The following is a 72,089-nucleotide window of genomic DNA, read 5'->3' on the forward strand; positions in this document are numbered from 1 at the left end:
TTTTGCATAGCTTGATGACATCTGGCATGTTTATTTATTTTTTCTTATAAAAACAAAACCAAAAGGAGCCTGCACAAGGGATGTAGCCACCAGAGGTATAATCCAAGCGTTTATTAGACCACATACACGGAATCAATAAAAAACTGCAAAACATGAACGCTTTTCAAATCCTTCATGCGTTTTCGTCTATTCATTGACTTCATCAGATAAATGTAAAAACACAAAACTCCATCTCCTCCACATGTTATATAGTTTACCTTATAGTATTCCAACCAATAAAATTCATTATCTGATTAATTTCCCGCTGTTTTGTTTAAAAACAATTAAATTAATACATCCATATTATGTTAAAATTAAAATGTTTAGTATATTTTTAATGAGTTTAAAATAATTATATAGTTAAAACCACTTATATTCACTTAATAATAAGCATTTTTATTTAAAAACATTCATTTTTCCTAATTATGTTAAACCATATAAACCATTTAAAAAACACATATAAAAATCTATCTTGAAAAGATACCAGATGCCACCTAGTGGCTAGTTATATTATAATTTTATTACGACCTTAGTTTTAATAAAGGTACAATAGAAATGAACTCATTTAAGCCTGGAAATTTCCCTGCTTCCAGGGTCACTTGCCACCATAGTTCCCTAAACTCAATTCTTTCTTCCCAAGGTCCACCTCTAATGTCCTGTTGAATTTGTTCCAATACTATAAATTTGTATTTGTATTCTATACATATTTTACTGTGTTTATATAAGGCATTACATTCTTTCTCCGTTGTTATTTCATATGTATGCTCATATATCCTTCTCTTTAGCATTCTCTCAGTTTTTCCTATATAAAAGGATCCACATTTTTCACAAATAGCCATGTAAACTATTCCCTTGGATTCACAGTTATAATATTCCAAACATCCATCTATTTCTACTTTCTAAATAAAAGGAATTATTGTTTATTATGTATGCACATTGACTACAATGTCCACATTTGTATGTACCTACTCTTTTTCTATTACTATTAAATTTCCTTTTATTTTCTATAATGTTTCTAATACTTTGTGAATTCTTGTATACTATTTTACTAGGTGTTTTAGATACACTGTCAATATCCGTAAAGGTGATAAATTTCTCCCATTCTGCCTTGAATATTTTTTTAATATAGTTATTTACTCCATTATATTCCAAAACTAAAGCTTGTTGGAATTCTTCCCCACCATCCTGCTTTTTGTTGCTACTTTCCTTATTGCTATTATCAACTGTTTTGTTATTATTATTTTTGTAAATTGGTGCAAATTTAGTTTTTCTTCCGTCTTCAATTTCCTTCCTGATTCCTTTGACAAAGTCCAGTGGGTATCCCCTTTCACCAAACATTTTCTCTAATAATTCACATTCAACCTTAAAGTCATTGTCTAAACTGGTCATAATTGCCCCTTGACAATATTTCTTTTACAATGAAGGGGGTGTGCACTCTCAAAGTGTAGGAATGAGTTACAAAATGTCTTTTGTAAAATGGTAAAATGCCACAAAATAAGTATTATGGTTATAACCCTGGAATGGAATATAATTATGAGGACCACCAGGGTGAAAACAGTGAAGGGGGGATTAACCCATTTGGAGATAAAGAAATTGAATATGACCAAGCATATCCACCGATCAGAGAGGCTAATAAATAGACAAGGCCCAGAATTTTCAGAAGAGGGAGCAGAGGAGATATTAAATAATACCTTCCTAACCCACCCTGATACCCACACTAGCCAAGAAATACATATAGATGGAATTAAAAATACATATAACAATTATACCATATACAATTTCAGTAGTACTAAAATAGAAAAAGAACACTTTGGATTATTTTCCAAAGGTCTGAAATTCATACCATATAGGAAAGGTGAAATTACCAATAGTTTGCTAGATATAAAAATATTTTTAAGGAAAGTGAACTTGAGTATCATATTCCCTGGAAGAAATAATTATAATGGTGAATTAAGAAAGAAAAGTATCTATAATCCACCCCTTCACCCACAGTTGAGAAATCTGGAAATGGTGGTTGAAAGTGAGGTAAGAAAGTGGCAAAATGAACCTAAATATAAATGGAATTTAAGTAAAAAAGAGGGTGAATTGATGTATGAAATAAAAAAGAACGAAGGCATTAGAGTTATGAAACCAGATAAAGGGGGAGGTATAGTTTTTATGGACAATATTATATATGAGAGTAAAATGAATACTATACTATGGGATGAAACTAAATATATAGTTATTTCCATTAATGAAATGAATATAGCATATAATAAAATTGACATTAGTCTGAATGACATGCTACAGGAGGAAATCATAGATTATAATACCTATAAGTTTTTAAAAGTGGACAAACCAAGAACCCCCACTATATTTGGTATACCTAAAGTCCACAAAAATGAATGGGACCCACCTCTCAGACCTATAGTATCAGCAGAAGGATCTAAAACATACACCCTTGCTAAATATGTGGATACAAAATTAAAAAGTCTGTGGACAAGACGACCAAGTATATTAAAGGATTCCTGGGATTTTTTAAAAGCAATACCAGAGTTTATAAGGGATGATAACCTGCTTTTTGTTACTATAGATATTGTAGATTTGTTTTCCTGTATTCCATATACTGAAGGTATGGCAATGTTAGAAGAAATAATATATGAAAACAAAGAAATGACTAATAATGAAAAATTAGTGAATATTTGGTTGATGAGTTTAATATTGAAAAATAATTTCATTCACTTTAAAGGTGAATTTTTTCAGCAAATACAAGGTGTGGCTATGGGAGCAGCTTGCGCCCCAACATATGCTAATTTAATATTAGCAAAATGGGAAGAAAAATACATACTGGATTCCGAATATAAAACATGTTGGATTATTTACCGTAGATATTTAGATGATATAGTAATTCTATGGACAGCGGGAAGAGATAGATTCTGACATACATGAGTAATACCACTAAATTTCTAAAATTTACTCATAAAATTTCAGAAAATGAACTGGAATATTTAGATTTGAAAGTGTATAAAGTAGGAAAAGAATTGGAAACAAAAATATTCAGAAAAAAGACATTTTGTAACTCATTCCTACACTTTGAGAGTGCACACCCCCTTCATTGTAAAAGAAATATTGTCAAGGGGCAATTTGTTAGGGGTAGTCGCATGACCAGTTTAGACAATGACTTTAAGGTTGAATGTGAATTATTAGAGAAAATGTTTGGTGAAAGTGGATACCCACTGGACTTTGTCAAAGGAATCAGGAAGGAAATTGAAGAAAAACTAAATTTGCACCAATTTACAAAAATAATAATAACAAAACAGTTGATAATAGCAATAAGGAAAGTAGCAACAAAAAGCAGGATGGTGGGGAAGAATTCCAACAAGCTTTAGTTTTGGAATATAATGGAGTAAATAACTATATTAAAAAAATATTCAAGGCAGAATGGGAGAAATTTATCACCTTTACGGATATTGACAGTGTATCTAAAACACCTAGTAAAATAGTATACAAGAATTCACAAAGTATTAGAAACATTATAGAAAATAAAAAGAAATTTAATAGTAATAGAAAAAGAGTAGGTACATACAAATGTGGACATTGTAGTCAATGTGCATACATAATAAACAATAATTCCTTTTATTTAGAAAGTAGAAATAGATGGATTCGCAGTTTGGAATATTATAACTGTGAATCCAAGGGAATAGTTTACATGGCTATTTGTGAAAAATGTGGATCCTTTTATATAGGAAAAACTGAGAGAATGCTAAAGAGAAGGATATATGAGCATACATATGAAATAACAACGGAGAAAGAATGTAATGCCTTATATAAACACAGTAAAATATGTCCAGAATACAAATACAAATTTATAGTATTGGAACAAATTCAACAGGACATTAGAGGTGGACCTTGGGAAGAAAGAATTGAGTTTAGGGAACTATGGTGGCAAGTGACCCTGGAAGCAGGGAAATTTCCAGGCTTAAATGAGTTCATTTCTATTGTACCTTTATTAAAACTAAGGTCAGCAAAGCTTTGAAAGAAGTAATAAAAATTATAATATAACTAGCCACTAGGTGGCATCTGGTATCTTTTCAAGATAGATTTTTATATGTGTTTTTTAAATGGTTTATATGGTTTAACATAATTAGGAAAAATGAATGTTTTTAAATAAAAATGCTTATTATTAAGTGAATATAAGTGGTTTTAACTACATAATTATTTTAAACTCATTAAAAATATACTAAACATTTTTATTTTAACATAATATGGATGTATTAATTTAATTGTTTTTAAACAAAACAGCGGGAAATTAATCAGATAATGAATTTTATTGGTTGGAATACTAAGGACTTAAACTATATAACATGTGGAGGAGATGGAGTTTTGTGTTTTTACATTTATCTGATGAAGTCAATGAATCATGTTTTGCAGTTTTTTATTGATTCCGTGTATGTGGTCTAATAAACGCTTGGATTATACCTCTGGTGGCTACATCCTCGTATTTCTGCACCTATCGTGAATTTTACTATTTTTTCTTATAATCATCTGGCCAAATTATCAGAATAAATATCAGTTAGCTAATATGTTCATAGGTATGTACTAGGCTAATAACCACTAGTGCTTTTTTACCTAACCATGCATCTCAAATCTCTGACAAGTTCAGCTACCCTAAAATCTGTTATACACGGTATTCTGCCACACAAGTAATAAAGGTTTGGCAGGGTAAAGTAAATGACTTATAAAGCTGTTTGCTGCCTGGGAGATGGTGCTAAGAGTTCCAGTTTTTAGGTCTGTAAAGCACTTTTCTCTACTATACTTCTAATTTTATTTCTGTAACTAGTAGAAAATAAGGACAGCTAAAACTCTACAGTCTACGAAAAATTCTGATCAGTTCTCTGTAATCAAAACTGACTCATTATGAGTTTTCCTTATGGATGTCACAAGTTTCTTTATGAGATTTGCTGTGCTTTGTTCTCAAAGCAAAATCCTTAAGACCCATGTCTGGACAATATAAAAAGTTGGATAATGATCAGAGACTCAGCCATGCTCCTCTATTCATACTAATATATATATATATATATATATATATATATATATATATATATATATATATATATATATATATACACACACACACATGTATTCAAACATGCATTTATAGCGTATGCCACTCTTATCAATGCTAAGAAATGATTGATAGGAAGGATGAAAGGAAGTGTTTGTGTACAGTGATACTGGGATGATTAGGCTACTAGTTAACTGAGATTGTAGTTATTTATAAAGAGAAAATACCAACTACTTTTGAATAGATGTGGTGGATTTCAAGTTTGGGGAAGGGTTTGGGCATTATAAATATTGTATGAATGGGAGTCACTTTGAGGATATAAATATGCATCTGAGCAGTTGGCTTGGGATGGGACTGAAAGAGAAGCAAAGGTGGGCAAACCACTGTTCCTTATGTGAACCAATAAGTCTGTGCATGCAAAGAGGAGATAATGGAAGCAAAAGTGCTGTTTAAAGTTCAGTGCAAAGCAGTAAGAGTCCAGCACTATTCACCGATGAGACCACACAGCCGATCAGGAGAGAAATGTGGAAACTAATGCTATGAAGGCGGAGCAGCATTTTTTTCCTAGCCCCACCCTTCCACTATGCTTATGGTATTTTACTGAGTTTTAGCCAAATGAAGAATGACCCTGAGGACATGCATGGCATGGTTCCTCTGCTATCCTGCATTCTCAAACTGACAATTGGTCATGCCCCAGCATCTATCAGGGCCCGGATGATCCCCCCCTTCCACCTAGTACAAGCCCTTCTTCAGTATAAGCATGTCCATCCTCCCTGCCAGATGGCTCAGTATCCAGAAATGTAAAGGATACATTTTCTTCTTTCATAGCTGTCAGGCTGATCATAATGCACCAGAAGTTATAATAAAAGTAGCTCTCAAATTATAGGAGCAGCAACATAACATGAGCCTCGAGAGGATGAGCAGTACTACTGCCTCTGTGAAAAGGGACATGAAATAGCTTTATATAAAGAGAGAGAGTCCATGTGACAGGCAGACTATACCAAAGCATACAAGGGTAGAAGATGGAAGTAAAGTACTTTGCGTCTTGTAGGTAATGAGATGTTAAAAAGTCTTTTTTTGCAGTCCAGAATTTGATTTCTTGAGCCTTCATTTAATTTGACTAATGTGTGACTTTGAGCAAATTACATATCCAGACAGTACATCTGGGTCATCATAAAAGGGGCATGCATGCAGTGGAATTACCTGATGAGCAAATAAATGAAATACAGGGAAAAAAAAAAAAAAACAAGTGAATGGAGACAATGCTTCTCCTTACATGGTACTGTGCTTCAACAAGAGTTGTGATGCATTGGTATCTAGCCTTCTGTTTAATAATGATGCAACAAGTAATGTAAGAAGCAGTTAGTGAACTGCCACTGGGGAAAGGGCAATAGCAGTTCTGATCTAGTGATGCAGAAGAGTACAGTTGAGCAGTGAAGATAAATATATGGTCAGATTCATGAGTACGCCCAGTTTAGTAAGAAGTACATTTTGACTAAGGTTATAGCACACAATGGACGCCATGGGCTTTAACTATACCATAAATGTGTGAGAAACACTTGAGCAGTCTGTACTCTGTAGGCCTGTATATGCAGTTGCACACTATAAGAACCTGCACTGATACCATTGCATGCAGAATCTGGAGGAGCGTTTGAGTAGGCAAGACAAAATAATAATAATTAAAAAAAAAATCAAACTGCCCTATGATAGTGGATCAGTTCAATTTAATGCTTTCTTCACATGGCAGAATGTCTACTGTCAGCCAATGCAAGAACATATATGTCTTAAGAAATCTGAAGTGGGTTAGTAGGCAAGTTATGGTGGGACGGGCAATAAATACATAAGCTGAATTTCAGTAGCATGTATGTCTGCTGTACTTGTGTAGTTATTCTTTTTTTCAATAATAATTCTTTATTACTTTTACAATTGTTCATACACATATTTGAGCATGATATACACAGGTAGTTTCCAAACAATACTACAAAAAACAATCCTACAACATATGTACACTATATACATGAATGCTTTCATTTTAACACAAGAAAAGACATCTGAAGAGTCTAGACAATAGGTATTATATCTTATAATAATTTGATTACTATTAAAGTTTACTTTATAGTATTAATATCCAAGAATTATCCTGGGTTCCACACATTAAGCCAATATAATGTTAAAAATGTGTTCCCCAGATCTTCCGATTATTTATATGTTTGGTATGATCAGTGATTAGTAATTTGTGGGCTAGTATGTGTTTTATCGCTAGATTCTTAAAGTTGTCCCATGAAGTTTGCGATGGATTCAACCAATTAGTTGCTATATAGAGTTTCATTAACAAAAAGATATTCATAAGTATGTTCAATTGGGATCTAGTTAGATCATTTGGGGGAATATGTAATATAGTAAATTCCCAGGAAAGCGTGGAAGTTTGATAACCCACCTTCTGCAGTTGTAGTTTCAAGGAATTCCATAGTTTATATATACACTTACAGCTCCAGAACATATGAAGGAGATCTGCAGTTTCATTTTTACAGTATGGGCATTTAGGAGAATTTTTAGAGTTAAATTTATGCAAGCTAAGACGCGTATAATAAGTGTTATTGAATATCATAAGTTGAGTAAAAGTTAACTTTTGGAGGGAAATTGATTTAATAGTTAAGTTGATTGCTTTTAATATTTTACTATTTTCAATCAAGGGTATTTTTTCTTTCTAATAATTTGATAAAAGGACTTCATCTTGATATTTAATTTCTTTTATTAGTTTATATGCAGATGTTATATACTTATTATCTTGTAGGAGGGCTTGCCATACATTTGTACATTTCGTTAAACTCTCATCATTAATTTTTAAATCTTTAAAGTAACTTATAGATAAATCTTTGATCTGTCTCAATATTATTAAGTATGATTTTGGAAGGTTCCATTCCTGTCTTACTTCACATTACACACTACAGCACATAAAGAAAATAGATCTAAAATGCCATGTGGATGTTAAATAACATAAAGTATCATTGATTCAAAAATCTCATTCTTTTTTTCTGTCCATATTTATTTTCATTAACTAATGGGTTCACATCACCTGATATTATTACCAGCTCAATGAGAGAGTCTCACTGCCCAAGCTTGTTTAACAGCTATGAGATGAATACATCTACACAGTGAAGATAGAAACCAAGGTACATTACAAAGTGAAACTACAGTAAGATGACAGTTTTGTGATGTTGTTATTTTTTCTATCTAATATCGCTACTTGTTTGCCTCCTTTCTTAAATCCTTCCGTAGACACAGTTCTTCATCAATCCCAGTTTCTCCATCTGCCTCTTGGTTTCTCTCTATTCATTTCAACAACATTAGTAATAAAACACACTGATGGTACTGGAACATAACATATATCTTGATTTTTGATTTTTTAATGGCTAGCAATAAGCGACTGTGAAAAGGCAATGACCTACTAATGTTGCTGGTAATACTTTGCTCTCCGGATCGTAGGAATTGCAGGCATTGATCATAACATGTATATCTCAGAATGAGACACCAGAATAATGATGAACCATAAACTATGGTTAATGAAATATGAAATATCATAATTTGACTTCATAATATTAATCATGTGTAGTCCCTTATAAAATAATTTATATTGTTTAATTAATAATACCAATTTAGATGCAACACTGTAATTTTAAGTTTTGTTTTTCAGCTCTGTATATTTCTTTCTTTCTTTCTTTCTTTCTTTCTTTCTTTCTTTCTTTCTTTCTTTCTTTCTTTCTTTCGTTCTTTCTTTCTTTCTTTCTTTCCACGACTACCTCAGATGTGATGTGACTGTTCTACTGCATCATCCATAATAATCAACATATAGCAGTTTATAACTAAGGAAACTAAAATAATACATGCTTGGACTATACATTTGTTTGTGCTTGAATTAAAACATATTTAAGACAAGCTTGATAGATTGCAAAACTGCAAAAACATATAACCCAATTTATTTTATTTTGAAGAAGTTATTAATTCAAATGTATTTTCAAACATTTCTTGTATTGCTATTATGATGATGATGATGATGATAAAGATGATTATTATTTAAATAGTTATTTAAGCTTTTCATGTAAATGACAAAAACAGGCAATATACAATATTACATGGCAAAAAAGGCTTTCACAAGTTACATTAACATAATTTAACATCTTATATACAGTTAGATGAAGTATAAAATAACTTAACTGATTTGAAATTAACTTGATTTCATGTTATAATCTACCATTGTGACTTTAAACTTAAGCATCACATCAGTTGTGATTTTAACAAAAAGGCATACTGTGACCTCTGCCAAAGGCTCCCACCAACCTACGCAAAACATTTATTTCTGTTTCAGAATAGATTCAATAATGTTTATACAAATCTACATCTGTACTACACTATAAACCTAACTATTTTAAAGATCATTTACCCCTTGCAAACAAACGTTTTAAGACACCCTGCCTGCACACAGAATTAATGGAAAACAAAGCAAACATGCCAAAACTCATGTGCTCTGTGAGAAAAAAAAATGCTTCAATTTCCTCCCACCCTTCTTGGTTTATACTTTAATGAACAGCAAGCTCAGAGAAAATAAGGATTCAGAAGTAGATGCCATTTCATGAGAAGCTGTAATGAGAATGTGTTCGATATTGTAGTAATCTGTGCAGGTTTCTTTGACATTAGCTATGACCTAGATGACTGGAGATTAAATACAGGCTCAGGCAAAGCAGGATTTGGCTGGGGATGCAGTTGGGGAATGATGAGGCACAGCCTGCTCACCACTCCTTAGAGAGGGGAGATTAGGAGACCATGTGCCTGGAACCAGACTTCCCAAACATTCTCCAGTGTATAGTGGATCTTACCAGACTTCATAAATTTCAATGCAGCAAGGCTAATTAGGGGATGCCTCTAACAGCAGCAGATAGCATGCCCTTCATAAGTTCATAGGTGTGTACTAGGCTAAGACCCTAGAGCCTTTACAAGCCTAGCCCGTAGAAGTGCCCTGGCATAGTGCTGCCCGGCGTTAGTTCCCAGTGTCTTTATCAAGTAAAGCCACTGGAGTGATCTCCAGGGTGAACTTTCTATTTCCCATCAACTCATCAAGATTTCTCTTGAAGAGGGCCAGTGAGGTGCTCTGCTTAACATGTATGGGAAGTCTGTTCCAGAGCATGGGCATTCTCTGGGTGATGAACCTGTCCCTCCAGCATGTTCTGTTGATTGTGGTAATAAGATTGAGGTCTCTGGAGCATGTGGTGTGGAGGGATTGGGATTTCTTTAGATGTAGCATTTCTAACAGACCTGGGCCATTCATAGCTTTGTAAGTTAAACAGAGATCACCTCTTAATAGACGATATGAGACAGAGAATACCTGGAGTTTTTGAGTCTGTCCATGTACAACATGTATTTACGGCCTATGATCATCTTCGTGAGATACTTTTGTGGCCTTTCCAGCTGTTGTATGTGTCTAGTGAGGTACATGCCAAATGGGGCATTATACTCTATGATTGGCCTAATGAGGGAAGAGTAGAGAGAGATGTTTATTAGGACAGGATCATGATGATTAACATCTCTAATAGGTATAGGCCAACCTGGACAAGTAATGTAAGTAATATGTTTAATTTCACCCACTCACTGAAGACATTGTGAGCTTACACATATAGAAAAGATATGGTTTAAAGGGGGAAAAATATTGTTTCCCCATGGCAACTGTGGGGGAGTATTTGTATTTTTCTCATAATCCCATTGCTTGAATCTAAAGATTGCATGATAAAAAATCTGAAACTGGTTGAAGTCCTACATATATTTAAAAAATTTAATTATCACATCATAGACAATTATACATCACCTGATATTACCCTTTTAGAGCAAACAGAATATTTCATCCAGTTGAAAAACTTAACAGTTAACCCAAACACTTTTCTTATGGGTGACTTTAACTATTCACACATAAACTGGCAAACATGTACTACCAAGGTGTATTACCAACAAATATGCCCAGAGATTTCTTGACCATGCAAATGCCAATTTGCTTGTCCAGGATGGCCCATACCTATTAGAGATGTTAATCATCATGATCCTGTCCTAATAAATATTTCTCCAGGTTACACCACCACACTTGTTACCCTATCCCAGTTACAATCTGACCATCTCACTGTGAACATCTCTATAAAACCTGCTTGTTGGCACCTAATAACTCATCTGTGTTTTGAGATTACATCAAATAACAATTATTTATTATTTACCAAGCTTATTGATAACCACAGATGGCATAGCTCTCCACAAATCCTTATACATGAGGATTTTGAATTTTACCTTTTCTTAGAAAGATGCACTGAGGCATCTGTATCAGTTCAGTGCAAGCACAATACAGTGGAACTGCTATATCAACAAACTAAGAAAGGTTGAATCTAATATGGAGAGGGAGTTTGTTCCAATTTAGTGAGACGTTTGCCAATATTCCTTTTGGGTTTATAAACTGAGAGAAGATGCTGATCAGTACTTTGGAGAGGTTGGGGGGAGCAGTAGAGATTAACATGGGAGGTGAGAGCAGGGCAGGCAAAGGTGTTGTTGAGTATGGAAAAGGTAGTATGGAGTTGCGATTGTAGGAGAAGGTGTGGAAATTCCAGCCACTGAAGTTTGTTTAGTGAGAGTCAGTGATGCGACGAGAGTGGTTGGTTTAGAATAAATCTAGCAATTTTGTTGTATGTTTGTTCCACTTTCTGCACTGAGGTAGTTTGGATATTGGTAAGGATGGAGGAAGCATATAGAAGACTAAGTAAGAGAAATGTCTGTGCAAGAGTGTGTTTAGTGGCAGTAGTGAGGAATTTTTTGTTCCTATAAAGTAGTCCATGTTTTTGGTGAGTTTTTTTTAATGGCCTGTTGTATGTGCAAGTCAACTTTTAGTCAGTCATCAATTATTACTCCAAGGAGTTTGGTGAGTGAGGCAGGGGATATGGTGGTGCCATCTAGGGAGGAAAGAGAACTGTTGGATTTAAGGTGAGAGAGTATCTGAGGTAGGAAGAGAAGGAGTTGAGTTTTCTTAGGGTTAAGGATTAGTTGATTATTTCTGAGCCATTTTTCAACAGATATAAAGGAATTCTGTTTTAGTGTGTGTAGTTCAGAGATAGTATTGGAGATAGATAAGAGAGTAGAGCCATCTGCGTTTTGTATTACAGATGAGAGACTGTAGGATGAATGTAGGTTGTTGGTAAAAATGTTGAAAAGGAGCGGTCCATGTATGGAGCCTTGGGGTACTCCTGTTTGAACAGCAAGGAAGGGTGAGAAAGACTGCTGCCATATAACAACTTGTTTTCTGCCAGTAAGGTAGGATTGGAACCAACCAAGATTAGAAGGAGAGAGGTTAAGGTCTGAGAGTTTGTTAAGAAGGATGGGATGAGACACAGTGTTGAAGGCTTTAGAAAGATCAAGGAATAGACAGGAGATGAGGAGGTTGTTGCCCTTACCTTCTGCAACCTTTTATGTTAAAGGATAGTAAGGCAGTTGAGGTACTGTGTTTAGGGCAGAAACCATGTTGCAAGGGGGTGAGGAGACTTTCATAAATGAGATAGGACAGTAGTTGAGTATGTTATACATTTTTCAAGGATCTTAGAGAGCAGTGAGAGAATAGTGATTGGTCTATAGTTAGAGGGTTCAACAGAGTTTCCACCTTTGTGCAGAGGAGTGGTATAGAAGCATTTCCATATTTCTGGTATGGTAGATTCCTGAATGGAGCAGTTGATTAAGATAGATACATGATATGCAACAGAGTCAGCAGCAATTTTCAGAAGCTGAGGGGAGAGTTTATCAGTGGACAGAGAGCATGGTTTTAGTTTAAGAAGCAGGGATTTAATATATTTAGTAGAAACAGGTTGCAAGGTAAAAGGCTTAGAGACAGAGGGGCTTAGAGGTTTAGGGGGAGGTGAGGGTGACACAGAAGAGTTAGGATGAGCAGAGTTTCCAGAGGGTAGGAGTTTAGAGATGCTGTCTTTGAAGTGTTTGTTGAATAAGTCTGCAGTTTTAAAGGGAGAGTGATAGGGGAAAGGGTTAGGGGTGGTAGGAGAACCAGTGTGGAGCAGGGAGTTGATAGTACTCCAGAATTTTTGGGGGTCATTTGGGTGAAAGCTTTGAAATTTAGTGAAATATTGGCATTTATCCAAAATAATACATTTTTACATGATTTCTGAGCTCCTTATAACCTTGGAGAAAGGTGGGAGTTTTAGTGGTTTGCCATTTTTTCCATAGTGCATCTTTTTCATGCATGAAAGCATGAGTAGCTTTGGAGACTCAGGGTGCAACATTAGATTTGGTTCTGATTTTCTGAGTTGGGGCAAGAGAGTTTAGCACATCAAGGAAAATGTGGTTGAATTTAGTAACAGCATCACTGAGTGGGAGAGTTTTTAGGGAAGACCAGTTGATGGCAGAGAGTCTATAGTTAAAGGTTTCAGAAGAAAAGTTAGCCAGTTTCCTACAATCTCTGTAGAGATTGGGCTTAGAGAGATGAGGAGAGTGGCTTAGGATAGAGATAGGAGAATCATCGCTAATAGAGTCAGGGAAGGTAGAAGGGTTACAGTAGTTGTTTGGAGAGTTGGTCAAGATCCAGTCAATTGTGGAACCAGTAGTGTTTTTACTGTAGTGGGTAGGGGTAGGGATCAGTTGTGAGAATCCATATAGGTTTATGAAATGTTGGGGTGAGTCAGCAATAAGGGAGTTCCAATCTATATTAACATCTTCAAGAGTGATGGTTTCATGGGGGATGGAGGTGTTTATCCAGGAGAGTATATGTTCAAAGATAGGGATGTTTTTACCTGGGGGGATAAAGAGAGAGGCAATAGGAAACTCCTTATAGTTATTGCTGTAGCAGTCTAGGAGCAGTAGTTAAGCAGGGGAGAAACTAGGCAGGGTAATGTCTAACACTTTCTTCATGGAAATATGAAAATATCCCTGGATGTGTGTTATGAAATATAAAGTCAACCATAGCAAAAATCGTCTCATACCTCTTAAACCTGATTCTCTACTGGTTATGCCATTGAGATGTGGAGAATGGCAGCTCTGGTGCCCATGCATAATGGAGGTCCATCTACTGACACTGAAAATTACTGGCACTTTAGTCCCATTAGTATTATGTGAAAGGTCACGGAATATATTATAGCTAAACAATTAAGAATGATACGGGTGACCTGATATCCCTGGATACATAGTATTTTGGCTTTGTAAATAGTGTGCCATGCCTGGTCAGCATGTGTGAGTTCTTAGATAAGGTTACTGAAGCCATGGATAAGTTTCAGTTCTTTAAAAGACTTATTAAGGCCAAAGATAAGGGCATACAGGTCACACTACTTGACTTGAGATTACCACAATCTTTGATACTACCCCTTATGCTGGGATTTTTGGCAAACTCTTCCAAAATTAGTCCATACATAGCTTACTAGATTAGTAATTGGTTGTCTGATAGAACCTCTTATGATTAAAGTCATGGGTATTTGCTTGTGACAGAAACTAATATCCCAGAGGGTTCTCTCCTGGGTCCCCTCATCTTTTCTATATACGGTTTTGACATAAAAGCTAATATCTAGGGTCTATGGGTAACTAAGTATACTTATGGTTGCAAACTGGATGTTGTTTTCAAATCCTGTTCACATACTCAAAAGTTTTCCTGCAAGGGCTAGACCGAACAGATGTTCACTGCATTAATCATTGGCTTACACCAAGAAATGTAGCATAGTTAGCTTCCTTTGATAACTTTAAAACCATCACTGCTTACCATATAAATAACACTCCAACATTTCACATAGTCATCAGGGACTTGGGAACATATGTTGCTAAGAGACTCTCCCTTGACCACCACATCTTTGTGGTCACTAGACAATCCTTTTAATGAGCACAATGTATCCTTAATGATATTTCCTCAAGGCCTAAAGAAGTTTAGATAATAACAGTCTGGTATATTGCATTATACTTGGTTTCCATTTTGGCTGAGTATATTCAGGAAATGCAGTGCATCTCCTGTATATATACAGCATATATGTATATAATATATATAAAAAGATATAGATTAGATTACACACACACACACACACACACACACACACACACACACACACACACACACACACACATATATATATATATATATATATAAAAAACTACATCTTTATATATATATTTATATATGTGTGTGTGTGTACATTTGATTTGACATTACATCAGAAACAAAATCACATACATTTCTCCTTAATAGGGATCTCTATAATTACACCTTTATCTATATCTATATATATATATATATATATATATATATATATATATATATATAAATATATATATATGCATGTGTGTATATTTGATTTGACCACTGGATTTGACCTTCCTTCCAACAACTATATTTAGACTCCAGTATATTGGCACATATTACATGAAGATAACGTTTTATGTGTGTCTACCCACACAAAATCATCTACTTTAAATGCATGTTGTATGTGATAGTCAGACAGTCATGATATATTTTCTAAAAAAAAATGTAGTTTTGATATTTTACAATATACTTCACTACAAAGAATGCATATTTTTCTGGTTAAAACAACTCTATTCATATATTACTCATATGTTTACTTAATTGTTATGAAATTAGAAGCTAAAATAATACTTCTTCAACTAAAAACTGTTATTTTCTGTCATTCTGAACATTAGACCTAAAACTGCACATTCTGCTTAAGCTGACAGGCATCCAACCATTTGTCATTGTCTTATCTGCTTGACCTTATTACTATACAGTCAGGTAGTTCCTTGAAAAATGAAGTATTATTTTAAGTTCTGACTTAACTATTTGCCTTGTCCTCAAAATTTCTGTAAGGAAGTCTGGAAGTGATATTGAGAAATTGACATCTGTGAGTGTCTTTAAAATAATTATGTCTATTAGAAATCGTTAAAATGTAACGTATTAACATGAAGGAAGTAGGGCCGTCATGACTGTATAAACAGCACTTCCATAAGCCTCTGTCATAACTCAAACCAAAAGTCATTTTTTTCAATAAGCATTGATACTAATTAAGTAGATTTCTCTATCCAGCTAGTGGCTGAATCTAACAGCTTGGCTTTCTCTGTTGTGGTTTTAGTATATAGTTTATAGGACTTGAAACACTCACAGCTCTACAGTCACCAAGAGTAAAAGAAGAACCTCTGTGCAAGTTATAATGAAGCTGCTGAATTATGCTGCCAAGAACAGGTACTCCACGCAGCTAGTGGGAGGCTAACCCTCCTTATTCTGTGGCAATAAGGTATGTTTGCTCCTAGACTTCTGCACCTGACCTAGCAAGCAAGTCAGATCTCTCTTATTTAAAAACATGATTCCCACTCTGATGCAATAATATGCACTGTGTAAGATTATTTGAGGTGATGTGTAAAAACACTTAATGCAGCCTGAGGGGGCTTTACATTTCTTGAAATCAAACCATCTGTTAGAGTGTAATTAATGAGAAAGGGGTAAATCAGCAATTCCTTCAAAGTAGTAGAGACTCAGACAGGCATAACTTTCAACCTCTAAGTTCAAGAAATCCACACAAAGACAAAAATAATGAGGGAGAAAAAACAAAAATCAGGGACAAATTTTAAATATTCTCTTATAAACTTAAAATGTTGCTAAAATAACAGGTTTTGTGTTGGCATGCATTTTCTGAAGGAAATTAAGTCAGAAACTCAAATGCATATCACTGTTTAGTTTCTTTAATCCTTTATAATTTCCCCATTAAACCACAAATTTTATGACAGACCAGAAATGTGTGACAAAATGTTAGACATAGACATTTTGCAAAAGTACTGACAATTAAAGATATGCAGACTGGTCAATAATAATTTCGACATTAGGCAAATATTTAGTGTTTTCAGCATCAGTAAAATTCATTTATCTGCACAAACTCACAACTGCCAACTGTATGGTTGAGCATGATATTGAGTCGAGTGAAGAATGAGAAACAAGCATCTAAGCAGTCACTCCCTTCGAAGACACTGCTGCCAATCAATATAATCCCTAATGACTAAAATGATTCTACTATGGATAACGAGCAACAAAAACACAAAAAATAGTGCCTGAAATACAAAAGGGAGACAAATTTATCCAAACATCTTTTTCAGGGAGCAATCCCCCATGCACTCACTCCTTAATGTGTGAAGTCTGGCCCTAAACACATAGGTCCTAAATATACTAACTCCATCATAGGTTCATAGGTAGGTACTAGGTTATTGGCCCTGGGGCCTATACAAGCCCAGCCAAAAAGGTACCCTGGCTTTTGCCACCCAAGAACATTATTTTCCTGTGCCACTGTCAAGCAGAGACACAGAGGTGATCCCCAGGGGTAATTTCTTATTTCCCATCCAATCATCAAGATTTTTCTTGAAGAGTGCTAATGAAGAGCTTTGTTTGATATAGATAGGTAGTTTATTCCAGAGTATGGGAAGTCTCTGGGACAGGAATCTATCCCTCCGACATGTTCTGTTTATTGTGGTGACAAGGTTTATGTCCCTAGAGCATGTAGCTCGGAGGGACTGGGATTTCTTTAAGTGGAGCATGTCCAACAGCTCTGGGTTTGACATAGCTTGGTATGTTAGGCAGAGATCACCTCTGAGTAGGCAATATGCGACAGAGTAAAGCTGGAGTTTTTTGAGACAGTCTGCGTAGGGCATCTGTTTGAGGCCAGTAATCCTCTTTGTGAGGTATTTCTGTGGCCTTTCCAGTTGTTGTAGATGTCTTGTGAGGTACATACCAAAAGGGGCATTGTACTCTATAATGGGTCTAATGAGTGATGAGTAGAGGGGAACAATGACCTCTTTTTTTCTGAATGAGAAACCTTTTGTGATGAGGTGTGCCATGTAGAAGGAATTCCTGACAACTGTGGCGATGTGATTATCAAAGGAGAGACTACTGCCCACTTGTGTCCCAAGGTTTCTTATCACACTTTCAGTGTTAAGTATACTACCGCCTATGTTGTAGTTCATGGGTACAGAGTTTTTACCAAAGGGGATGACAATGCACTTTTTGGCATTGAGCTTGAGGCCATGGCTTTGACACCAGGCATCTGTCTCAGTGAGGACATTTTGTAGGATGTCAACATCGTTAGGAGTTTCGATTGTGGCTCCTAGTTTGCAGTCATCTGCAAACTTTGCTAGCCATATACCTTCTGTGTTAGCCTGTACTTCAGAGAAGTATATACCAAACATGAGAGGACCCAGGACTGAACCCTGTGGTACTCCACTTGTCACTGGTCTGAAGTCAAATTTGGAGTCTGCTACTTTCACAGTGTGGGTTCTGTCAGTGAGCCAGTTGGCAACCTATCTTGTGACATAGGGATTTATACCTAGTTTAGTGAGTTTATCTATAATTCCAGAGTGGGGGATGGTGTTGAAAGCCTTGGCAAGATCTAGATAGGCTGTGTGAACCACCTTGCCCTTGTCTACGGCTTTGTTGACTGCTTCAAAGAAGTCTATCAGGTTTAGGATACATGATCTGCCTTTTACAAACCCAAACTGGGTGAGGTCTAGAGTTTGGAGATTACCAATGTCTTTGTTTATAAGTTCCATGATGACACGTTCCATGCCTTGCAGACCAGGCTCATCAGGCTAATAGGGTGGTAGTTCCTGGGGTCCATGGTGGCTCCCCCCTTGTGGAGTGGGATAACCATCACTGTGTGCCATTCAGCAGGCACAAAGCCTGAGCTAAGGCTATGACTGAACATGGTACTTAGGTGGGGTGCCAGTTCATTCTGTAGTTCGTGTAGAACACAGCCTGGGATGTTGTCTGGTCCCATGGATGCTGTGTTCTTGGCTTTGGAGAGTGTGGTTTTTACCTGTGCAGCCGTGATTACAGGAACTTTGCATTCTTTGGGTATAGAGATGTGCTGTTTAGGAGGTGAGAGGGGGGTAAAGTGAGCAGTGAACCTATCTGCAAGGATGTTGGCAATATCAGTTGGATCTGTATATTTAGTGCCATTGTGCTGTAACACAGAGCAGATCTGAGTGTTGCTATTGAGATTCTTGACATAGCTATAGAATGCTTTGTGGTTGTCTTTAGAATCAGTGTCAATTTATCAGGGATCGCAGCTTCTAACTGAGACTGACCAGGGAGCTCCTCCACTCATGGGATTTTACTCTCTTTTGCAACAGTTTCTTCTTTCTGTTGTACAGTTTGTTTATGGCAGGGGACCACCAGATCGGCTTCCTTTTTTTGGAGGATAGTGTCTTGGTTCTGTTTGGCATAGCACGATCCATGCACTCATGTAAGTGCTTATAAAGTGCAATTGTGTAGGATTCAGTAGTCATAACTGTATTGTCCATCTGCATGGGTGTCATGAAGTTCGCCACTTCTGTCTTAAGAAGCATGAAGTTGGCTTTGGAGAAATTTTTTACCATGGTTTCCTTAATGGGGGGTGGGGGCAGGATGTGGCTATCTAGGGTAATTAGCTCATGGTCGGATCGGACCAATGAGGCATTGACTTCAGGTGTGGAACACCGGTCACTCATGTTGGTAATGACTAGATCTAGGATATTGTTGCCCCTGGTGGAGGTGTGGATAAGTTGATCCAGGGCATTGGAGTTTATGAATTCCAGAAAGCGTTGAGTGAAGGAGTTGGTACATGAATAGTTTTCCCAGTTAATGGTGGGTAGTTGAAATCACCCATTATTAGAGTGCTTGGTTGAACCCTAATATTTTCCAGTACATCAAGAAAAGAGGAGTTGGAACCTTGGGGCATGGTGGGTGATCTGTAGCAAGCTACAATTTGGATTTCAGTTTTGCCCAGAGTTAGTTGCACTTGGATAACTTTGGCTGCATTATGCTGAGCAACTAGCCTGGATGTGTGGATATCCTTAATGAATATGGACACACCTCCACCTTTGGTGTTCTGGTCCAGGTTACATGGCCGAAAAGTGTGGTATGAGTTATAGCTTGGTAGTGCAGGGGTGCTCACTGGAGCCGTGAACCAGGTCTCAGTCACTGCACAGATATCGATGTTCTCCATTTTAAGGAGTGCCTCGAGTGAGTGCATTTTGTGATTTAGACTTCTAGCATTGAGTAGCATCACCATCAGTTTTTGCTTGCCTATTCCTGTTAAGGTGGTGAATTTGTCATTTGAACCTTGCCTAAAAAAGGTACTATAGGGGCGGCAAGAACCTTAGCCAGTATCTGAAATCCCAGGGATGACAGGTGCAGGCCATCTCTGGCAAAGCATCATGGTCTGTCAACCATGTCACCCCAGGCAGACAGATACTGGATCCCTTTAGAATGGCACCAGAAGCTTAGTCAATTGTTGAAGTCAATCATTTTGTCCTTGTACTGCAGCATCATTCTGGGTGATGGCAGAATGCTACTCAGGGCTAGGGTCATACCTGCCTGGGCTACAAGATCGGAGAGCTCTTCCATGTCTCTTTTCATGTAGTCCAGGGAGGTACATCGCAGGTCGTTCACACCAACATGGACAATGACAGAGTCATATTTGTACTTGTCGTGGAGTGACTTGATTGTGTGGGTTATGTGGCGGATCCTGGCACCTGACAGGCAGCTGACAGTAACCTTCTCCTTGTTTAGCCTGGTGAGTGGGAGATCAGTGTGCCTGACTATAGAGTCAGCTATGACTAGTGTGTTGGGTACATTGTTTTGCCTTATTGGCTGTGGTTGAGTGGCACACTGAGTCTGCGGGCTATGTGTTATTTGGGTTGTGTTGGGCGGTGGAGGTTACTTGCATTTCTGCTTTGGAGGTCTCTGTTGCTTGAGCAGATTATTACTGAGAGCCTTCGTGAATGTTTTTGTGTTTCTATGTGTGGATTTTGGTGGTGTAGATTTAGTGAGACTATGTGATGAGTGTGGTGTGGTGCAAGTGTTTACCTTCTCCTATTGACTGTCAAGTTCAGTCTTGACTGGAGAGAGCTTTACCTCCAGTTTGGCTAGATAAGTGCACCTCTCACAGGTTGTAGTGTTTGGTGGTAGGAGGAGAGGGTTGTTTTTGTACATGAGGCAATTTCTACATTTCCCCAAGATGCCCAGATTAATCAGATAGACAGGAGAGAACATTGCGAGCTGACCCTTGGACATGCCTGAATAAAAAACTATTTTCCTCTAGATAAGTGAGGAAAGTGAGTACAAGAGCTGTTTTTCTCTAAGCAAGTGAGGAAAGTAAGTACCAAAATTGTTTTCCTCTAGCTAATGAGGAAGGTTCAGTGCTGTAGTAATTAGTAGGTTATTTAGTGCTTACAAGTTCTGAACAAGTGTTGACCACGAATAAGCAAATTCAAGTGCTAAAACAAAGAATCTGTATCCGGTCTAAACTAGTTACAGGAAAGGGGGGAAACAAGTGCAAATGTGGCTTTTAAATCAGAAAGTTTAGAGAGATGGAAAAACTGCCCAAAAGTCCAATAACTACAATTTCTGGGCCAGAACCACTCTTTATGTGGTAGATAGGTTACCTAGTGCTTACCACTCCCACTGATAAGCTAGAAGGCTTCCCTCTAATACAGAAAGCTTGGGGGGGGGGGGCTCAGAAGCTTACATACAGACATACAGTCCTGGATACAGCAAATCTAAATCTGGACTGCATTAGTTGCAGGAAAGGTATATATATATATATATATATATATATATATATATATATATATATATATATATATATATATATATATATATAGATAGATATATATAGATATATATATATATGTATATATATATATATATATATAGATATATATATATATATATATATATATATATATATATATATATATATATATACAGAAAAGTAGCTAAAACAGCAGTAAAAACAATTCAAATGCAGTGCAAGCTAGCACACTTGAGTATGTAGCAATGTTAGACCAAACAGTTAAAAAAATGCAATTAAATTAAAAATGACTAAAAACAAGTGCAGAAGGAGTCTATTAGGTAGAATGAGGTAAAGAGATGGGACTGAGGGGAGTGTCCCAGATCAAATCTACAGTGGTGGTGGGCAACTGCAAAAGCCTCCAAATTTAAACCATCACACCGACTCAAAGAAAGGAGAAATCTCACAAAAGTAGAGAATCATTATTAAGGCTGGTGTAAAATTGCCATTCAAGATGTGTGTGTTGGTTAAGGGTAAACAGTTTCTAACATGTATTTGTGTGTCAGTCTGTTATTCTTTGAGAAGGAAACATGTTTTTCAGAATGTTTACCTGTTGTTGTGAGTTAGGGAAACTGATTTTCAAAATATGTCTCTCTGTTGTAGGGTTGTGGTAGGATTCCTTTCAATATATTTATTTTGTTTGTCATCTAGGGAGACATACTTTTCAGAATGTATATCTCTGTTGTAAAGTGAGTGAGGGAATTGCTTAAAATGTTATGCAATGTTGGCTGTTGGATGGGGAAATTGCTTTTGAAAAATAGGTCTTAAGGTGGAACAACTGCAGTTTATATGAACCTTGGTGATGCAAACATAAGGGATAACTAACTGATTATACATAAACATATATATAAACATATGCAGATAACCACTTTACCATTGTAGTTATCAAAAAACTTTCATTTATTAAATTTACAAAACATAAATTTAGATTTTACATTTCTGCAGATCTCTTTATTATTCAGAATTACTCCATGTATATAAAACAGTTTATTTGCAGTAAATGTACCCAGGGATTCACTCATGTGCATGTACACATAAGTGTAAGCTGACATGCCTTGTTTGTGTTAGTGTGACGAGCAGCAGTGCTCATTAACAATGCATGCTGCTAAGATAGCCTAAACTTTCAGCTGTACCTGTTTGTGGCCACAAGTCCTGTTAGTGGCCAGAAAGATGTGCATGGAGGCTCTAGTGCACACTGTAAATAGCAGCTTCTCTATGCACACAATCCCAGTAAGCTAGCACTCATGGACCACTCAAAATAACCCACTGGCAACTTGAATGACATAATTAAGAAGAGTTGAAGCTTAACAAGGAAAGTGTATTTTGATATAAGTAGATTAGTGTACAAACAACGGTAATTAAATATACTTTCATGTACACAAGTAATCTTGTTCAGCTAGGGACACATACATAATACAAGGAAATGCTGACAAAAGTTGTGAGTGGGATACAGCTGCAGTGTAGAGAAGGTGAGTAAATGTGATACAAGTAACATGTATATAAAGTGCTGAGATAACAGCAAAGAAAGTAGATACATTAATGGATATTGCATATACTGCAGTTGTTGCAGGTCAGATATTCATCCAGAAAGGTATATGTTGTAACTTCAGTATGCTGCAGTTCCTACCTATTATGTAAAACAATAAGTGAACTTTGCAGCTGTTGACATATGCACTTCAGAATGGGATATTTTAATGTTATTAGTATCATTTGTAACCATAGAAAATCTATTGTAAAGAAAAATCAGTGTTAGCAAAGCATGTGTTGTGCACTATTATAAGTTATACAATAGTTTATACAGTTCTAAAATCGAACTGCACATTTTTTCTATGTATTCCTGAGGAATGCTCAGTAAATTGTGGCATTCACATGATTTTATCGAGGATGCCTAACTACAGCCATGTTGCAGGTGCATGGAACTAGTCCACCATTGCAATGTATACAGTGGGAGTGTTCAAAGGCAATAAATTACATCACCGTGACTGACATTAGAACATAAAAACATTTTAAAGAATTGCAAGCCTGTCGGTGCCTTATGTGTATGAAGGAAACCATACTGACATTGTTATGGTAGTGCACGCATGTGGCAATTTGGAAATACTGAGAAGAATAACGCACCTGTGAAATCATTCCAATAATAGTATTAATTGATGAAATAAGCAGTTGTTGCAGCAACCTGCATGTCATGAATGGTAAACCATTTGTGCCTGTTCATGCATGCTGTGTATGTGTGTAGCAAAATAAAGCAAAACATGGCACATAGACAAAAGTGTCACTGTGACCAGGATATAAACAGAACAATGATCTGCTATACAGACTAACAGCTCTCTTAAGTATAGCAGATGTCAGATATATATATGCAAATCAAGGCTTATGGTCATGTGACATATGCAAACAGGCAAATAAATCAAGTACATCTCATGTGTAGTTAGTACCTTGACAAGTGGGTTGTGTGTCTATATAAATGTTGTTATGTATATCACTATGCGTAGGATGCATTTATTGTGTGTATAATACAAATGGAGTGGTAGCCCAGGCAAGACTTAGGCAAAACAAAATTGCATGCCAGCATTATGGTGTTATTACATTAGCTATTGGTGAAATGCAGCAAATATCAGACTAAAATTATATGATTATGATGCATTCATGGTGCTGTAATCAATTATATGACATGTGTCCTTTGTGGTGCAAGTGCTGCACCATATGTGTTGACATAAAAAAAGAGTGAATCAAAGTAGAAATATGAATGCAGTATACCATGCTGTTGTAACTGATATTTATACCTGAAATGAGCCTTCTTAAACACATTAGCATTATCTTTATGACACTACAGTAATATATATCACACCCTAGTGAAACATTAACATGTATTACTAAGAGACCTGTTGACAATTTACATTTCACAAACAGCAAGTGTACATTGGCCTATGATACATGTTGTCATCCTCTGCAAATAGGTAAGTCCATTACATGAACAATGAAAAAGCCACCCTTCTAGAAGCTAATGCCATCTCTTTTTGACAAAGAAGAAGATCAAGTGAAAAGAAACATCTCAAGGCACTGATTACATAATTGTGTGACATAGCCAGCATCTAACAGGTTGCTATGGGTGGAGGGCTAGCATAACGGTCGAGATGTTTAACTCACAGCCACAAGGTGCAGAGTTTGATTCTCACTTTTGGAAAAAATGACTAGGCTTAAAATGGTATTCAAGCCTAGTACTAACCTATGATCTTATAACACTGGGTGTACTCATAAGAAAATGCAACAAAAACTGCAATGATATCAACTACCCAACATAAAACCAAAAGAAAATATTATAACACAGGACGGTCACACTTTGTGATGATTTTTGCAGTATGCAAAACATTAACAAATGATTAATATGGTCTCATCTTTTTTAAACTCCTCTAGTGTGAATTGGGTCTCTTACAGAACCATTATCAGTGTTTCTGACTCAACATTTACAACCCTTACTGCCACTTGTTAGAGCCAGAATTAAAGACACCAATGAATTTTTGCAGATTGTGTCTGAATCACAACTAGAGCCCAACTGGTTGATGTGTACTTTAGATGTTAAGTCCCTATATACCAGTATTCCTATTTGGGTGGGTTTGCAAGCCCTGGAATATTGGTTAGATAGAGCAGGGCTTTATACCCTGGGATTTAACACACTTCTTATATGTTTGGCCGAACATGTCCTTACGCAGAATGTTTTTTACTTTAAAGGAGAGTGTTATTGGCAAACTCAGGGTACGGCTATGGGGGCATCTTTTGCTCCCATATATGCCGACTTATTTATGGGTTTTCTAGAGGAACACATTATTTACAATGACTTTCATAATATCTTCCTTCCTGAAATCAAAATATGGAGACGATTTTTAGGTGACGGTCGGTGTGACGAGGGGACATTGATTATTTATTGGAGTTTATCCAATATATTAATGAGAACATGTGGGGTATTGAATTCACCCTTACTTATAGTAGGGATGAAATCAATTTTTTGAATGTTAAGATTTTATGACAACAGGACCACACCTCATGTACATCAGTATATAGGAAATATCCACAATACAATAATTTATTGTATGCGCCCAGTCTCCATCCCAGCCATATGATTAGGAACATTCCATAGTCTCAATTTTTGAGGATTAGAAGAATTTGTTCTTCAGATGAAGACTTTAACGCATCTAAACATGATTTTACATGTAGATTTCCAGACAGGGGATACAAACAGGGGGACATGTTCGGAGCAAGGGAATGGGATACTAATCAAATGAGGTCTGATTTGTTACAATATAAATCTAAACCAAACCGGGATGGGTTGGAAGTCATTAGATTGGTTACTACATATGGCAGAAATGTAAATCTTGTAAGGGATGTGATTCAGAAAAATTGGAACATTTTGACTACCAATAATGAATTGGGTTCAACGTTGTCTGGCAGATGCCAATTCTCTTTTCATAGAGGAAAAACTTTGGTCTCATATTTTGCACATTATAAGAAATTTATAAGGCTGATCAGTTTGGCTATCAATTAACAATTACAGGAGACAGACTTGTTGGATCTTTTCCTTGTAGATATTTTACATTTTGTAAACACATGTACAAGACCAAACAATTCACCAGCAAAAATATGGGTCGGGTGTTTGATATACGATTTTATGGCAATTGTGGGTTAGATTGGATAGTATATATGGCCAGTTGTATTTGTGCCGCCTTTTACGTAGGGAAGACTTCAAGGTTATTGTGATGTAGGATGTCTGAACATCTCAATGGTAATAAAAGAATTACCAATGCATTATATAGACTTTGTCAACTTCATATGTCTGCCAGATTTACGTTTACAGTGATTGATAAAATCATGGGTAATAGATTATTTAAAACAGGATGGCACTCTATCTTGACCTTTAAAGAAAAGAGATAGATTATTAAATCATGGGGGGTGGATTTTTGCACCAGGTCTCAATGATAACATGTAACATAAGTAGATATAAATAAAGGATTAATTTTATCTTGGGGGGAAGTGATGTCATAGGAAATCATCAGGTTCTGGGGGTATTTTAGGTAACTGTTTATTAGTATGGTTATCACTGACAAAGGCTATATGCCGAAACCGGTCTGAACTATGTGTATTTTGATACTTTAATAAAGATTCTATTGTTTCAGATGTCCTTGTGGTGCTGGCCTTTCTTTTGGACATTCAGTGATATGCTCAGAATTTACATCTTGCTAGACTCTTAACACATATCACAGTCAGACCTTAAAGAAATTGGTATCGACCATTGGCACCACAGAAAGATGCATGCCTGATGTGTCATGAAGAACACACTTTAAGGGATTGCATCAGTATCCTATTGTAATGGCTATGACTCCCCTAGCATGGAGTGTGAGACCTAAAGAGTCCCTCTTATCTCCAGTCTTTGTCTAAGTCACTCTTGTCAGTCAGACAGATCTTAATCTGTCTGACTGACAAGCATTTACTTTTTAATTTGGTAAAGTAATTTTGCTCACTCCTTATTGACTACATTTGCTAGTTTACCCCTAGGATCCAATTAAAATGTGCCTGAAAATTGCTGTACAATTAAAAAAGAATAAAACAAATTAAAGTACAGTCAACAACACTGCTTACATACAATCATACAAACCAAACCAAAAGCCCAAGGTAACTCTGAGTCAGTCCTCACCTTACACTGATAGTTTTCCAGCCCTTCTCCCTGTGGGGGAGGGATCTATAAGTTCCTGGTTAATCCTGTCCTACTGCTCTCTTCTCCATTCTCCCTATCTGCCACTCGCACCCCCACCCCCTGATTATCTTCATTAGTCAGCCCCCTCCTAGGGTGCCATCTTTAGTCAAACTCTCTACTTCCTGACTCACATTCATTTCATACTGTAGCTGTTGTACCTTCCCTACCCTTCTGTTCGTTGTGCCCGCACAGTAAGTAAGTTACTTTGCATTACTGCCCTCGTATTACTGTTAGCTGCTCATTTATTTGGTTATTACTGTTAACTACTGAGGTATTTGATGGTGCTAAGATGTAACTGTTGTTCAGAACTCCTATATGTTTTGAGAGCTAGCTAATGTTCTAACTTACAAAATGCTTGTTTTTTTATCTTGTTTTATGAAGGTAGAGCATTAATTGTTGAATATCTGACAGGCATCCTGCTGTTTTGCAGAGGTCATTCATGTTCTGATTACATTTGTAAACATTCCTATGGCATGCTACTGTACTTAGAAGACTTACAGGCTGGACTTTATAATTGCTTTTATAGAAGGCTAAGTGAATGCAGTTCATGTTACTGTTAGTTCATACTGTATAACATATCTCTAGAATTATTGTCCTAAAACAGCCATACTTTGCTTTGTGCATTATATCCTGCATGTATTCACTGAAGTATACAGCTGTTATCACTGGACTTAGAGGCTGTGTGTTACTGCTCTTAGTCTGTGGTTTTACAGAGCTGATACCGTATGCACTATAATCAATTTTAATTATAATGTATGCAATATAATTAATTTTACTCTCCAGCTCTATTTCTTGCATGTTCTCCACTTCACATTCTTGTAACCTTTGCACTAATTCTGCCTTATTTACCTTTATTTTTCAGTTTGCACGGGTTTCTTTCCTGAGTTACCACCCCCCCCCCCCCACACACACACCTGGGATTCACTGCATAAAGCAATTTCTACCTTCTCCACTGAAACTGGCTATCTTAACTAAGTAAAACCTCTGGGAAGCAAGAACCTGACTCCCTCCAGCTTTTCAATTACAACAGGTGAACTACAATTTAGTTTTTGTAAACTGTTGAGGCTTAATGGTGTATGCACAACAATAGTGAAGGGATCTAGCCAATTGCCACTAGATTGGGCTATATTACTTTGAATCAGCCTTACACTCACACAGTGTTCCAGTCCCAAGCATTTACTTTTTAATTTGGTAGTGTTCCAGTCCCAAACATTTACTTTTTTATTTGGTAAAGTAACTTTGCTCCCTCCTTATTGACTACATTTGCTAGTTTACCCCTAGGATCCAATAAAAATTAGCCTGAAAATTGGTGTACAATTAAAAAAGAATAAAACAAATTAAAGTACAGCCAAAAACACTGCTTACAACCAAAAGCCCAAGGTAACTTTCAGAGTCAGTGTTAGCCCACTCCGATCGCCCTCACTGCACTCGGCTCGCTCCGCTCCCCTCCCTGCCCCCAAATTCCACCCGCCCCCACTAGAGCTAAATTTAAACCAGACTTTGCCACTCCCTTGCCACTCCCCTCCTGCTAAGTACCAATCAGCACCTCACACATCATTGAGCAACCCTGCCCCCTTAACCCATTTCCTTCTCTCTCATTCTTCCACATCCTGTTAGCACAGTCAGCCATCAAATTTGGCCTGCCCCCTATCAAAATGCAAACAAGCAAAAAAACACTAATTACCCAAATGCCTGTACTGTTTCTATTTTACCATCTCACTGCCTATGAATAAACACTTGACCATGGTATTCACTACCCAAATGGTCAAACAGACACACACGACTTCACACATAACACCAAACACTTTACCTTCCCCTGCACACCGATTATACCACCCTCTATAAAATGCCAACCCTGTACAGCCACAAAACATAATCCTAAAGACAGAGAATATATAAAGCTTATAAACAAACTCCTAAAGCTCTGAATATCCTGTCACTATAACCTTATAACACATGGAGACATTCATCCCAACCCTGGCCCACCCACATCCAATAACCTCCACTCCCCTACCACAACCTCCACAGTCAAGCTAACCATGAATACTCCCACTAGTTCCCTCCTGGCATTTCACCTAAATATTAGAAGTATTAACAATAAGATTCCCAACCTACACACCCTCCTAGCAACCCACTCCCCAAACATTATGTGTCTTACAGAAACCTGGCTAAAACCCAGTACTACTGACAATGAGACATTACCTCCAGGATACAATATTCACCAGTCAGACCCTGCTACAAGGAAAGGAGGTGGGATAGCAGTCCTTTACAAAAATACTCTAACTGTTAATAGAGACACCATTCAACCTCCCCAATTCAATAATGTAGAACTCCTCATAACCAAGCTACAGATTAACCAAAACAAACACTTGAACATTGTCTGTGCATACATTCCACGAGACAACAACCTAAATACCCTAGAAGATTTCCTTTACTGGTTATCCACTACCTATCCCCAAGAAACCATAGTTCTTGGTGATTTTAACCCCAACTGGCACCCCTGCTCCTCCGACCCCCCCCACTCATATAAACTTATCTGGGTTTAAACAGCCCATAACCTCTCCCACTAGGATAAACAAACCAACCAACAAGGAAAGTATTCTAGACTAGATCCTAGTTAATAACCAACCCCAACTGTACACAGCTGGTATTCTCCCTGATGACCTCAGTGACCATTGTCTAACCTATATCATAAAACATAAGGCAGGAAACCCTCACCAGCCCAAATATAAAACATTTAGAAACAGGAAAAACTTTGATGCTGCTATATTCCAAAATTGATTAAAATCAGTTGACTGGTCAAAACTAAAAAATCTAACATTAGAGGAGGCCATAGATCACTTTAACACTAATTTCCTAAGTATCCTTGATTCCCATGCTCCAGCACATACAATAAAAACTAGATCAAATACAGCACCATGGCTCACAAAAGATACCAAAGCAAAAATCAAAACTAGAAACAGAGCCTGGGCCAGCTGGAGAACAAACAAAGCCCCACTTGACCATCTAAAATATTGTCAAATCAGGAATGATACAAAAAAAATTATTTTACTGGATAAAAAAAGCTTCTACCAAAATCTCCTACAAAAATACCACAACAGCCCTCAAAAGTTCTGGGCAGGCTTAAATCAACTACTTTGTCCAGGTCACTCCAACACCCTAACCCCGGCTAACTACACCCATAGCTCCCCAGAGACAATAGCTAGCGCCTTTAATAACTTTTTCACTGAAACAATCCAATCTCTAGCAAATCAACTAACCCCCTCTAACTTAAACTACATGCCTAATCTACCTAATAATCACCTGGAATTTGGCTTCTAATCAATATTCACTAGTTTTATCAAAACACTTCTAAAATATCTAAAACCGACCACCCACACTGCTGACCTCTTCCCTGCAGAGTACCTGCAAATAGCTGCAGATGCCATTGCATATCTCATATCTATCCTCATCAACAGAACCTTATCCAAAAAAAAATGCTGTCCCATACCTCTGGAAAATATCTCACGTCATCCCACTCCATAAAGGTGGTAGCTCCTCAGACATATCCAACTATAGACCCATTGCCATTCTTTTCCCACTAGCCAAAATAATGGAGAAATGTGTATACAAGCAACTAATGCAATACCTTTCACAAAATAACTTACTATCCGACTCCCAGCATGGTTTCAGGCCATACTACAGCACCACCTCAGCCCTTCTTTCTTTTACTACTGCCATAAACCAAAACAGGAATGACAATAGGCTAACCTCTACCCTCTTTCTTGACCTATCAAAAGCCTTTGACATGGTCAACCATGAACTTCTCATTCTTTCACTAAAATCTATTTCCCTCAACAAGCCTGCTATCCAGTTGTTCCAGTCCTATCTGACTGGCAGACAGCAGGCGGTACTATGGCAGGGCAAACTCTCCATCCAGTTACCTCTCACACTTGGTGTCCATCAATGGTCCATATTAGGTCGACTACTCTTCTCTATTTTTATCAACAACCTCCACACTGCTATCCCTAAAGCCACCTGCATCCAATACGCAGATGATTCCACTCTCATCTGCTCCGCCACCTCCCCATCTAACTTGCAAATCTTAACCCAAAATACATTTAACACTATCAAGAACTGGCTCACCAATCAATGCCTACTTCTGAACCCCAATAAAACTAAACTTCTACTTTTCTCTACCACTGTTAGATCCACCACACTTTCATTCTCTGTCATATCTAACAATGGTACCACTATTTCTCCAGATAATCACACCAAACTGCTAGGGGTTATCATAGACAATAATCTCAAATTTGACCTACAGGTCAACAAAGCCATACAGACCATCAATAAGAAGCTTGGATCACTGTATAGAAACAAGACATTTTTAACCCCACTGGCTAGGAATGCAATTGCCCGATCACACCTACTCTCTACTCTCTTATATGCCTCACCTGTACTCTCAAACCTCAACAAATCTGAACTAGGTAAGCTGTCCCATAGCTACAATCATATTGCCAGATTCATCACTGGCTCCACCTATAGAACCCACCACTGCCAGAACCTTAAACAACTAGAGTGACTAGAACTGCCCAGCTTAATTCAATTCAATCAATTCTTAATAGCGCACAAAAGTTTGTACCACCCTGAGGATACCCCCCTCACTTAAAAATATTATTAAGCCATATAGCAATCTAAGATCCCTACGGTCAGACGATAAACTACTGGTCCAAACACACAAAGTTAATAACTCTGCTGGTGAATCCTTGTTTGCCAACTTCATTGGCAAAACCCAGAATTCATTGCCAAACTATATAACCCTACAATCCTCCAAAAGTCTCTTCAAAAAAAAACCTCAAACAGTATCTCAAAGTGAATTGGCTATGCCCATGTACCAACCCTGATTAAGTTATAAACTAAAAGCATAGTCTGCAATTATCATAACTTGTAACTACATCACCAAGCTCTGCTTCCAGTCTGATGTCTCTTACTTTTAATTGTCTGTCCATGACAATTGTGAGTCCCTACTAGGGAACACTACCAACCCATTGTATATAATCACTTTGTTTTTAGAATTGTTTGCTAACTTCTGTGTAATCTATGTAAGTTTGTCTTTGTGGAGCTTTTCTCCCCTGGCCTCCATTGAAAATGGGCATGTATCCAGTTGGACTATCCCGGTAAACAAATGTAAAATAAATAAAATAAAATAAATAATCAGATTCAAACCCCAGCTAAGCATAATCAACACACTATATAGCTGTGCTGTAACTGTGTCTGCCACAGGAGACAGCAACAGCAATTGTCACAAAGAACACACTTCAAGGTGTGAAGTCAGAAAGGCTTTTGATGTTCATTCATCCAATGCAAAGTATTCTGAGGGATCAAAAAGATGGAGCAATGTTATGGATAATGAAAGTGTGCTTTACCGATAGCACTGTTAGTTGGCTAAGCCCCTCTTGTCCATCCATATTAATTTGCATATATGCTTCCCCAGATTTGAACTGCTGTCTATCTGGGTGCACATCATAAACAACTTAGAATTAACTACATGTGCCACAGGAGTAGTGTCATCTCAAGTATCAAAGAACACATATTTGACTGGCATGAAATCCCTGATGTGTTGAATGGGCTTTGTTGGAAATAAAACTGGATAGAAATAAACTGATGCAATGTTTTATGTGTCATGTCAGTACACTCACATTATTTTGTCATTTACTGGAGTTAAACAGCTACCTAAGAAAGTTTGCAATCTAAAGAACTGTATGTAAATCACATACACCACAAGCTGTCTTACCACAGCCGTGAAACAGAACACATTTTAAGGCATGACATTAACTTTGTTGTACAAAGCAGTTGTTTGAGCTAAAAGTAATGCAAAAGCCCTTTCCCAATCTAGTTGCACATATTAAAAGTGTGGTGGATGTTATTCAAAAATAGCAGCATATTGACACACACTCATACTATTCATTCATTACTTATTTCAAAAATGTACCTATCTTGCTAAACAACTTTCATTCTTTAAGTTAATACACATAGCTCCTTGTGGTGTTCAGACATTTTTAGGTCTGTCATCCTTAACTAAGTGAGTCACAAATTAATAATAAGCAGTATTACAAAGTACATGGTATAACCCGCGGTGGTGGTGCTGCGGTAGCGTTGTCGCCTCACAATAAGATACTGTCCAGTTCGATTCTCAGCTAGAGCGTATTCTGCGTGGAGACATGCATGAATGGGTGTACCTTCATTGAAGTTTGTGCGTCAGGGCTGATAACTCAGCACGTAAAAATCTACTACCAATCATTAGTGGACCAGAGTTCCGCTGTGGCGACCCCTAACCGTGAAAAGCCAAAAGACACAACGACAACAAAGTACATGGTATAATTAACAGAATGATACTAAGGGGTTGGGAGGGTGGCCTAATGGTTAAGGTGTTTGCCTTGCAAGCACAAAGTGCAGGGTTTAGGTCTCACAAGGGATAATTGGCTAGGCTTAAGATGGCTGTCAAGGGCAGTTAGCTTAGTACTAATCTATGAACCTAAGATTGTTAAACACAGATGTTCTGCTGTGGAGAAATTAATGACTAATTTCCCATTATTATTCTATTTTCTTATTTGCATCCATATTTTCATAACTAAGAAACCTACATGTTATTGAGGAGCATGGTGTGAAATACCCTAATTGGAGAAAAAAAAGTACTGTGCTAGTTAATTGCTAGTAATTCTGAAAATATGGCCTGTTTCCATGATGTTCTTCAAAAGCCCTCTGAGTGCTTTACTGGTGACACAATACCTGTCTGTAGTACTACTCCCGGTAGATACCACAGTACAGCATCTGACACAGAGCTACATGATGCAGCTGGCGCAACTCCCACAAGCTCAGGAGTTCCTGCTTGTACCTTTTCATGTCACTATAATAATAATGAAATTGAGTTTCAGTGTGTAAAGGTCCTGCTGCTCTGGAGATGGTCTTAGCCACTCCATTTCAAAACTAAGCCTTATACTAAAACCCAAAATAGTTCCCGTGAAAAAGCCTAGGTATGTAGAACCTTATGAGGAGTGCCACAAAGATCCTGTCTCCTCTTCAAACATAAAACAACAATCTCACCTTCACCTGCCATGTCTTTTGAAGGACTCTAAGAACTATGTGCTTGAATTGGCACCCAATTCAGATCTCATGTGTAACAGCCTGTGCATCAATGCACAGCTCTGCCAGCTGTATTTGCAAAACTGAAGGAAGAAAAATGGCTTGGAACTGACATTTGGAATGATTCCTTCAAAATACAATAAAAGAATGAACGATGGCATTGAGACTTGGCTATGTCTAATGGTAATCCTATTTACACATGTTCTACTGAAAATGATTAAATGATTTATAATGTTGGTTATAATCACTGTTGTTTTGAGGTAAAATGTTATGAATTGGGACATAATGTGTTGGTGGGACATACACAATACAAAGTTTGACTAATGCTAAATGCTGCTTATGTGCTGTCAATGCCAAGGGAGAACCTTCTTTTGTAAACCATAAGTTGAGGTATACAAATTTCAACATGAAACATTTTAATCTAATTAAGATATGCCTGTAAGTATGTGACTTTCAATTGTCATGGTACTGGAGTTGTATGTAAAAGGCAGTATGTCTGGCTGTAAATAAATTTCACATGCATGAAGCTACATGACTTGAGTAATACATGTTGGGTTAGGTGCAATACATACTTTATATGACATACATAATAATTATATGTGATGAGTCAAACTAATTTTAAATAAATATTGTGGAGATTATACTTATATAAGTATAGTTTAAATAAACTATCGTTGTCATGCTTAATATAATTTACACAGATTGCATTTGACTTATGTATCAATCATTACTCTTAGTTGTTTTGCAAAGTTAATACGTTTAATAGTTTTACTTTATACTCAATTTGTAAAACAAAAAAAAATTCTCTGACACTACTTATCCTGCCGCATTCATTAAAATTATCTGCAAAATGGATTCAAACTGCACCCTGACTTGCTGCATTTACACCTTGTGCCACAGATATAGATTGCTGATGTATGCATTTTCTTCACTTAGCAATGTCCACATTCATCATGCGACTGATTTTCTTTACTCACACTACAGAAAATGTCATATTTTACATAATGCATATCAAATGTTGTTACTACTGATAAGAATAGTTGTTTCCAACAACAAAACATTTGCAAAAGCAATTCACAGATACAATTCGTATGGTATCTCTCACAAAGATAAAAAAAAAAAATCTGTGAAAACGCTTATTCTGACCTCAGTACCAATACTATTGGTGCTACTGATGGCATGCCAAATTAAACTTGAAGTATTTGCCTTGGGAAGTGAACCATCACTCACTGCTAGTGACAGTTGACAGTAATTGAGGTGCAATGCCAAGCTTTGTGCAAATGATGAAGCTAAAAAAAAAAGAGAAAAGAAAAATGTGTTACTGTAATGATTTCACAACTCTGTGGTCTTATACCCTGGAAAGATATTAAAGATTTGTAGTTTCACATAGACATCACCCTGGCTAGATTTGAACTTTGAAACTATGGCATTAACATGCAGCGTTAAGTAGATTAAAAGGAAAAGTACGACCCCATTACGTGAAAGTGCACTTAAATGAAAGTGCACTTTCACGAATACTGGCTCACCGAACCAGTAATATGGAAAAATATGGCTACTTTATACATACTAACTCCAAGATCACACTACTGTGGGGAAACAGGTATATTCCCTTATCCCCACTGTAGTGTGCTTTGGTGCTGCAGTGTTTTTTTTTTTGTTAATATTACCAGTTCGGTGACCCTGTAGTCACGAAAGTGCACTTTTGTTTAAGTGCACTTTCACATAAATGGGTTATATATATATATATATATCTATATATATATATATATATATATATATATATATATATATATATATATATATAAAAGATAGACAGCAAGATACAGAGAATAAAGGTGGGGGATAGAGATATGACAGTTTAAAATATTTATTTATATGCATAAGTAGGTGATGTTTGTCTTTAATGTGGCATCTTCATTGCAATGCTTATCAACCCTATTTCCATCACCATTTTGTCTGTGTAGGCACATCTGGTACTGATGTTCCATGGCCACCTGCAAATAGTATGGCCACACTTTTTGTTTTAGGTGTGTTCCTATATAGAGTGTTTCTTTAAGTCTACTTTATTTTTTAATTCCAATTGCATCTATCATTGCTTAACTCAGGTTAATATAGGATAAGACTGATCTTTTTCTGTTGTATTTCTCTATTTGGTGAGTTGTATTACTTGCAATCACAGGTGAGCCGTAGAGGAAGGGCAAAGTTCACCATGGTAGTCAAGTGGTTCCTTTCCCAGGGTTTGTCTTTGTTGTTCCAGGAGTTTGATATAATGAAGATTCAATGAAGTCAGGCTCGATGAAGTGGGATTCAATAATGTAAGTATTTGATGTTTTGAAGGGGAACCACATATACGTATATAAATATATGTTAATACTGAATTATAGAACATGGTCTGCTGGAGGGCTCAACCCAGAAGTGAATGTTTGTTTTTAATAAGGTATTGTAGTTGATACTTAAATAGGCTATTATAATAAACTTTTGAGTGGTTTAATGTAAAATTGCAGACTTTTAAAATGGAATATTATTTATTTGATAATTGCTTGTTTATCTGATTAATTGAGTTTGTACCTGTATATAAGGAGTGCATGTGCAGTTTGTATTTAATCCTATGAAGGTGAATGACCGAGGTACCAGACTGGTAAAATAAAGTGGTGATATTGTCCAGTTTGAACTATTTTGTGTTTTGGAGTTTCAAGTTTTTTTATGTTTATATGTCTACCAGAAGTAAGGCCAGACCTAACAGCAAAACAAACCACACTGGCGGAGTCCTTACCTTAACAGGTTCTATAACAAAAGAAAAATGTCATGACCAAAATCAGAAATAGCAACTCTTATACAGACAAAAGTTCTCTGATTCAAATAAATACAAAAGTAAGAAGTCAAATAAAGTCAAACAAGGCTAATTACAAGGTCAGGATAGCCTCCCAGGCCTCAGGACAATCACGAGGTCTTCTTCAGGTATTTCAGGAACCTTAAAGGTATGACTCAGCAGTGTGCAGAACTGTTGGTAAGCGGTGCAATGCTCACTGACCAGAGTTACATAGCAAATCTACTGACTGATGAATTTAACTCCAACCTCACCAGTCACCCCCACCCCACCACCCCCTGTGAAATCCCTTCTAGCATATCCTCCAACTATCAACAGTGAGCAGGTCTTGGAGGTGCTCAATAAGGCCAAAAACACTGCTTCAGTGGGTCCACAACAATATTCCCAGATGTGTCCTAAATAGCCTTAAACATGACCTAGCATGTCCACTTGAGGCACTCTTCAACTACATCCCCAAAACAGGTAATATGCCAGGTGACTGGAGGGATGCAATAGTCATCCCTCTTCATGATGGAGGACCATCAACTCACCCCAGGAAGAGCAAACCCATTAGTCTGACAAGTCTAATATCAAAGCCATGGAACAAATTGTCATAGAGATAATCAACATGGATATTGGCAGCCTATAGACTTTGGATGATCGTAGTTTGGCTTTGTTAAGTGAAGGTCTTACCAACTTAACCTGATAGACTTCTTCAAGAGGATCACTGTGGCTATGGATGAGGGGGGAAGCAGTGCATAAGACATACCTTGACTTGGCAAAGGCATTTCATACAATACTTAACTCAGTTATTGTTGACAGACTCTCAGAACTAATCATAAATCCCTACATAACTCACTGGGCTACCAGCTAGCTGACAGGATCCAAGACGTCAAGATCAGCGAGACCACCTCCACCAAGAAATTGATCACCAGCAGAACACGCTAGGATTCCATGTTGGGCCCTCTCCTGTTTGGCATCTACTTCTCCGAAGTCAAGGCTAATAAGTTCACGGATGACTGTAAATTGGGGCCTGTCATAAATTCTCTCCATGGCACAACCATCCTACAAGAGGGTCTAAAACAAACAAATGACTGGTGTGAAAGGGACAGATTAAAACCCAATGTAAAGAAATCCATTATAGTGTTGGGAAATCATCTACCCAAGCTAATTATTTAATTGATAAACCCCCCCTAAGAGCTGTCCTGAAAGTAAGGGATCTATTACCATATATAAACAGTAATCTGGTGGTCGACCAACATGTAGACAAGATAGTAAGAAAATCATTCTATGTCATTCAACTCATAATCAAGGGTATCACATCCAAGTCCAAGGAAACAATAGCACCACTCTAAGCACTTAACAGACTAATCATTGAGTACAATGCCCTCTTTGGCATGTACCTAACCTGGCACTTGCAACAGTTGGAACACCCTCAAAGGTTTGTCACCAGGAGAATCAGGGTATGAATACCCTGTCCTACACAGATCATATCTCTGTCTATGCCTAGCATATAAAACATCCTCAGATTGAGCTTTGATGGATCTCTTGCACATCCACAAGACAAACACCACCAGTAACATTAGATTTAATAACTTGAACTTTATCTGTGATATAAATAAGATCTTCTGGAAAGACAAATATTTGTCTTAGAGGATCCTTATGCTATGAAATAAACTCTCCATCTACACGAAGCAGAGTTCTTCCCTAACCATATTCAAAAGAAACCTTGATCACTGGATGGGAAATCACAAATTCAGCACAAGTCTGGCCACTATGTCTCTGATGGACAGAGGATGACAATAAGTAAATTAATCCCCAAATACAATACCCACTCCCCACATAAGCATTAGTTACATCTTTACTAACATACATGGCGCAGTGGTGCAGTGGTAGCATTGTTGCCTCACAGCAAGAGGTTCTCCGGTTTGAGTCTTGGCTAGAGTACCTTCTGTGTGGAGTCAGCATGTCATCCCTGTGCTCATGTGGGTTTCCTCTCACGTTACAAAAACATGTGTCTGGAGTGTTTGTCCCCGTGCCTCTGCTGAAAATTGGCTTCATTCCAAGTCTGACTTTCCCGGTTAACAAATGTTAAATAAATAAATACCCCTCCATATGGGCATCCAAGTAACTCTTGGAAAAACTGGCTTTGGTTGCACTGCTAGGCTTGTAAAGCCCTTTGTGGTTGTTAGCCTACAATAAACCTATGAATTTGTGACTGTATGGCAAAACCTTTCAATGTGGAATATGGAGTTTTAGGATGCAAAATAAGGAATTGTCCCTCAGAATGGTGCAACAACCAAAGGATGCCCCACAAGAAATTAAAATAGATATATACCCCCACATATATTGCTCTCTATTATTTTTGGTTGCAGCTTTCTTTCTTTCATGTAATATTCGTGTTTGCTATTTTATTTCCATCTGTAGAATAAAAGTAAGAATACAGTTACCAGCTTGGTTTCCTATTGGCTATATTTAATTATAGGTTCATATTTTCATATGAGGTTACTAGGCTAATGGCCCTAGGGCCTTTACAAGCCTAGCCTTACAAAAAAGAAAAACAAATACTTATATTAACCATGTTTAGACGGTCATTATTTGCAGAGTGAATTTGTGATCAGCACCGACTACCCCTGTCCATGAGGGACATAGGTGCCACCCCCAGAGTGAGTTTATGGTCACCCATCCAGTTATCAAAGTTGCACTTGAATAGGATCATTGAGGAGTTTTGCTCCACAGGGAATGTGAGCTTATTCCAGAGGAGTGGCAATTGCTGGGATATAAATCTGTCTCTCCCGTATGTTCTGTTAATGTCACAGGCCAAGTAGAAAGTGAGTTATTCTTGTCCCATTTGATTTTCCAAAGTGCAGTTTTCATTAGGTTAGGGTCTAAGACTGCTCTATAGGCCAGGCATAGGTTACCTCTCAGCAGCCTGTAAGATACAGAGTACAGTGACAGGGATTTCAGTCTGTCCATATATGTCATGTTTTGGAGGCCTTGGGTTCTCTTGGTAAGAAATCTCTGTGGTCTCTCCAATTGCTGATGCTGTCTGGTAAGGTAAATACAGAAATAGCATTGTACTCAATTAGTGGTCTGATAGGAGTTGAGTACAGTGGAGCTATAACCTCCCTGGTCTTTGGTGTGATGCCCTTATTTATGAGGTGTGTAATGTAGAATGCTTTTCTTTCCACTACGGATGCATGGTGATTGAAGTTTAGGTTGCTATCAACCTGTGTTCCCAAGTCTCACACCACTGAATTTCAGCTTAGAGGGTGCTATCTATGTCATAATTTGCATAGGCTACCTCTTTGCCAAAGGAGATAATGAGGCATTTTTCTGTGTTAAGTTTTAGTCTGTGAATTTGGCACCTGTCATTTGTCTGCATCAACCCTTTGTAAAGTATGTTAACATCACTTGGGGACTCTCTGACTGCACACAGTTTATAGTCATCTGCAAACCTGGTAAGCAACAGGCCATCCACTTTAGCCTGGACTTTTGAGAAATAGATTCCTAACAGTAGGGGCTGAGCACAGATTCCTGCGGTACACCACTGGTATGTAGGTGGAGGTGAACTCTCCACTTTGACACTGTACATTCTGTCAGGGATCAAGTTTGCTACCCATCTAGCAATGTATGGGTTAATCCCCATCTGGGAGAGTTTCTCTATGACGCCTGAATTGGAGACTGTGTCAAAAGCCTTGGCCAAATCTAGATAAGTGCTATGTATTTTTTTGCCCTCATCCAGGGCTTTGGGGACATTCTCAAAGAAGTCCACCAGGTTTAACAAGAAAGATCTGGCCATGACAAAGCCAAACTAAGTTGAGTCAAGAGTTTGAAGGTCACCTATGTCCTTATGGATGTGGATCAATGAAGATTCTTTCCCTGGCCTTGCAGATGAAGGTAGTTAACTTATGGGTTGATAGTTCCCAGGGTCAGTTGATGGACCCCGTTTTGTGTAAGGGGATTACTGTTGCTATTCTCCACTCTGCCAGGACAGACCCTATTCTCAGGCTGTGGTTAAAGAGTGTTCCAGGTGGACATGCTAGGTCTTGTTTTATATTGTTTAATAAGCAGCCTGGGATGTTATCTGGTCCCATAGAGGCTGTGTTTTTAGTCTTGGAGAGTGTTTGTATGACCTGTTCTTTGGAGAGACTTGGTATAGGACTGGTGTCAGGAAAGCATTGAGGTATGACAGGTGGTGACAGGGTGGTAAAGTTATTGCTAGCAGGTTAGCAATTTCCTCTGGTTCCATGTAAGGGTTTCGTCCACTATACGTTTGGCACATAGATGGACATACTCCTTTAAGTGTCAGGCAGAGCTAAAAAATACCTTGTGGTTGTCTTTAGTTAAGGACTAATTTAGACTCATAGTTAGCCTTGGAGGACCTAATAAAATATCTGATTTACTTGCTCAAGCTGTGGCTGGTATTCTTCCTCTGTTGAGTTTGTTCCCTCCTGTTCTTAGATATCACTCTCTTTCTTTAGTTGTATGACTTATTTATACTTACAGTCCATCAGGAAGGCTTGTTTTTTCAGGTAGACTTGGTTTTGTTCCCGGTTGGTACAGCCAAATCAATGCTTTTGTTTAAGTGGTTATATAGGGCAATTGTGTATTCCTCTGCATAGCCGACATTGTTGTCTATGTTAGCAGGGGCATCAAAACTTTTTATGCCATCTTTTAGTAGGCAGTAGTTAGCTTTGGAATTTTTTTTATTTAGTTTTCTTACTGCTGAAGGGGTGTTTGAACTGATATTTACACACAGGGGGTAATATAGTGATCTCCCATGTTGTTGAGTACTAGGTCCAGTACATTTGATCCCCTTGTAGGGGTGCGGACAAACTGTTCAATGATGTTTGAATTAACAAAGCCCCAAGAACCTCATAGCAATCATGTTTGTGGTCATGTTGTTGTGTCTTTCGGCTTTTCCCGGTTAGGGGTCACCACACCGGAACTCCGGTCCGCTAATGATTGGCAGCAGATTTTTATGTGCCGAGTTGCCATCCCTGATGCACAACCTTCAATGAAGGTACGCCCATTCATGCATGTCTCCACGCAGAAGACTCTCTAGCTGAGAATCAAACCGGACAGCATCTTACTGTGAGGCGACAACGCTACCGCAACACTAAGTCTCCCAAAAGAAGGAAGGATAGCTGAAATCTCCTGTGACCTAGGTGTTAGGCTGTATGTTGAGCAGCACTAGCAAGTCTTAGTAGGCATTGTGCTTCACCTGGTTCATGGTGGTGGATCTGTAGCTAATGATGATGTCGAAGTTTTTTTTTTCCTATAGTTAATTGGACTTGGAATAGCTCAAGGGAGTTGTAATGTTTTATCAGTCCTGAGGTGTATTTGCATTTATGAAGATGGATAACCTCCACCTTTAGTTTTTGCATGCTTGATTTGGGATCTGGATGCATGAAAGGCATTGTAGCCTTGCTGAGCTTGAGTCCTCTCAGTGGCTTTGAACCAAGTCTCTGTGACTGCAAAAATGTCAGCATCTTCCAGGGTGGGAAGTGCTATCAGGCAGTGCAGTTTACTGTTAAGGCTCCTAGCATTAAGGAGCATGACCCTGAGTTTGTCTTTAGCATATTTCTTTAAATTGGAAATTTTGTTGTTTGGACATTGCCTAAAAAAGGCACTATGATAGGGGCAAGCATCTTTGCCAGTATTTGAAAACCTTGTGGAGGCAGTTAAAGGCTATCTCTGGCAAAGCATTGTGGACTGTCACTGTCAACTATGTCCTCCCAGGCAGACAGATACTGAATGGCCCTGGAGTGATACCAAAAGCTAAAACAATTATTGAAATGATTCATTTTTTGTCTGTATTTTGGCAACATCCTCAGTGAAGGTAGAATGCTGCTTAGGGCTAGAGACATACCTGTCCAGGACACATAAACTGAGAGTTCAGACATGTCTCTTTTCATATAGTCCAGAGAGGTACATCATAATAGAGTCATAGTGGTAATTGTTGCTAAGCAACTTGAGTGTGTGTGTGTGTGTGATTTGATGGAACCTGGCTCCTGATAAGACAGCTGACTGTGACATTCTCTGTGTTTAACCTGGTGAGTGGGATATCCATGTTTCTCACTATTGACAAAAATAAAAGAAAAAACAGTGCAAATGTATCAAAATCCCTTAATAAAATTGAATAAAACACAAAGCTTTCATGTCTCACAGGACTCTTCCTCAGTGTAAAAAAGGAGCAACTGCTACAATCCCATCAATATATACAATTTAAAAATACCCACCAGCAAATGGAAACTGAAGAATCAATCCCATGTCTAAGAGTACTATTTGTCAGTTCAGGCATTTAAAGAAATACAAACTCTAAATACTATTTATAAATATATAATAAGTGTTACTTATAAAACTAAAAGCTATATAAGTGTATTTGTAAAAAATATGCTTATATATATATATATATATATATATATATATATATATATATATATATATATATATATATATATATATATATCTACAAAGTACATAAATATATACATACATATAGCATAAAAATATTATTTACCTTATGTCTGTCTCTCTTTTAATAGTGGTTTAATGCTATTTTTACTATTTAGCCCTGGTGGGTAGTAATCTGCTCTAAAATAATTTATCCATTTGCATTCTTCGATCTCAGTTCTATTATTCAAGGCACCTCCCCTAATACAAAGCTAAAACTCTAAATTTAAATGTGTGTTCCATGCCACATTCATCAATATGCTTAAATAATGTATTTGTTTCAGTGCATCTACATATATCTGACAAATGTGAAGCAATTCTATCTTTCAACTTCTGATTAGTTTTACTTATATAAAATGACATATATTGTTCACAATTTGCCAGATAAACTACATTCTCAGTAAAACAAGTCACATATACAATAAAATGATTTTTTTCTTTGAAATAGGATGAATAAATTCATTAGATGGATTAATAAATGTACAAAAGACAAAATAATAACATGGCATTGTCTGATTTATATTAGTAACAGACGTGGCCTTAGTACTATTAGACAGGATAAAATCCTTATTACATAAGTTGTTTCAAATTTCTTTTTTTCTTAAACACAAAACGCGGTTTGTCACCTTCACATTTTTTAACTTCATTATCAGATGTTAGAATATTCCAATTTCTTTCAAAAATCTTTTGAATTTGTGCAGTATGTGTATTGTACTTAGCAGTATAATTAATAGACCAATCAGGGTTGTCAGTGGTAGATCCATTCTCTAATGTATTACATAATAAGTATGGTTTACCTACTTTTTCTCTTTCAGAATTATTAAAGAATATACAATCATTAATACCTTTAGTATTATGTTTTCTTAAAGTAAAATCATGAACCATTGCATTTACTTTTCTATTAAACCCTTCTGTAGGAGTGTTTAATCTGCTAGCACTAAGTAGCTGACTTCTTACTATCCCTCTATAAATATGCCGTGGATGTATACTGTTAGCATGTACATAGCATATGGCTTGTACATTCTTCTTATAAATAGAAGTATCAAACTTATAGTTATTATATGTAATGTTGAGGTCCAAAAATGAATATTACATTCAGAACACTTTAATTCAAAAGATAAAAAAATAGTTGTCTGTAAATATTCAACAAATCTATGTAAAGACTGTTCATCTCCCTTCCAAAAAAGGAAGATGTAATCCACAAATCTTTTATAAAAGGCAAGTTCTATGTTATAATAATTATTCTTATTGCTGAAAATAAAGACTTCTTTCCAATTAGGTAATACTAGGTTAGCATATTAATTAAAATCTCAGCTTTGCCCAGCTAAGACCTACATGCAGTCAACTGGATGTATATGTGAATTTAAGTAAATCTTTATCTGCACTTTTTTCAAATAATACAGCATTTAAATTTATTTATTTGTGTTGCATTGAATACTATCTAGCTGGAAGTTGTGGCTCTGTTTTTTCAGTTATTTGGATTATTTTCTGCATAAACTAGAGCTTTGGCTATAATTGTTATTCAGTTTCTGCCTTTTCCAAATAATACAGCATTTAAATTGATTTATTTGTGTTGCTTTGAATACTATCTAGCTGGAAGTTGTGGCTCTGTTTCTTCAGTTACACCCTCCCTGCTTTTGTTTTGGTGTTAATCTTGGTGGTTTTGAAGCTGCCCGACCGTATTGTAAATTTGTATTTGGATACTCCTCCTGGGCCTATTTCATTTGCTCACTAAAAAAAAATTGCACTTTTTTCATCTGTTTTTACTGTATTTGTGTTTCTTCCTTTTATTTTGCTTTTGCATCATCTTAAAAGTACTCAATTGTATTTATTACTGCTTAGTGTAACTATCATTCTAAGCCCTTTGGTTTAAGCACTTGGGCTTCAGACCAGTTGTTTTACATTAAGAGGGTTTGTGGTCTGCACTGTTGTAGCAGGACAGGTAGCTTACATCCTTCTAAGTTGGGAACTGCTGAGTGAAGGCTCAGTGTCTGTTATTCTAAAAGTGTATTAGCTCTGGTTTAAGCACTTGGGCTTCAGGCCAATTATTGTACATTACGAAGGTTCGTGGTCTGCACTCTTGTGGGAGGAGGGGACTAACTGTTTCTTAATGAAATTGGTGCACCTTGTTTGCTGTAACATAGACTAGATCCAGGCTTGTTGAATCTAGCTTTGTTTGTTTAACTTGAGCACTAATCCATGCCTTCTTAAAAGTATTCTATTGTATTTATTACTGCTTGGTAGTAACCTAATTAAAGTGTAGCTATCATTCTAAACCTTTTGGTTTAAGCACTTGGGCTTCAGACCAGTTGTTTTACATTAAGAAGGTTTGTGGTATGCACCTTTCTGGCAGGACAAATAGCTTAGATCCTTCTAAGTTGGGAACTGCTGATTGAAGGCTCAGTGTCTGTTATTCTAAAAGTGGATTAGTTCTGGTTTAAGCACTTGGGCTTCAGGCCAGTTATTTTACATTAAGAACGTTCATGATCTGCACTCTTGTGGGAAGAGACTGGAATCTGCCCTTCTGAGCTGTGAATTTATGGTTAAAGGCTTACAGTGCCTGCATATTTGAACTGTTTCTTACTGAAATTGGTGCACCTTGTTTGCTGTGGCATAGACCTGACCCAGACCTGCTGAATCTAGCTTTGTTTGTAAAACTTGAGCACTAATCCAGGCCTTCTTTTTTGGAGAAGGTTCCCCTGAACCCCAGTGGCAGGAGTGTACAGTTAGAACTTGTCTGATTGAAGACTACAGGAACAGGGCTCAGTTTTGACATTCATTTTACTGTTTAATTGGGTAATTTGTTTAAAAGCCTTTTCTGATTGCTTGTAGTCATCTAAAGCTGTTTTAAGTGTATTTTTTACTGTTTGTAGTCATTTAAACTGTTTTAAGTGTATTTTTTACTGTTTTGCCTTATCTTTTCAAAAAAATATTACATTGTTTCCCACCTTTCTAAGCTAGTATAGTCCAGTTTTCAGGCTAGTGCTGAATTCAGGGCTGTGTTACAATTTTCTGAGTTACCCGTACATTACTTGGATAGAGGGAAGTTTCTCTGTTCACTTATGAGAGAAGGAGCTTTGAGTAGCCATCTGTACCTGGAGGAGTGGTTCCAGCCCAGAAGTTAGTTTATAGGCCATTTTGGGGTAATTTCTGTCTCTTTCATTTCCCTGCTGTAAAAACTGCATTTGCATGGTTTTGCATGTCTGGGCAGCGCCGGTTAGCTAGGGCTAAATTTATCCCAGCTCCACCAAGTCTCCTCTTCAGTTTTTCCATTGAAAGTAGTCTAACTCTCAATCTAAGCACTTAAAAAGCATCCTACAGTCCAGCACTTGCTCAGACCTAATAGCAAGTACTAATATACCCCGACACATGATTGCCCAGCAGGGCAAGGCTCATTATTCACCCCTCACCAACCAAGTGAATAAGCAGCTCACCCTACTATTTAGGCATGACCAAAGGGCAATTTCAGGTATACTTTCCAGTCCAGCTGGTGAACCTGGGTATCCTGAGGCAATGTTACAACTGCCTCATGTACACAGACAACCCTCTCCTCCTACCACAAAACATGAACATATGTGAGAGATGCAATTATATAGCTAAATTGGAGGCTAAGCTCTCTCCACCCAAGACTGAAACAGGCAGGCATGAGGAGAAGGTTAACACTTGCACCACACTTCCAGCCTCACATAGACATACTAAACCAACACTGACAAAGAATACACATAAATACACAAAATCATACTCAGCGGCTCTAAATAAAAGCCTGCAAAAGCATCACAGACCTCCAAAGCAGACACCCAAAAAACTTGCACCTCCCATCACAAACCAGACAACACATAATACACAAAATCAGTGTGCCGCACAATCACGGCCCTTAAGGTGAATTAACATACCTAACACACTAGTAATAGGTGACTTTGTAGTCAGGCAAACTGATGTACTACTCACTAGGCTGGACAAGGAGAAGGTTACAGTTAGCTGCCTATCGAGAGCCAGAATCCACCACATAACACAAGCACTCGGGTCACTCCAGAACAAGTACAAATATGACTCTGTCATTGTTCGTGTTGGTGTGAATGACCTGAGACGTACCTCCCTAGACTACATGAAAAGAGACATGGAAGAGCTCTCTGATCATGTAGCTCAGGCGGGTATGCCCCTGACCCTGAGTAGCATCCTGCCCTCACCAAGAACGATACGACAGTATAAAGAAAACATTATCAATTTCAACAATTGGCTAAGCTTCCGGTGTCATTCAAAGGGGATCCAGTGTCTGTCAGCCTGGGACGACATGCTCAACAAGCCTCGCTGCTTCACAAGAGATGGCTTGCAACTGTTACCCCTAGGCTTTTGAATACTGGGCAAGGCTCTTGTTGCCCCCATAGTGCTTTTTTTAGGCAAGGCTCAAAAGTCAAACCCACCTCCGTAAACAGCACAAATAAAAAAATGAGGGTTATGCTACTCAACGCCAGAAGTTTAAATCTTAAAATGCACACACTCGAAGCACTCCTCATTATTGAGAAAGTCGACATCTGTGCAGTAACTGAAACCTGGTTCAAGGCTTCGCAGAACACCCCAGCACTACCAGGCTACAACTCACACCACACATTTTGGCCACAGAACATGGACCGAAACACAAAAGGAGGGGGTGCATTTATATTCATCAAGGATACTTACACCTCCAGGTTACTGGTGCAGCATGATACCTCTGAGATCATCCATGTGCAACTAAGATCAGGCATATCTGCAATGCATAGCGTGTCCTGCTACAGATCACCTTCCATGACCCAGGACCACCACTCTACCTTTATGGAGACATTGGAAAACAAGAAGGTCCTACCGAACACCATGATATTGGGCGATTTCAATTATCCTACTGTTAACTGGGAAAACTACTCAAGTACAAACTCCCTGGTCCAGCGCTTCCTGGAACTTATCAACTCAAATGCCCTGGATCAGCTAGTAAACAACCCTACCAGAGGTGAAAACACATTCGACCTGGTCATTACCAACATAGGCGACAGATGTTCCACACCGGAGGTCAGCCCGTCACTGGTTAGATCAAGCCATAAACTAATCACTCTGGATGTCCACACCACACCACCACCTCCAACCAATGAAACCACAGTGAAAAACTTTTCTATAGCAAAGTTCACCTTACTTAAGACAGAGGTGGTAAGTTTCACAGCCCCCACGGTAAAGGATAACAGTGTCCAAGATGCAGGAACCTGTAGAAATGCACTCTATGAGCACCTACAAGGATGCATGGATCATGCCATTCCTAGCAAAACCAAAACACACTCCCCTAATAGACCCCTGCCATAAAAAGGCTATACAATTGAAGGAGGAAACTAGTTAAAAAAAAAGCAAATTTCAAGAAGAAAAGACATCCCGGATCAGTATCAGTAAAAAAATAAGGTTCTCATAAAATCCTCCAAGGCTAACTTCAAAAGAAAAATAGCCAAAGATTCGAAAGATAACCACAAAGCCTTCTTTAGCTATGTCAAGAATCTAAGTGGCAACTTACAGATATGCTCTGAGCTATTGTAAAATAGCACAAAATATACTGAACCACTGATATTGCCAACATCTTGGCAGATAAATTCAGTGCAAACCTCACCCCTCCTCACCCCCAAATGAGCCCACAACAATACCGGAAAAGTGTAGTGTCCCGGAATTCACAGATGCACAGGTGAAAACAGCCCTTTCAAAAGCCAAAAGCACAGCATCGATGGGGCCAGATGGTGTCCCAGGCTGCGTTTTGCCCAAACTACAGAAGGAACTAACCACCCACCTAAACACACTGTTCAGCCTCAGCCTCTCCACAGGCTACATGCCCATTAAATGGCGCACAGCAATGGTTATTCTGCTCCACAAAGGAGGGGCTACAACTGACCCTGGTAACTATTGTCCCATAAGCCTGACTAGCCTGGTTGGCAAGGCTATGGAGTGCATCATCATGGAACTCATTAACAAAGACATTGGTAACTTCCAAACACTTGACCCAACCCAGTTCGGCATTGTTAAGGGCAGATCATGGCTTCTAAACCTGGCTGATTTCTTTGAGGCAGTCACCAAGGCCATAGATGAAGGGAAGATAGTTCACACAGCCTACCTTGACCTCGCCAAGGCTTTTGACACCATTCCCCACTTGGGAATTATAGAAAAACTTACCAGCCTGAACATAAACCCCTACGTCATGAGATGGATTGCCAACTGGCTTACAGACAGAACTCACACGGTAAGAATAGCCGGCTACAGGTCTGACTCTAAACCAGTCACAGGTGGTGTCCCACTAGGCTCAGTGCTCGGACCCCTACTGTTCGGCATACACTTCTCAGAAGTACAGGCAAACACAGGAGGACTATGGCTAACCAAGTTCACCAATGACTGCAAACTGGGAGCCATAGTTGACTCTCCGGCTGACACTGACATTCTCCAAAAGGGCCTTACTGAGATGGACACCTAGTGTCAAAGTCATGGTCTCAAGCTAAATGCCAAAAAATGCATAATCATCCCTTTTGGGAAAAAAAAAAACACCCATGAATTACCAAATAGGTGGCAGCCCCCTTAATACAGAAGAGGTAATAAGAGATCTGGGGACCCAGGTAGATAGTAATCTCTCCTTTGACAATTATATTGCCAAAGTAGTTAGAATATCCTTCTATGTAGCCCATCTAATTATTAAAGGGTTCACATGTAGAAATAAAGAGGTTATAGTGCACCTCTCCTCGTCACTCATCAGACGCATCATAGAGTACAATGCCCCATTTGGGATGTACCTCACAAGACACTTCCAACAGCTGGAAAGACCACAAAAGTACCTCACCAAGAGGATTACTGGCCTCAAACATATGTCCTATGCAGCCCAACTGGAAAAACTCCAGCTGTACTCAATCACATATTGTTTACTCAGAGGTGATCTCTGCCTGACTTACAAAGCCATGTCCAACTCAGAATTGATGGACATGCTACACCTAAAGAAATCCAAGTCACTGCGAACCACTCGCTCTAGTGAGCTAAACCTCGGCACAACAATAAATAGAATATGCTTGAGGGATAGATTCCTGTCACAAAGACTCCCCATGCTTTGGAACAAAATTCTTAACTACATTAGGCAGAGCCCCTCACTAACACACTTCAAGAGAAACCTTGATGAGTGGATGGGTAACAGAAAATATACCCCTGGGATCACTTCATTGGCTGTTCTTGACAGAGGCTTAGTTAATTAATCAGTGAGGAGGCAAAAGCTGACACACTCTGGCTAGGCTTATAAATGCCCTCGGGCAGATAGACTAGTACCTACCTATGAACCTATGAACTTATTAGCTACAATTGTGCCCATAGCAACACCTGAGCACTGATGGTAAAATTGGTCCTTAAACATAAAAACATTACTGCAAAGAACTGCATCTAACATAGAACAAATCAGTTTGCGAATAAGAACGTTTTACAATTCCCCAGGACTAATGCCTATAATAATGATAGTAGCCGGAATTCTCCTAAAAGTAGCGAAAGTGGATGTCTCCACCAGTTAATCTCCAATAACAACATTATCCTGGGAGAAGCTACTATAGAAAATATGGCTCCATCTAGCACTTCAGATGTACAGCCCTTACATGTGGGCTTGTCAGCATCTGAATTGGATGTGTTTTCACTTCCTGAGTCTGTGAAGAACAAACAGACATCCAGTTCAGCTATAGATATTATAATACATACATTTGAAATTGATTAATCTATTTTGGACAAAGGGACGCCAAAATAAAGTGAAGAGATACTCACTATCTCTTGTAGTTTTTAGAGGCATGCCAAAAACCGAATTAACCGATTCAACACCCGTTACAACTCCAGCTTCCTCTTCAGGTTCTACCAACCACAAGATCAAAAAGTCAAACCAGACAAGGGAGCAGAAAGCAGGAAACAAAGGAACAACTAGCCACACCAACACAGATGGGACACCTAACCATCACACACGTAGAACCACCGGTGACAAGAAGCAAAACCATCAAGAACTAATAGAATTAGGACATGCTGTTTCTAATTTATCAAAAGTTGTTTTTAGTAATGGAGAGTTGAGAGTTCTTGATAAAGGAATATCCTTTATTCCATCTGTAACTGGTAATTTGAATGACATGGTATCTCAATTAAGAATGTTTGTGAAAAACCTAGATTTAAAATGTATGCTTAAAAATAATGTTACTCATTTTGATATGCAGTTAAAACACACTAGCACTTTTATTCCTAATAGTACAGCAGCAATTAAGGCTTTTTATAATATGTGTGAGAATGAACTCTATAAGGTGTTTTTTGAACAAAACAATAAGATGTTTTTTAATTTAGACCTAGAATAACATGAAGCTTTAAAATTGTTGATGCAAAGAGATGACATAATTATAAAGCAAGCATATAAGGGTGGCAAAACAGTTATTATGAAAACTGACGATTATGTGGGCTGGATGCTTATACTACTTTCTGATGAATGCACTTTAAGTAGATTAACAAAATAGAAGTAAACAAAACTATTTATGCTGTCAAAACATCTTTATATGATTTGTTAAAGGAGAGTTGTATTACTCGTGAGCTTTACAGTTGTCTGTATATAGAGAATCCTGTGATTCCCATTATATGGGCTCCCTAAGATTCGTAAAAACCCACAGATACCACCAATGAGACCCACTTTGTCTGAAAGTAGATGGGTTACTACTGCTTTGTCTAAATATTTGAAGTATGAGTTATGTAACTTGTTGAAATATACAAAAAGCTATTTAAAAGACACCAATGATTTCTTATCTTCATTGGATATATGGAGTAATAATAATAAGTCAGGTAAGCTGTGGCTTGTTACCTTAGATGTTAAATCATTATTTACCGTTATTCCAAATGAAATAGGTATGCAATATGTTAGAGAGTTTTTATTTGAGGACAGTGATTTTTCTAATAGTAAAATAGAATTGATTTGTTCTATGTTAGCTACAGTTTTTTGCAGTAATGTTTTTCTGTTTAAGGACCAATTTTGCCATCTATGCTCAGGTGTTGCCATGGGCACACCTTTAGCTAATAGCTACGCTAACCTAGTATTATCTAATTGGGAAGAAGTCTTTATTTTCAGCAATGAGAATAATTCTTATTACATAGAATGTGCCTTTTATAAAAGATTTGTGGATTACATCTTCCTTCTTTGAAGGGAGATTAAGAGTCTTTACATGGTTTTGTGGAATACTTACAGACAACTAATTTTTATCTTTTGATTTAAAGTTTTGAATGCAATATTCATTTTTTTGGATGTTAACATTACATATAATAATTATAAGTTTGATAATTCTGTTTATTAGAAGAATGTACAGGCCACACGCTATATATATGCCAACAGTATGCATCCAAGGCATATATACAGAGGGATAGTAAGACGTCAGCTACTTAGGGCTAGCAGATTAAACACGCCTACTGAAGGGTTAAATAGAGAGTTAGATGCTATGGTTCATGATTTTACTTTAAGAAAATATAATACTAAAATTATTAATGATGGCATATTATTTATAAATTCTGAAAGAGAAAAAGTAGGTTATCTGTACTTATTAGGTAATACATTAGAGAACGGACCTGATTATCGAAAGAAATTGGGATATTCTAACATCTGATAATGAAGTTAAAAAATTTGTAGGTGACAAACCCCGTTTTGTGTTTAACAACAATTAAGTTATAAGGATTTTGCCCTCTCTACCAGTACTAATGCCACTTCTGTTACTAATAAAAATCAGACAATTCCATGTTATAATTGTGTATTTTGTAAATTAATTAATCCATCGAATGAACTTATTCATCCTATTTCAAAGAAAAAAAATCATTTTAATATATATGCAAATTGTTTTACTGAAAACTGAGGTTTGATAACAAATCAAGTTGTCCTGGGACATCTTCAGAAGGGGTTAGGCTGATTTATTAATGGGAGTTAAGTGGGTGGGGGAGGTGAAAGGGTTAAATGGAGGGAGGGATGATTGGGAGGAGATGAGATAAAGGTGGGGAGGGGCTTAAGGGGTTTAAACAAGTGTAGCTGGGTAAGTAATCAAATTTTGGCGCGAGCTTGCTAAGGCAAGGTTATGTCTGAGATGACCTGTAGGTATTCATGGAGAGCAGGTAGGCCTCGGGATACTAGGTGGTGAACTGTAGTAGACAGGTGTTTTCGTAAATGTGACATATATAGCCATAGGTGATTTTTTTTTCTTTCCTGTGGTGTCCTTTATTCTCTTGACCCTAGGGATAGGGGATGGGACTCTGTTGTTTGACTAGGTTTCATTTTAGCTATGGAGGTGGAGAAAACAACCAAAAAAGAAAAAAAATGACAAAACAGTATCACACTTGACAATTCTGAGGTTATAGGTCCAGTAACTTGGGTGTCATTAATTATCGCTGGTGGGACTGGTTTACATCATTTGTTGTGAGCAGCTCCTTTCCATGCTTGACTGGGGTTTGGGATTCATGGGAGGTGGATTAGACTACCATAGCTGTTTCAGGTAATTCCCTCAGCTGCAGCGGTGGATGGTTTTTCACGGGCTCTGGGTGAAGCAGTAATGACTGACTCAGTGCATGCACAGTACGAAGGTATGCCTCATAGACTGCACAAGGTTAGTGTTTTATTGCTCATATTAGTGTAGCTAGGATACCTAAATATTTGGGAATCTCTACAGAAGTTATGCACACAATCTTGATGTACAGCCCTTGGGCTCATAAATCATCACACTCGTGCACATATGCTTTCTAAAGTGCCATTTCCTCCTTGTTTTACATGGTCAGTTCCACTTCCTGCTGAGTTAATGGTTTTATTTAAATAATAGCTGTACCTGAGGCAGCCCATGCCATGCACACTGCGAATGGAGGAAATCTTGCTTTTAGGAAAGCGTGAGTATTTAGGAGCACCATGGCTTGGGCCATTTATTGAGTGTCGGTTGCTGTGCAGTCAGTCATGCATACTGCGAATGGAGCAGATGTCCGTTTTTGTGGTGTATGAGATAGCTGGGTTGGAGCAATAAGTTACAGTGATTGCTTTTGATTGGTATAGCGGAGCTTTACTGGTGTGGTACAAATACTTAATCAGAAGATTGTTTGAGGCCTTGGTTCTTAACAAAATACAAATACGTGGGCTGCCAGTAATTGATGCTGTTTGCATGTTCCTCTTGGCTGCTTAATTAAGCAAGTGTCTTTCAACTAGTGGTTTATTGGGAAAAGGTACTAAATTAATGAGGCCCATTTGCTATGTTTGTAGAGTTGTTTCTTGTGTTGCAGAGGGAGTTTTGCAGGTTGTGGGGTGCCGGTGAGTGGAGGTTGCCCTCAGCGTATGGGTGGTGAGGTGGCAACCACCATACCTTTCAATTGACCAGATTTTGCATTATATAGTGGTCTGCTCCTCAGAAAATGACTGATTTCTGAATGCCGTATTTACCTCAGGGTTAGTTCTGCATTTTGCTTATTCTGGCAATGCCGTATTTGCCTCGGGGTTAGTTCTGCATTTTGCTTATTCTGGCAGTGTTGAATATTTTACTATCTTTGGATTTTGCCTTTAGTTATAGATAATAGGGTGCAAGTCTTAGGATATTTTAAGTAAGCAACCTGCTTAAATGGGAGCATGCAGTTAAAGGTACATAACTGTACATATGTCTTTAAACGTGCAGCAGCAATACGAATCTAGGATATCACTTAGGATATGTTTTATATACATATATTTTAAAAGAAAAAAAAAAGAAAAGATGAAGAGGGTGAAATTCTTTGCTTTCAAAAAAATTTTTTTGATTTCAGTTAGCAAAGTCATTCTACATCATTGGGGGTGGCTGGAGTTCCCTTCTATGAGGACTGTGGAGCATCTGTTGTGTGTGAGGAAACAGAGGGAAGATCTTTGGATGATTGGTTTGGACTGGGAAGGGAGGATGTTTGTATGGGCAGTCACTTTGGTCTTCGGTGATCACATCACGTGAGAGTGCAGGCCCTTTTGATGCCTGTGTTCACTTCTTGTGGCTTCAGGATATTTTGTCAGGCTGTGGGGCACTGGAGAGTCTCATTCACTTCCGCAAAGAAGCAGAGTAGTGTTGGGCATTAGGGGGGGTATAAAATAAAAAAAATTGCCAAATGGAGAATGAAAATCCTCTGGTGAGTCTCTGGGTCAGGACCCTATCCCTCCAGCATGTTTTGTTCATGGTGATGACCATGTTTAGATCCCTGGAGCATGTGGCTCTGTGGGATTGGGATTTCTTTAAGTGTAGCATGTTCAACAGCTTTTGTGGTCTAGAATTGCAAAGTTGCCTGATTTGTGGTTAGGGATAGGTCCCTTCAGATTGGGGTTTACTTTTAATATATTCCACAGGTAGTAAATTTATCTTGGATATTTGATAGGGTCATAGGGCACATTGATTCAGTTATGTCTGCTTTGTCACAGATGGGAGTGTCAGTCGTACATTCCTTTCCGGGTTGGCAGGATAGGTTGTCCTTGAAGATGTCTTGGAATGAGTTATGTATTTTGGATGTTTTACATGTCTTTTCTTTCTTGCAGATGGGGGTCTTGGAATGTTGTGGCTGTAGTTTGAAATAGGTGGGTATAAGGTGGAGCCTTCTCGTTCGTATTAGAGGGCTAAATTTTGTCCTTTTCTTTGTAGATAATGGTGTGCCGAGTTCCAGTGGTGAGATACAGTGAGTTTGCAGATGATCATACTTTGGTGTCAATTAAGCAGTCAAGTCATTGGAGGAGGTCTTGGAATGCTGCGGCTGTCATTTGGAATAGACGGTGGTGTGCCATGTACCAGCTGTGGTGATACACAGGGAATTTGCAGGTGATGGAAGCAGTGGTGAGTGAGGAGGTTGCACATGGGGAGCGCAAGGTGGCAATAGTTACTGACTGAAGTAAGTGGATTTTAAAGTTGAGTTTTGGTAGAGGATTTACACTGCTAGCCAGGAAGGATAGGCATTTGAGTTTGTGATTTCAGGGTTACTTACCATTCAGTATGTTATATCAATGTTTGAAAGTTGTCCCTGTGTATGGGTGTCTGCAATCAATAGTAAAAGGGAGCAACAGATATTGGCCATAGGTAAGAGTTTGGGGTTCCTGTAGTGGGCTGGACGAGGTTACAGGTAATGCATTTTAGCTGGTGCTTATTAAGGCATGTTAAGGTGAATGAGGTTCAGGTAGGTGGCATGGATCACAGTATTCTTAGTATCATAGGAAGTTATTAGTCTACTGTCTTGGGGATGAGTACAAGCTAGAAGACAAGTGCGACTCTTATTTCTGGGGATATGAGTTGTAGCACAAAGAAAAGAAAAAAAAATAGAGGGGGCTGGTTCTATACTTTGGTGCAGAGTTTGGCAAACATTTGATGGGGTGGCAGGGGTCCTTATCAGTGCATCCATGTTTAGCAATTATTGGTAAGTGTGCACATAGCATTGATTGTTTTCTTTTTTTTCTTTATTGTTTTCTTTTCCACCAGGGGCAACAACAATATCCTAGACCTAGTCCTTACCAACATGAGCGACTGGTGTTCCACACCTGAAGTCAACTACTTGTTGGTCCAATCCGACCATAAGCTAATCACCCTTGATATCTACATCTCGCCCCCACCCCCCATTAAGGAAACCATGGTAAAAAAATTCTCCAAAGCCAATTTCATGCTTCTTAAGACAGAAGTGGTGAACTTCATGACACCCATGCAAATGGACAATACAGTTACGACTGCTGAATCCTACACAAATGCACTCTATAAGCACTTACATGAGTGCATGGATCGTGCTTTTCCAAACAGAACCAAGACACTATCCTCCAAAAAAAGGAAGCCAATCTGGTGGTCCCCTTCCATAAACAAACTGTACAAGAGAAGGAAGAAATTATTGCAAAAGAGAGTAAAATCCCATGAGTGGAGGAGCTCCCTGGTCAGCCTCTGTTAAATAGCTGAGATCCCTTATAAGATCCTCTAAAGCTAGCTATGAAAACAAAATCACCACTGATTCTAAGGACAACCACAAAGCATTCTATAGCTATGTCAAGAATCTCAATGGCAACACCCAGATCTGCTCTGAGTTATAGCACAACGGAACGAAAATTACAGAACCAATTGATATTGCCAACATCCAGGCAGATAGGTTCAGTGCTAACTTTACCCCCACACCACCTAAAGGGCCCATATCTATACAGGAAGAATGCAGAGTCCCTGTAATCACAACTATGCAGGTAAAAGCTGCACTCTCTAAAGCCAAAACACAGCATCCATGCGACCAGACAACATCTCAGACTGCATTTTACACAAACTTCAGAATGAACTGGCTCCCACCTAAGCACCGTGTTCAATCATAGCCTCACATCAGGCTCTATGCCTACTGAATGGCATACAGCAACAGTTATCTCACTCCACAAAGGGGGAGCCACCACTGATCCTGGGAACTATCGACCTATTACCCTGATGAACCTGGTCTGCAAGGCCATGGAACGTATCATCATGGAACTCATAAACAAAGACATTGGCAACCTCCAAACTCTGGATCCCACCCATCTCGGGTTTGTGAAAGGCAGATCATGCCTCCTTAACCTAACTGACTTCTTTGAAGCAGTCATCAGCGCCATAGATGAGGGTAAAGTGGTTCACACAGCCTATCTTGACCTCGACAAGGCTTTCAACACCATCCCCCATTCTGGAATTATAGCTAAACTCATTAAACTAAGTATACATCCCTATATCACAAGATGAGATGCCAACTGACTCACTGATAGAACCCACACTATAAAAGTTGCACACTCCAAATCTGACCTCAAACCAGTGACAAGTGGAGTACCACAGGGTTCAGTCCTGGGACCTCTCCTGCTTGGTATCTACTTCTCTGAAGTACAGACTAACACAGAAGGCCTTTGGATAATGAATTTTGCAGATGACTGCAAACTAGGAGCCATAGATGAGTCCCCAAATGATGTGGAAATCCTACAGAAGGGCCTCGCTGAATCAGATGCCTGTTGTCAGAGCCATGGTCTCAAGCTCAATGCCAAAAAGTGCAGTGTCATCCCCTTTTGTAAAAACTCTGTACCCATGAACTACTACATAGACAGCAGTCTACTTAACACCAAATGTGTGATGAGACCTTGGGACCCAGGTGGACAGTAGTCTGTCCTTTGATAGTCATATCATCACAGAAGTCAGGAAGTTCTTCTACGTGGTACACCTCATCATAAAAGGGTTCTCATTCAGGAAAAAAGAGGTCATTGTTCCCCTCTACTCAACACTCATTAGACCCATTATAGAATACAACACCCCTTTTGGAATGCACCTCACAAGACATCTACAGCAGCTGGAAAGGCCACAGAAGTACCTCACAAAGAGGATTACTGGCCTCAAACAGATGCCCTACACTGACTGTCTCAAAAAACTCCAGCCTTACTCCGTAGCATATCACCTACTCTGAGGTGATCTCTGCCTAACATATAAAGCTATGTCAAACCCAGAGCTGTTGGACATGCTACACCTAATGAAATCCCAATCCCTTTGAGCTACATGCTCTAGGGACCTGAACCTTGTCACCACAATAAACAGGACATGCTGGAAGCATAGATTCCTGTCCCAGAGACTTCCCATACTCTGGAACAGGCTACCCATCTATGTCAAGCAAAGTTCTTTATTAGCACTCTTCAAGAAAAATCTTGATGAGTGGATGGGAAATAGAAAATACAACCTGGGGATCACTTCTGTGTCTCTGCTCGACAGTGGCACAGGAAATTAACTTTTCTGGGTGGAGTAAGCCAGGGAACCTTGTTGGCTAGGCTTACGTAGGCCCTCGGGCTGATAGCCTAGTATCTACCCATGAAGCTATGAACCTATGAATCTTTGCAGATTGCTGAAGGCCAGAAGGCATTATGAGGTGGCTTGAAAAGGGGATCTATAAGGTGACGTTTTGATAGGATGGATGTTCTTGCCACCAGAATGGGGCACAATGTGGGGCTGAGTAATCACCTTATTAAGGCATATTAGAGCTCTGTGTTTAGGGGACGAGACTGTTTGAGGGGAAAGGCTAAGGACAGGCAGTGGTTAAGGATGGTTAGTAGTTTGAGTTTTCTGGTTTGCATGGTTGCTAGGAGGTCTGAGAGTTCTAGTCAGGATTGTCATTTTGGTAATGAGTGAACGGGGTTGTTTATGGCTGGGCACATAGAGTACTTCATTGGTGAGCATAGGTGAGTTTTCAGGACCTAGGTCAAGGGGTGATGGTTTTCTGCCATTTATGGTTAGGGCATTAAAGTTTTTTAAAACATTCCCTACAGCAATTGGTTTAATGCACAGCCAGAACTGGGGGATTTGGTGGGTGAAGGCAATATGCTACAGTTGACAGGGTTGTGGCTATAGGTTGTCATTCCATTCAGGTTGAGCCATGATTAGTGGCTGGAAGGAAGTGGTCTAAAAAGAAGGTATTCTCTTGGAGTGGCTGTCCTGGTGGTACAGTGGAGTCATGGGTAATCCTACTTTATTTAGTTTTATTAGGCCATGTTTTCGGGATGGTATGCAGGATTCTAAGGGGTTTACAGATGACAGGTACACCAAAGGATGTTTGGCTTAACCCTTCCCGTTATGGGAGGTAGTGGTTGAACAATGTTGGGTAGATGGGTGAGGGAACAGCCTGGCCAGGCTGGTTGATGGAAAAGAGGGACATGCTTGCCATCTTCTGTTCCCCCTCCGGTGTCTGGAGGTTTATTCCTGGGATTTGTGGAAAGGAAATGAGCAACTGGAGGAAGTTTGCTTAATAGGTAAGCAAACGGAGGTAAGGAAGCTGCTTATTTGGTTGGTAATTGGTAATTTGATGAATGGTCTGTTAAGTGACGCTGCTTCATAAGTAAAGTAAGCAAGCAAAGGTAAGGACACTGCTTATTGGGCAGGATGAGCAGGTACGCTGTCCTGATTAACATTACAAGGAGGTTTATAAGTAAAGTAAGCAAGCAAAGGTATGGATGCTGCTTACTGGGCAGGATGAGCAGGTATGCTGTCCTGATTAACATTACAAGGAGGTTTATAAGTAAAGTAAGTGACCAAAGGTATGGATGCTACTTACCGGGCAGGATGTGCAGGTACACTGTCCTGATTAACATTACAAGGATGTTTATGCTGTGTTTAGAATCAATTATACAATGTCCAGTTGTAAATAAATTGATAATCAATGTTAAGGAAGTTTAATAAATGTCGTCAAATGTCATTCGGTGTGATGTGTTTATTGAAGGTGACTGGGACAAATGAGGTTTGGTAACAAACCAAGTTGTCCTGGGACATCTTCAGAAGGTTTTAGTCTGATGTATTCATAAGTTCATAAGTAGGTACTAGGCTATCTGCCCGAAGGGATTTATAAGCCTAGCCAGAATGTGTTGGCTTTCCCAGCCCCCTAAGATTAGTTCCCTGTGCCTCTGTCCAGCAAAGCCACTGAAGTGATCCCCAGGGTAAACTTTCTGCTTCCCATCCACTCGTCAGTGTTTCTTTTGAAGAGTGTTAATGAGGAGCTCTGCCTAATGTAGATTGGAATCTTGTTCCAAAGCATGGGAAGTCTCTGGGACAGGAATTTATCCCTCCAGTATGTCCTATTTATTGTTGTGGTGAGGTTTAGAGCCCTAGAGCATGTGGCTCGAGGGGATAAAGTTTTCTTTAGGTGGAGCATGTCCATCAAGTCTGGGTTGGACATGGCCTTGTATGTCAGGCAGAGATCACCTCTAAGTAGGTGGTATGCAACTGAGTACAGTACAGCTGGAGTTTCTTCAGTTGAGCTACATTGGGCATCTGTTTGAGGCCAGTGATCCTCTTGGTGAGGTACTTCTGTGGTCTTTCCAGCTGTTGCAGGTGTCTTGTAAGATACATCCCAAATGGGGCATTGTACTCTATGATGGGTCTGATGAGTGATGAGTAGAAGGTCACAATGACCTCTTTTGATCTGGATGCGAACCATTTTGTGATTAGGTAGGCCACGTAGAAGGATTTTGTAACCACTTTGGCAATGTGATTATCAAAGGTGAGATTACTATCTGCTTAGGTCCCCAAATCCCTTATTATGTCTTCTGTATTTAGGGGACTACTACCTATGTGGTAGTTTGTGGGTACTTTGTTTTTTCCAAAGGGGATGATTATGCACTTTTTGAGTTATGCGCCTTTTTAATGGGAGTTAAGTGGGTGGGGGAGGTGAAAGGGTTAAATGGAGGGAGGGATGATTGCAAGGAAATAAGATAAGGGTGGGGAGGAGCTTAAGGGGTTTAGACAAGTGTAGTTGGGTAAGTAATCACATTTTGGCATGAGCTTGCTACCATCCCTCTCTACCTCCCTTTTTTGTTGGCGGTTTGGTGGGGATTTTGGTTATTTTAGTTGAGGTTGGCAGAGAAGAGAGACAGGCTTGCACTCTTCTGTTCCCCCTCTGGTGTGTGGAGGTTTATTCCAAGGATTTGTGGAAAGGAAATGAGCAGCTGGAGGAAGTTTGCTGAACAGGTAAGCAAATGGAGGTAAGGATGCTGCTTATCTGGTTGGTAATTGGTAATTTGATGAATGGTCTATGGAGTGACTCTGCTTCATAAGTAAAGTAAGCGAGCAAAGGTATGGACACTGCTTACTGGGCAGGATGAGTAGGTACGCTGTCCTGATTAACATCACAAGGTGGTTTATAAGTAAAGTAAGCGAGCAAACATATGGATGTTACTTACTGGGTATGATGAGCAGGTACGTTGCCCTGATTAACATTACAAGGAGGTTTATAAGTAAAGTAAGCAAGCAAAGGTATGGACGCTGCTTACCAGGCAGGATGAGCAGGTATGCTGTCCTGATTAACATTACATGGATGTTTATGCTGTGTTTAGAATCAATTATACTATGTCCAGTTGTAAATAAATTGGTTATCAAAGTTATGGAAGTTTAATAAATGTCGTCTAATGTCATTCGGTGTGATGTATTTATTGAAGGGAACTGGGACAATGTGGTTTATCTGGCAAGTTGTGAAAAATATATGTCATTTTATATAGGTAAAACTAATCAGACGTTGAAAGATAGAATTGTTTCCCAGTTGTCAGATATATGTAGTTATAGTGAAACGAATGCATATTTAAGCATATTGATGCTTGTGGTATGGAACACACATTTACATTTTTCTGTTGGTATTGGAAGGTGACTTGAATAATAGAACTGAGATTGAACAATACAAATGGATAAATTATTTTAGAGCAGACTACCCACCAGAGCTGAATAGTAAAAATAGCATTAAACCAATATTAAAAGAGAGGCAGACATATGTTAAATAATACCTATATGTGTGTATATTTATGTACTTAATATATATATATATATATATATATATATATATATATATATATATATATATATATATATATATATATATATATGTATATTTTTGACAAATATACTTTTATAGCTTATATTTTTATAAATAACACATTATATATTTATAAATGGTATTTAGAGTTTGTATTTTTTTATATGCCTGAACTGACAATTATTACTCTTAGACATGTGACTGATTCTTCATTTTACATTTGCTGGCAGGTATTTTTAAACTGTATATATTAATGGGATTGTAGCAATCACTCCTTCTTTACACTGAGGAACAGTCCCATGAGACTTGAACGCTTTGTGTTTTATTTGATTTTATTAAAGGATTTTGAGAAGTTTGCACTGCTATTTTTCCTATGTTTTTGTCTATTGTTTTACCGCAGTACATTTAGCTACCAGAGCATTTTTATTCTTGTTTTGTCTCACTATTGAGTCACCTATAAACAGTACATTTGGTTTTGAGGTATTTTGCCTTATGGGCTTAACTGTTGAGACACTGATATGGTTGTTGTTAGGTGTGGTGATGGAGTCTGCTCATGTGCCTGTATGTGTATGTTGTTTGGGCTTGGTAGGTCTCTGGTCTTTTGGTAGGCTATTAGTGAGTACCCCCGCATATGTTGGTTTATGTGTCTTGACCTTCTATTATAATGGAGAGAATGTGTGCATGCTGACAACCTGTTGCATGTCTTGTTTATTGTTTTGTGAGAGGACTGATTCTAATTTCATGGTATAGTTACATCTCTCACATAATGTTTTTGTCTGCTTTAGGAGCAAGTAGTTGTCAGTATACATAAGGCAACTGTTGAATTGCCACAGTATGCCCATATCAGTTAGGTTGGATAGGTGTATGTTGTAGTGAATAATGGGGAATGGACTAGATTGATTTGCTTGTGAGACTAGCATAGGGCAGTTATTTTGTGGAAGGATAAGGGTGAAAGATTGCATCCACACATCAGAATATGCAGCTGAGTTGTTCGTTGGATAGTAATATACAGCTGTATTGCTCATGGATGGGCTGTGTAGCCAAGGATAATTTAGTAGCAGATATCAAGGGAAAATTTAAGTTGCAAATCATCTGCTTCTATACACCGCAATGCCAAACCATGTTGCCCGGTGTGCAGCTACACGCAAATGAAGTGCTTAAATAGCAGGATGGTAAAACAGTTCTAATACAAACTAGCCAGTGGTAGCAGCCAAAACTGAGCCCTATTCCAACAATCCCAAACTAAGAGAGGTCCTGAGCTGCACACGTCTGCCACAAGGGTGCAAGGGGGCTTTCCTAATGTAGGATGGTTGGTTTTAGCACTCAATTTCTTCCAAACAGCCTAGATTGAGATGACCTGAATCTATTCTTTGCTAAGGCTATACAGAAGTATTAGGATGCAAAGTGCAAAACAAAACAGCTAAAGCAGCCAAAACAACAAAAAAATGAAGCAGCAAAACAGTAAAATACAGTTCAACAAGTGCAAACAAGCTTAAAAAATACTCATTTTCTCTGTTCTGAGAGGATGCTTTCAGCTTTGATTGGATTCACTCCAGGTCTCATTGCTGTTCCATAATGAGCATGCTGATCACACAGCGCAACCAGTGTGTCTGTAGTAAATCAGGCATATACCTGAGCACTGTGCATGTGGTCATACTATTAGAATATGCATCATAATGCCATCTTTGTAGCCACCTTCATGGAGCAGAATATTAATGTAAGATTTTTTTTAAAGCAGTTTAACTTACTTTCTCTGACCCTCTAAATAGAGAATTTAAACTGCTTTAAAAATCATAAAGTAACAGTCTGCTCTATGGAACAAGTTAGAAACTATACATATTAAAAAAAACTCTTTGTTTGCAACTGTACACTCAGTTCCATGGCAACCCACTTAATTACTTCAGTCCTGAGTGATTGGGGGGGGGGTCGTTCTGTGGAGCATGCAGAACATGTGAAGCATGTTAACTAACTGCCTCAGACTACCAGAAACTAGCTGAAGATCAGTAAAGACTTTTAATACAGTGACATCATTCACAGAGTTTAACTGATTTTCAATAGTTTGGCTATAGAACTGTCCTATAATTGCCTGGTTTAGTGAAGTGGTACTTACGTATTATCGCAACCAGATGTTTGTGGTTGCAAATTTTGCTTAGTTGAAAACAGACGAGTGCATGAAACACTATAAAGTGTTGTGCAGACTCCTTTTGGCTGTTGAAAAACCTGTGGATTACCTTGAGGAAAAGAAAAACATTCAGAAATACTCTTCCCTTTTTGCGTGCATTACAGATGCAGGCTAGAATTTTCACCCATGCTGTCTTACTGATGAATGGAATTTTTGAACTGTCAGGAACAAAGCCCTCAAACAAAGAAAACACACACAGGAATTTTTTGGGGTCGTAAAGTAATCCTTTCTTAAAAAAAACTGTTACCATACTGCATAATAACCTTCGCAATGGGAAAATGACATACAGTAATGTTTGTAAAAATGCAGGGTGGATGATGTTGATAGGTGATTGTGGGTTCCCGAGTACACATAGTAAGAACAGTACGGAAAAAGTATTTCTGTCTGATGATGCGCTTCTTCCTGTCGTTAGTGGAATATAGTAGGTTTTTCATTTGAACCTGAAACCATGTTAACAAATTGTTAAAAACTAAAAGTGGAGCAAAGCCATTACTCCTGTGTCTCTACCTTTTTATGTGGGGAAAAGTAGTCAGCTATTGCAGTGTCAGACAGCAGCCCTAACAGTTGAAGCCTGTATGCACTTTACTGCCAGCGACATGACATGCCGGCAGCAAAGTGCATACCGAAACAACAGCATTCAGTTTGTCATTTGTTACTGATAACCTTTTCTAAAAGCACATTCATTGTGAAAGAGAACCCTTTCTCTGACATTGTCACACCTTTAACACTTACATGTAAACATCAGGAAGCAACAGTAATTATCGCAAAAATCTGGTTACAATAATACGTAAGTACCAGTGAAGGCATGTCTAGCAGCCTAATGCAATAACATAAATATAAATATGGACGGTGTTAGCTGTTACAGTAATCTGTATCTAAATAAAATTGTATGTGGTAACCTATCATGTTATACTGCATGGTAATGAAAAGGCAGCAGACATGTTTATTAGATCTTAATTTGCAACTTCCATGGGTTAACATAGGCTATCAAAGTAAATATATATTTTTTTGTCAGAGTTGGTAGGCACTTCATTAACATCAGTGCTGTCTCTCGACTTCAGTTCCCCAGGATCCATACCTTAATTGCGTACATGGCAGTGGTAAACTACCTGCTGTAGAATGTATCCAGTTCTCAGTAGGCTGATATCAGCTAATGATAGAATATGGGTTGTCAGATAGCTTTACCCTTTGTCTTTACTGACTTTTGCAAGTTTCAATGATTTTGCCTTGTGTGGAATCACTCAAGGAATCCACTGTCAAGAGAAATCTGATTTGTTTATATGTTACTTTAAAAATAAATAGAATTTTGTCTCTAACAAACTAAAACAATGACAGCTTCAGGCTGTCAGTAATTTTCACCTATACTTATGACTTCCTTTGCAATATCTAGTTCTATAAACTGTAAATAAATGTAGTTTATCTAATGCAACCATTTTCCTATAGTGATTCATGAGTCTTATGCTTATTAGACTGTTAAGCCCTGACATGGTTTCAGGTTTTAAGCAATGCTTATTGCACATTAGATAAAAATAATTTTCTGTGTAACATTTATTCAAAATTATAATTTCAAACAATACAAGTCATTCCACTTTTTGTTATTGTGCATTGAGAAGTGGCAAGCAAATATGTTATTAAAATATTTATATCTAAATCTATATCTATATCTATATATATATGTGTGTGTGTGTGTGTGTGTGTGTGTGTGTGTGTGTGTGTGTGTGTGTGTGTATATATATATATATATATATATATATATATATATATATATATATATATATATTAATTTTGTGTTGATTCTGAATGTTGATTCAAAAACTGCAGTTTGTATAAGTTAAACATTTCTAGTGGTTTTTTTTTTATGTAAATATGTGTAATGAAAGGTGAAGAAAGAGAAAATTACTGCATTTTTAAGTGTTTCTATTACATACTTGTGATCTAAGGAATATTTAATTTTGATATTGAATCACATTTATGTGGAAGCAGGATTGAAAACTGTGCAGTTCTAAAAAATATTTTAATAAACAGCATTTTCTTCTGTTAGTTATTGTTTCATGGATAGGGCTTAAGATTATTATATTTACGTAATATGATATGCTTTGTCCCCAAGTTTGCTAGGCAGGCAGTGATGCATTGTTACCGGACCTTATATGAATGGACCTGAATGTTTTTTTTTTTTAGATTAGAAACATATTTTCATTATATTTTTCCTGTGATGAAGTTGTATTTTTCTTGGTGTTTATTTTAACTTAGAACATGGATGTTGGCATACTAATTTTTTCTTTAAGTAGTAGCACCATTTTAAAGACTCTCAGATATCATTCTTACCATTTTATTATATTTTTATTTACATTTATTAATTTTCTAATTAGTGTATTTCCTCCATCTTCTTACCTATTAAACTTGCATGATCCAAGGGCATAACTCGTTGACTTTTTTTACACCTCTATAACCTGCAATTTAGTTCTATCCTCCAGTCAGTGAGCTAGTTGCGTTTTTTCATGCTCAACTTGTGTCTGCATGGGTTTTCTTTGAGTACTCCAGTTTTCTTCTACTTAAATAAATAAATAAATAAAAAGGAATACATGCATCCTCCAACCCAGCACTGATGAACTTATTGCACACAGGCATGTTAGATGGCAACAGAAACACTTATTCTAGGCATCTAAACCTCTTCTGCAACACTAACAGAATGGTTTGGAGGGAAAGGTACATCTCACAGAGGATACTGTTGCTCTGGAAAAGACTCCACATCCACTTAAAACAAAGATCATCCCTGTCCATTTTCAATCACAACTTGGATCTTTGGATGGGAAACAGTAAATTTACTGCATGACTGTCCCTTGTAGTACTAATGGATGGAGGCAGCTCCTAAATACATTATCCCATGCATGTGTCTCCTCAAATTATCTTATATATGCTTCCTCTTATTCTTATTAGGGGTGCTATTTAATTATTGACCATGGGATTGGTAATGACAATCTCTATCTAAATGGGAAAGCTAAATTCAGACACAAAAATGGAAGCTGGCTAGGCTTAAAATGGCCTGCAAGGGCAGTTAGCTTAGTACTTACCTTTGACACTATGACACTATGAACCTATAAAAAAGCATGCTGGTTGGCTGGCTGAACTAAAATACACACACACACACACACACACACACACACACACACACACACATATATATATATATATATATATATATATATATATATATATATATATATATATATATATATAAATGGGATCCGTCAATATGTTCAAAGTTTCACTAATTCGAACCCCAATTCACTGAGACCACTTGTTCGAAGTAGTGAAACTTTGAACATTGATTTCAGCAGTCAAACTACAGCACAAAATGGGAATATTCCCTTTTCTCCACTGTAGTGTGATCTTGGCGTTGGTATATTTAAGTAGGGGGGGTGTGGGGGGCACAGCCCTCACATGGGAGGGTGCAGTGGGGCTTGCCCCCCTGCAAAAACATGTTTTAGTGGGGGTTTTTTTTTGGGTAGCATGGGGAACTAGACTTCAGCGAAAGTGCACTTTCGTTTAAGTGGACCTTCGCTGAAATGTAGGGTCTGCTGCTTTATTTTGAAGAAGTGTATTTTCAATGTAAAGCAGTAGACCCATATAAATATATATATATATATATATATATATATATATATATATATATATATATATATATATATGTGTATGTGTGTGTGTGTGTGTGTGTGTATCATCTACCCTGATGATTGTAACTTGTGTCATTGCTGAATAGGTCAGAGAATACCAATTCACTCATCCAGTTGACAATAGATAAATCAAAGTAATTAATTAAAGTTATGATTGTAGCTTGGGGTTCACTTCATTTATGGATTTTGTTGAGTAAAGTCATTGAGATATTGTCTGAGTTGTCTTAGATGGGAAGGGGTCTATAATATTGATGAAGATGTTAAAGAGAATGGGTCCCAGTAGAGACCTTTGTAGAATACAAACACTGGAGAGGGGGCACCCAGTACTACTTCTGCTGGCAACCTACATTGATAAGCTCAACAGTGGGAATAGCATGATTAGTTATTCAAAAAACCTTCCATGGGCTCATAGCCTATCCCCAGGATTCAATAAAGGGATTTCTCCATGCCAGAATAGTGCAGCAGCTACTCAATGGAATATAGCCACCAAGCGATTCAGTAAACAAGGCTGGGGGCATGCATGAGCCTGCTAGCACTATTCTGGCACAGACACCACTGAATAATGCTAATTACCTCATTTGCTGGTGAAACCATGCAAATGAGGTGAATTAGCGATTCGGTAAGCAAGCAGCCATTCATGCCAGAACAGTGTCTGTTGCAGAAATGTATTCAGTTTCTGACCATGTACATTTCTACAAAAAATCAAAACAGGGCAATGACAGCTCAAAGTAAAGCATGTATTTTAACCATTAGGCATGCCAATGGCCAAAAATATGGCCATTGGCATGGAAAAGAGTTGCAAAGTTTTAAAAATCAAAGGTTTTTTTTGGTCAATTTCAGCCATTTAAGCATTGTTCAGCAGCGCACAAAACTAAATCATGCCGAAAATTTTAAAAAAATGTGAAAAGATAGTTTTAAGTGAAATCTGCATTTTGCCATTATAGTGGGTAGCATGCAGAATCAAAACAATAGCAGGTAACACCAGTTGCTAAAGGGTAAAGGTTATGGTGTAGTTGTATAACAAGGGACTAAGACAGTGGTGTATGCAAATAAGCAAAATTTACTGAATCATAAAATTTGAGACCATTGTCTCGCTGCACCTAACCGTGTAGGAGCTATAAGGCAGTGGTGTAAGCAGGAGTAGCAGATGGCATGAAAAGGGTGTATGTCATGCTTGGTGTAAGCACATTGGAGCTCCACCGCTTCCATTTGAGCTTAGCTAAGCACAGCTAATCAAGGGGGTGTGTCTGAGGCTTTATTTACTTATTGCATGAAATGAGGAGCATGTTCGCATCAAGAGGACAGCCATTTCTGCTTAAAAGTGTTTACTTTAGCTAAAAGTGTTTGCACAGCAGAAATGGGAAGGGAAAAAAATGTGAAGTAGCAGAATAAAAGCAATCAAGTACAAATAATGTAGCTAGCAACTGCCGCAGGAACAAGGTAAGTCAGTCTTCTTAACGATAAATTAATGGAGTAGTATGTTCTGGTAGCATATCTATGGTATTGCTGCATGCATGCAATGGAATGGGATGGCCTACTAGGACAGCAGCAGACAAATGACAGCTATGTGGGACACCAGGAAATGTATGCCCAACACTGGCTTCCTGACACTATGCAGTAGTACCCAAGGTGACAAATGCCACTGCAGTATATGTGGGGGCCAACTAACTGGGAGGTCACAGGTCACAGGCATGGATGTCGGTGTGGGGGGGTCCCATACTTACCCCTTAGCCTCCCCCAGTAAGTCAGCTGTAGAAAACCATAAAAAAATGTCTTGCAAAAGCCCATAAATGACGACAATGATGAAATACCCCCTTGCAGACTAACACGGTGATAGCACAGCAGGTCTTGCTGTTGCAGTAATGCTCTGAAGGGTAAGAAGTCTGAAATTCAAATGTATCCCGTTACAATCTGACCTATGGTCTTTAGTGATATGCCTCTAGTCTCCAAAACAGGGCACAATACTTATTTATTTATTTATTTACATTTGTTGACTGGGAGTGTCCGACTGGACGTAGGTCCATTTTCAGCAGAGGCCCGGGGAGAAAAGCTCCACAGTTAAAATAAACAGTCAGTAGTTACATTGGATTACATAGCGATTAACAATTTAACATAGCAATTACTTACAACACATTTACAGATGAAGAACATAGTACATCAGTAGATGACTAGAATCTTTATCCGTGAAGTCCATAACAGACATTAACAAATGTTACAATAAGAAGTTCCTGCTGTATAATAAGTACTAGGCTTATGAGCATCTGAGCTTGCTATAATCAAGGTAGTTAGTGGAGTGGAAAGAAAGGTAGTGGTTGGATGGGGTGGGTGATATTAGAGTGGGAGTTGCAAGGGCATATCCAGCATGTTTTTAGGTGCGCTTTTAGTAAAGCTTTGAAGTGGGTGGGAAGGAGTTCCATAATTTGGCTATGGTGCAAGAGAATAGTGCTTCACCAGCAGAGTTATTGGCTTTAGTGATCTGCAAGTGATTTTTGTTGCTGGATCTTAGTGGTCTGGTGGTGCGATAGGGTTGGAGTAGATTCTGGAGGGATGGGACATTTAGTGGATGGTTTGCTAGTTTGTGGGCAAGTGAGAGTTGATACCACTGAAGGAGGTGAGGGAGTTCAAGCCAGCCCAGTTCAGCAAGTGAGAGACAGTGGTGACTACAGTAGGATGACCCTGTGGCGAATTTGGTGATTTTGTTGTAGCAGATCTCTAGTTTGTTTAGATTGCATTGCCTTAGGTTGGTATATATTGGAGAGGCATAAAGTAAGGTGGAGATAAGGTGGGAATTTGCTACTGAAATCTTTGCTGCTTTGGTGAGAAGTTGTTTATTTCTGTATAACGCTCCTAGTTTTTTGTGAACTTTTTTTATGGTCATGGATATGTGAATGTCAAATTTTAGTTTATTGTCTATTTCCACTCCTAGCAATTTGGTGTGTTCAGTTGGGTATATAGTGGTGTTGTCTTTTGCTGTAATGTTAAAGTGAGAGTTGTTTTGAGTATGTTTGGTGGGTTGGAAGATGAGTAGTGTAGTTTTTTTTGGGTTGAGTATTAATTGGGCATCTGATAACC

Source organism: Protopterus annectens, chromosome 5.part1 (assembly GCF_019279795.1).
Source record: "Protopterus annectens isolate FY-2018-M chromosome 5.part1, PAN1.0, whole genome shotgun sequence".
NCBI lineage: Eukaryota > Metazoa > Chordata > Ceratodontiformes > Protopteridae > Protopterus > Protopterus annectens.